We start from the raw sequence: 72,089 nt of genomic DNA on the forward strand, positions 1-72,089 counted from the left end.
GACTAGATATTTGTGATTTTTTCATATATACCTTTTTATTTACAGACTACCAATGAACACAGAAACACGCAATAGCGAATAAGTCCTTCCACAATGGTTGGCGTCAAGAATGGCAACTAGGTCTAGTCCATATGTGTGGCACAGGTCGCACCCGCGACCCTATTGGGAAGAAAATGCGAGTTATATCTGTTATTGTAGTGTATGTATGTGTAACTAATTCGTTGCGTCGATTCTATGTTATATGTACAGGCGCTCAAAAACTTAGCAAACATCTTTCTCAGAGCAACTGAACCTATAGATATAATATTTGTTCTGGGTATCCGCACGATTTGAATCTACATGGAAGGTGAATCATATTTTGATAATAATTAAAAATAAGTCTGATAATATGTTAAATGCGAGGAAAATACAATACCATGCGCTAATCCTGTTTTTCTTTCAAGCGACTATTCGTTTAGCGTGGTCCAAAGTTCAGAGCTTCCTTTTTCGAAAGCTATTGGCAATAAATTAATGTGTTTATCTTAAAAATTCATCACTTCCCGAAATCTGTGGACTATTTCATGAAATACCACGAAATAGATTCCTGCCGAAGTTAAGAACGCGATCCTTAAACTTCCAACAAATTAGGTTTATAATCCTATAATTCTTGTCATTTACCCTACTATTACATGGAAGAACAAAGACACCGTGTTAATCTAAGACAAAATCATAGACTTTTACAGGAAACTGAAAGAAATGCTGATAAGGGACAGCGTTATATTTTATCAAGAAAGCTGCAATTTCGACCTTCTAGTTGAGAGTACCCGGAATGATAGTATTAGTCAGGGCGTGAAGTGATTATGACAAGAACAGAGGAGAAAAAACATTTAGCTTTTGCAGATCGTGCTATAACGTCCCGTTGTTGAATTATCCAATAGACATTAAGCGAACATGTAAATACTGTGAGACATTTAAATACTGGCTGGAAGATTTAACTACAGCTAGCATAGCTTCTGGCGTAGGCTACAGAAACTTGTAATAATGCATGAGGAAACACTAGGTCTATACTTTGGATTTTAAAAATCGGCAACTGAATTTAAACCCAACGGTGAAATCTGTATTAGAAAGGAAAATGGCAATTACATTTTCAGAGTACGTTATGTTAATCAGTCGTCAATGATCTGCGTTTAGGGATGTCGCCCAGCTGGCAGACTCCTTAGCTTCTTCAAGGAACTTGGACATTCATCGAACATTTCCCTCAATCAATTATTCCAATCCTTTATTCCTCGTCCTAGATATTAATATTTGCCTCAATTTGTCCTCTTGAATTCCAACTTGATCTTCATGTTATGCTCCTTCCTACTTTTAAATGTTCCTTTCACCGAGCTCGATAGCTGTAGTCGCTTAAGTGCGGCCAGTATCCAGTATTCGGGAGATAGTAGGTTAGAACCCCACTGTCGGCAGCCCTGAAAATGGTTTTCCGTGGTTTCCCATTTTCACACCAGGCAAATGCTGGGGCTGCACCTTACTTAAGGCCATGGCCGCTTCCTTCCCACTCCTAGTCCTTTCCTGTCCCATCGTCGCCGTAAGACCTATCTGTGTCGGTGCGACGTAAAACAACTAGCAAAAAAAAAAGTTCCTTTCAAGCTTATTCGTCTACGACTGTCATTCCAGGCCATCTCTCCACTGACGGCTCGGAGCATACCACTTAGTCGAGCATCTTGTCTCCTTACTCCCAAGTCTTCCTAGTCGAAAGTTTGCAACATTTTCGTAACACTTCTTCTTTGTCGGAAATCACCCAAAACAAATCGCACTGTTTTCCTTTGCATCTTGTCCAGTTCTCGTACGGAGTCCTAGTGTGGGTCCCATACACTGGAAACATACTATAATTGGGGTCTTACCAGTGACTTATATGCCCTCTGTTTACTTCCTTACTACGATTCCTAAGTATCACCGTAACTACGTAAAGAGATCTGTAACCTTTCTTAACAACCTCGTTAATATTAGCCTATTAACACAATGAAGATCATTCCGTATATTAACTCCTAGGCACTTACAGTGATCTTCATGAGATACTATCACCCCATCAACACAGAAATTATGACTTAGAGGTCTGGTGAAACTTACAACATGACTTTCCACCACTTTACCCTTCATACTATTGTCTACTGTCCATCTGACAACACTGTCTAGGACCCCCTACAGTCTCTCACAATCCTCCAATTAATTTACTACTCTATGCAGTATAACATCATGTGTGTAGTTCCAGTTGTTTACTCATATCATTTATAAATATAAGAAAACATAACGGTCCAATAATAATGTCCTGCGGGACCCCCCTCTTCATCATTACAGGATTAGATAACACTTCACCTACTCTAATTATCTGAGTTTTATTCTCTATAAACTTAGCCACCCATTCAACCACTCTTTTGTCTAGTCTAATAGTCCTCATTTTCGTCAGTAATCTCCCCTGTTCTACCCGATCAAGAGCCCTGGATAGGTCAATAGCGATACAGTCTATTTGACCTCCTGAATCTAAAATAACTGCTATATCTTACTGAAAACCTACAAGTTGAGCCTCATTGTAATAACCTTCCCTAAACCCGAACTGCTTTCTCTCAAACCAGTTAGGATTTATGCAAATGTGTCTAATTTTTGCGACCGAGCTCGATAGCTGCAGTCGCTTAAGTGCGGCCAAAATCCAGGATTCGGGAGATAGTGGGTTCGAACCCCACTGTCGGCAGCCCCGAAGATGGTTTTCCGTGGTGTCCCATTTTCACACCAGGCAAAGGCTGGGGCTGTACCTTAATTAAGGCCACGGCCGTTTCCTTCCCACTACTAGCCATTACCTCTCCCATCGTCGCCATAAGACCTATCTGTGTCGATGCGACGTAAAGCAACTAGCAAAAAAATTTTTTTGCGAAATTTGTCTGAATAAATCTTAGTTTCCATGTATCTCCCAATAAATATGAGTGGAAATACATATGGTCCCGAAATGCCTAGGTAGGAATACACTTTCCTATGTAACCTACTGATTGAAAGGGCCTGCAAGACATACGGATGTCTGTTTAGAATTAGAATCCACGTCATTTGGCACAGAAAATATGCGCGTAACCAACTGTGCTACTTCGCCCACGCCAAGTATATAGGTTACATTCTTCATCGATGTCACTTGACGTGTGGGAAACAATAGCATGTCTCATTTCAGTGTAGTTGGGTGTGGTTTAGACGGAGAGGTGTATAACCTGACGTGAAAACACACAGCACCCAAAAGTAGAAACGCAACATTTCATCGCCACTAGACTTAACGGGCAAAATAGGACATCTCTTGACATCCGGAAGAGTCGTCTGCTGCTCCGTATTACAAGAGTCAGTTGATTGTGTTATTATTATTATTATTATTATTATTATTATTATTATTATTATTATTATTATTATTATTATTATTATTATTATTATTATTATTATTATTATTATTATTATTATTATTATTGACCTTTTCCCGTTTACCTGGGGTCGGCACTTCGAAATAATTTAGTTCAATTTTACGGCCGGATGCCTTTCCTGACGCCAACAAGTTGTTGAGGTCGTATTCACTAGTGCGTATTTCTGTGATGGTTTGTAGTGGGGTGTGCTGTATGTAAATGAAGATGTGTATTAAGATGAGGAACCACACTCAGCCCTCGAGCAAGAGGAATCAACCAGATTTGGTTAAAATCTCTGGCCCGGCTGGGAATCGAACCCAGGGCCCTCTGAACCGAAGGCCACTACCGTGAATATTCAGCCAAGGAACTGGACTCTGCTTAAAAATAGTACAGCAACGAAAAAAATTAAATCATAAATTACATGAATACAACATATCACAAGAAAGTATAAGGTAAGGTAAGGGTTGTTCTGCCCGAAGGCAGGTCCGAACCTCCGCAGAGGTGTTCCTGAGCCGGAGTTTACGTGCGGTAGGGTGGCCAGTTCCTTTCCGCTCCTCCATTCCCTTACCCCCCCCCAACCAACAGCGCGTGGCAACCCATCCAACGCCTGACCACGCCCAATGTTGCTTAACTTCGGAGATCTCACGGGATCCGGTGTTTCAACACGGCTACGGCCGTTGGCAGAAAGTACAACAAATCAAGAAATTACAGTACTTGAAAGGGGAATAAAAATATACATTAAAACCTTTAAAAATAAATTAAAATCAGAAGTTACGTAACCGGACGAGTTGGCCGTGTTGTTAGGGTGCATAGCTGTGAGCTTGCATCCGGGAGATGGTGGGTACAAACCCCACCGTCGGCAGCCCTGAAGAGGTTTTCCGTGGTTTTCCGTTTCCTTAGCAAACAAATCCGGGGGCTGTACCTTAATTAAGGCCACAACCGATACCTTCCCAAATCTTTCCCATACTTGCGACGCTGAAAACCTTCGATGAGTTAGTGCGACGATAAACCACCAGCAAAAATTATAAGAAGTTACTTAGCATAGCATAAGAATTAGAACCAATTGCACAGGAATTCAAAAGAAACTTAGAGAAACTCACTTAAAAATTCCCTTACATATAATTAGGATAATAATTGCAACTCAGTCAAACAAGAATTCACATACGGTATATAACTTAAATAGCCAATGACAAGCTATGCAAATCAATAATTGTAACGCAAACACATAGGAGTTCAATACTTTCCCGGTCACTCCATGTGTGATTTGTGCTGGACAAAGCGCAGGCGGGACAGGTTTTTCTCCGGGTACTCCGGTTTTCCCTGTTATCTTTCATTCCAGCAACACTCTCCACTATCATTTAATTTCATCTGTCAGTCATTAATCATTGCCCCAGAAGAGTACGACAGGCTTCGGCAGCCGGCACAATTCTTATCGTCGCCGCAAGACGGGGGCTTCTCTCGTTCCATCCCTGACCCGGTCACTGACTGGAAAACAGGTTGTAGGTTTTCTTTTATCGTTAGTAATACTTTAGCTCTACCGTTTATAGCACATTGAGCGTTACAGTGACTTAATACCAGCTTTGCATTGTATTCACAACGTAATAACACAGATATTTGCATATATGTTACAAGGTATTGGAGTCTTTTCTTGAAGCATACTCCAGTCTTGGGAAAAGGCTCTAGGACTGTCGCACGTAACGCATTCCACTTATCAACTCACGCGATCTACGAAAAACTGTACGAACTAACACGAAACACTCTGCACTTGAGATTGACCGGCAAAGAAATATTTAAGTGTGTACATTCTCAAAACGCGAGGATATTCGTAAACTGTGTATAACCGTTGACCGAAGAGATGATACTTGGAATCCTACCACCTCCACAATATCTTCTTCCTATTTCAAACTCGATAACTTTGAAATGAAGTCTCGTCTTTTGCGACAGCCAATTTCTGTGCGGTTAAGTGTATCGTACATCAGTATCGTCCTCAATTTACCTGTCATAAACTTGATCTAAGTTAAAACGTGTGTGTTTAAAAATGTGCTAATCTTCAGAAATAAGAGATATTTTGTGCTATAGTATGGCTGAGAATGTGTGTTTTAACTCATTCTTCTCTCAAACATTTACCTTTTAAATGGTGTGATACGTATGACCGAGCTCGGTAGGTGCAGTCGCTTACGTGCGGCCAGTGTCCAGTATTCGGGAGATAGTGGGTTCGAACCCCACTGTCGGCAGCTCTGAAGATGGTTTTCCGTGGTTTCCCATCTTCACACCAGGCAAATGCTGGGGCTGTACCTTAATTAAGGCCACAGCAGCTTCCTTCCCACTCCCAGCCCTTTCGTGTCCCATCGTCGCAATAAGACCTATCTGTGTCGGTGCGACGTAAAGCAACTTGTAAAAAAGTATGTATGTATGTATGTATGTATGTATGTATGTATGTATGTATGTATGTATGTATGTATGTATGTATGTATGTCGAAGAGAATTTCCGGGGTCTACGCGCTCGCTCGTTGCAGAAGAGAGAGACTCAAGTAGTTGAACCAAGTTTTGACCTTTTTTTATAAACACTGGAATGTCTGTGGCCTTAAATCTAGTGTCGAAGAGAAAGCTACGAAAGTTATTGGCATGTAAGGCCGGAGGACATGGGAACACGGTAGTGAACACACGTTTGTGACGCCACACTTCTTAATATACTCCCTTACGAGTCCTCAAATCCGCCTCTGTGGTGTAGTGGTTAGCGTGATTAGCTGCCACCCCCGGAGGCCCGGGTTCGATTCCCGGCTCTGCCACGAAATTTGAAAAGTGGTACGAGGGCCGGAATTGGGTGCACTCAGCCTCGGGAGGTCAACTGAGTAGAGGTGGGTTCGATTCCCACCTCAGCCATCCTGGAAGTGGTTTTCCGTGGTTTCCCACTTCTCCTCCAGGCGAATGCCGGGATGGTACCTAACTTAAGGCCACGGCCGCTTCCTTCCCTCTTCCTTGCCTATCCCTCCCAATCTTCTCATCCCTCCACAAGGCCCCTGTTCAGCATAGCAGATGAGGCCGCCTGGGCGAGGTACTGGTCATACTCCCCAGTTGTATCCCCGACCAAGAGTCTGAAGCTCCAGGACACTGCCCTTGAGGCGGTAGAGGTGGGATCCCTCGCTAAGTCCGAGGGAAAAACCGAACCTGGAGGGTAAACAGATGATGATGACGAGTATGTACTATAGTACCGCCGTTTAATAATAAGAGAAGAGTACAGTTCTGCTGTGGCTGTACCTTAATCAAGGCCATGGTCACTTTCCTCCCAGCTCTACGCCCTATCCTTTCTCATCGTCACCATAAGACGTCTATGAGTCGGTGCGACGTAAAATAAATTGAAAAAAAGTTCTTTGGACACTTAATGATCACGGGTAGGAAGCGACTGACAGAACAAATCTTTGAGATCTTGAAACAGTGGAAAATAGATTCAATATGGTTTCAGGAAGTGGGAATGGACTTGGCCAAGAATGAGGTGAAAGAAGAATGCATAATGGACAGAAACTGATTTAGACAACAAATCAAAGAGTTCACATGTTTCCAGGAGACAGGGGAGGAGCCTGTATGGAAGAAAGTATCCTATACACAGAAGAAGTAGAAGAAGGAAAATATACTGACAGAAAGTGAAGGCAGAGACGGCGAAACATAAAAACTGTTAAATATGATCCATAGATTGTCTAAACCAATAATAATAATAATAATAATAATAATAATAATAATAATAATAATAATAATAATAATGAATCCGGCTCCTCAGCTGAATGTTCAGCGTGTGGGTCTTAGGTTCAGACGGGCTCGTGTTCGATTCCCGGCTGGGTTGGGATTTTAATCGCATCTAGTTAATTCGTTTAACTCGAGGACTAGGTGTTTGTGTTTGCCCAAAATACTCCTCTTCATATTCACACAACACACAATACGACTAACCACCACCGAAACACGGAATAGTGAATATATTCCTCCACACAGAGTTGGCATTAGGAAGGGCATCCGGTCGTAAAACAGAGCCAAGTCCAATGTACGACACAGATCACATCAAATGCTATTGATTTTAAGAGATGCTACAATTTTGGCCTGGAAATATATATCTTAACATGTCACTAAACATACTATTGGGAGTCTCTCGTATCTAAGAGCTTTTAAAAGTCAACCCACTCTGTCGGAATTCGATCCCACAACCGGTAGCATAGATGATGAGTGCTAAACTATGGTAAGCAACCAGTCAGTGTCATTCAGGTACGCTAAACAAAGATAACGCATCAAAATAATAATGTAATCTCCATTAATTATGAACATAACTTGTGAAGAAATCTACCTACTTTATAAACCATTGGATTCAAATACGGCATAGTATCTAGCAAGAGAACTCTTTGGGTTGGACGAGGCCGATTGCAATGAAACTAAGTAGGGTGAATTAGTACTTCGCTGCTGCATTTCTAAATGGAATGTGGTGTATCGAGGCATCTACTGGAATGAAACTTCCTAGGTATTCGGGAGATAGTGGGTTCGAACCCCACTGTCGGCAGCCCTGAAGATGGTTTTCCGTGGTTTCCCATTTTAACGCCAGGCAAATGCTGGGGCTGTACCTTAATTAAGGCCACGGCCGCTTCCTTCCTATTCCTAGGCCTCTCCTATCCTATCGTCGCCATAAAACCTATCTGTACCGGTGCGACGTAAAACAAATAGCAAAAAAATAATCTTCCCAGGATGATCGATGAAGACATCACAACATCGCTACACACCTGTTGTTGTTACACAGGCTGTCCACAACATGCGCAAATCAGTAATTCTAAACTGGAATGCAACATTTTCCTCATTTGTACAAATGAAATATTAAAATAATAGCATGCACGTTTATAAGGGTGTTTGGAAGATTAGTACGAATAACCTAACAGAAGGTAGGGTTGAATGTCCGCAGTTCGTAAAATATGATTTCTTTTTTTAAACCTTCGGGCCGAGCAGCGATCGCTTGGTAGACCACGACGTTTCGGGGCTGTTTATCAATGAGTGGAAGATTAGTTAACAATCTATTATTATTATTATTATTATTATTATTATTATTATTATTATTATTATTATTATTATTATTAAGGAAAGAGCGCACAAACGTGCATAAAATTAGTATACACTGATCAAATAGATACAAAATACATTATTCTTTGCTGTATTCCTTTAGAGTTTTGTGTCTCTGTGTACAAATTGTAAAATGATAACGCTCACACACATTGTTGCATAGTTTGCATAAGCAGTCTTCATCTGGGTCATGGAAGTATGTTTTCATGCGCAATTTATAATGAAATCCATGTACAGATAGTCTAGTAATCTGTATATCGGTTTCCAAGGGACACAAGGCACGTTCAGCATAAATATTTCAAAGAAAGTTGAAGCATCATGTTCACGAAACATTAGTGCGGAAGCAAGGAAAAATGGGAATTAACAAAAGATATGAAACGTCTTCAAACTTCAGTCTATGGTGAACATATAAGTGAATATAGCCTATTGCTGTGTGACTCCCAGGCCGATCATACCGATCGTATCATTTGACATGCAAGTTTTCCAACAAAGATGTTGCCACCGAAAACAACTAAATATGTTCAACCCCTTGATATGCAGTTCTTTCGGTAATATAAGCTTTATATGAAAAGGATCGCTAATTTAGAAGACTACAATGTGAAAAACCACAAGTGAAGTTACATGATCGGCATGCTTGGCAGAATGTAGGTAGGTTACGTACGACACTGACATACCCATATCATCGTTTGAAAGTGTAATTAGAGTGGCTTTTGATGTTGGATTGATTAAATGTGAAAGTGATTTTTGAATGTAAAAATTTGGCGTTAGTGAGATGTACATGTTCTACTTTGCTTCAACCACTTCATTGAAATCTCAAATCTGCACTTTGAAGACTTACAGTGGCACAATCAGCTCAGGAGAACAAATGTTTCTTACGTATCGTAATTACTTCAAGTAACGGGTTTGTGGAAGGTGTAACAATACACTCATGGCACATAATTGTATGTGTTTTTCTTCATATTATACTGAAGTTATGTTTCCTTGCTTTACACAAGTTCCTCTCACAGGTCTTGAATAGATGAATATTCAAATGTTTCTTGAAGTAGAATGAATGCACCGTTTTGCATGCGAATGACTCAGACCACTATTGTTATGAACGGTATATATATTGGCTACTAAGCGTGTTTTCCCGCGGCTCAGAACGTTCGAGTCAAGGATGTCCCTTGTTAGTGTGCTCGGAATTTGGTGTTGAGTTGATGTTGTCATAGTTATTCAGGAGACAAGTGAGTTTAATGTCCACTGTTGGCCACCCCCGAAATAGTTTTCTGTGGTTCCCCATTTCAACTCGAGGCGAGTGTTGGAATAATACATTTCTTAAGAGTATAGACAGCCACTTCCTTCCTGGTCCCCAGTTAATTAGAAATATAACGTCAGAACAAACCTCCTAAGAGAACATATCATCCAGGGATGATAATCGCTGTGGAAGAACACTAATTACAAAAGAAAAAGAGAGAATGAAAGAAAAGAAGAATAGGTAGGCTATATATAACAGGCCTTTGAGACCCAGGAGTTCATGTCACAGCGGCGATTGAGACGTCAGCTTCGATGTTCCTGTTTCCTCAACAGACTTTACTTCCGCAACTGATGAAGGCCTCTAGTAGTGAAATTGCAAACTCTATGAACGATACGAAAAGAGGGAATATTCTAAGAAACACCTGAGCGCCAGAGTTTTGCCCTGCTAGGGGGTTCCTTAACGTGACTGAATCTACTAGCACGAATGTTTAGCATTAAAATGCCAACTGTCTTCGTCAGATATTTTACCTGCAGCTTGAGCATGGGAGGCGGAAGCTTAACCGACTATATCAGGCAACTGGTCAAAATTAGGTCTTTCAAATCCGTAATCAGTGCAGCGTTACCATACGTTTTCTTTATATATCAATATGTTGTTGATGATGTTGATTGTTGTTCTGGTTGCAAAGTTCAAGCTCGGAAAACTTGGGAGCAAGGAGCCGAACTGCTCGACTATGCAGTATGTCCCGAACTGTCAGTGGAGAGACGGCGTGGAATGGCATTATTAGATGAATAACGATGAGTGTAGCTTTTAAAGTTAGGAAAGATCATAATGTGAAGATAAATTTGTAATTCAAGAGGAAAATTTTGACCAAATATTCATTCACAGGAAGAGGAATAATAATAATAATAATAATAATAATAATAATAATAATGGATTTACGTCCCACTAACTACTTTTACGGTTTTCGGAGATGCCGAGGTGCCGGAATTTAGTCCCGCAGGAGTTCTTTTACGCGCCAGTAAACCTACAGACACGAGGCTGACGTATTTGAGCACCTTCAAATACCACCGGACTGGGCCAGGATCGAACCTGCCAAGATGGGGTCAGAAGGCCAGCGCTTCAACCGTCTGAGACACTCAGACCGGCAGAAGAATTAGGGAATGGAATAATTTATCAAGAGAAATGTTCGATAAATTTCTAAGTTCGATGAAATAATTTAAGAAACAGCTACGTGAAAAATGGATAGAGAACCTGTTACCTCGTCGACAGTCCTAAGTGCAGATCAGTGATGATTGATTGGTTGACTGACTGGCCTTCACTTCTTTTCAACACCGAACAAATCAGTTGACAACCACAAAACAAAAGTTATAGTAAGTATATTGGTTGTTGTGTCAGCACGAAATAAAGGATAATGTCCACTCACATGTAACATAAAGTTTCCGATTCCTTGGTTGAATGGTCAGCGTTGAGGCCTTTGGTTCAAAGGATCCGGGGTTCGATTCCCGACAAAGTGTCAGATTAATTCTTCTGGCTCGGAGACTGGGTGTTTGTGTTTGTCCCAACGCTCTCCGTTTCATATTCATACAATACACCACACTACCAAACACCACCGAAACACACAATATTAAATACATCCCTCCCCATTGGGTTGACGTCAGGAAGGGCATCTGGCCGTAAAGCAGGACCAAATCCGCATGCGCTACATATTTCGTACCCGCGACCGCACAGGTGTGGGGAACCTGTAGAAGAAGAATATGAAACATTAAAAAACCGCTGTATATTCACTTCTTTGTAGTAGTGCGGGTATTCCGGGGATTTTTATGATACAGGCCACTAGCTGATCTTTAGGCCTAAGAGAAAGTGAAATCTGTCTGCAGGCGGATATGGGTAGTAAATACCTAGGACGAGAAAATTAGATAGAAGTACACGTAACGTAAGTTATATTATTTTAGCGAAAAGTTAAAAAAATAGACAGCAAGTAGGTTCAGAATATAGAAAGAGAATGGGTTGCATCCAGGGATGCTGTAATAGAAAGAGCACGGAAAAGGCCTAGGAACAGCTGTGTTTAAAGATGGGAGAAAACGAACATCTTGGTGGAATGATGAAGTAGTGACAGCAACTTGTAAACGTAAAAAGAAAGCGAATCGGAAATGGCTCCAAACAAGGATTGATGCAGACAGTGAAGTAAATAATCGTTGAATCCACGAAGAAGTCAAGGGAAGATTTTCGTAATAACCTGGAAAGTCTAACTGGACAGTAATAAATGACCTTAGAAAAGGTGGGGATAAAGGAAATCAGGTGGACTCATAAAAGATCCCGGGGAATATATGGACGGGTGGAATGAATATTTTGACAATTTTCTCAACTAAACAGGAAATCTTTCTGCAGACGTCGCGAACAACTGAGTTCATGAGAAGGAAGACAATGACGTTTGGTGAAATTACGCTTGAGCAACTGGAAAGTGTGGTAAATTAATACCATTGTCATAATGTAGCAGGTATAGATGAAATTATGCCTGAAATAGTAAAATATAGTGGGAATGCAGGTATGAAATGGATTTATAGAGTAATAAGTTTAGCATGGAACGTTAGTAATGTACCTTCTGATTGGACGAAAGCAGTAATTATACCTATCTATTAGCAAGGGAACAGAATATATTACAACAACTATCGAGGTATTTCATTGATGTCCGACTCGTTGGCTGAACGGTCAGCGTACTGGCCTTCTGTTCAGAGGGCCCCGGGTTCGATTCCCGGCTGGGTCGGGGATTTTAACCTTAACTGGTTAATTCCAATGGCACGGGGGTTGGGTGTATGTGTTGTATGTGTTGTCGCCTAAGGGAGTCAAATAGAAAGACCTGCACTTGGCGAGCCAAACCCGTCCTGGGATATCCCGGCACTAATAGCCATACGACATTTCATTTCATTGATCAGTACTGTGTATTCACTGGCATTTTGGAAGGGAGGATGCGATCAGCGGCTGAGAGTAAGTTGGATGAAAACCAGTGTGGTTTCAGACCACATGTGGCTTATCAGGATCATATTTTCAGTATGCGCCAGGTAACTGAAAAATGTTACGAGAGGAATAGACAGTTATGTTTAGGTTTCGTAGGTCAATGGAAGGATTATGACAGAGTACGAGGGAAAAGATGTTAGCCGTATTGGGGTAAGGGATTGAGGGTAGGTTATTAAAACCAATCAAAAGACTTTATGTTGACAATTAGGCTGCAGTGAGAATCGATGGTAGAATGACTTTTTGGTTCAGGGTACTTACGGGGTTTAGACATCTTTGTTGTTCATAGTTTACATGGATCATCTACTGAATGATATAAAGTTGCAGGGAGGGATTCAGTTAATGGAAATGTAGTGAACAGTTTGTCCTTATGTCGACGATTTCGTCTTAATGGCAGATTGTGCTGAAAGCCTCCAGTCTAATATCATGGAACTTGAAAATAGAAGCAATGAGTATGATATGAAAATGAGCCTTTCCAAACTTAAAGTGATGTCAGTAGGTAAGAAACCTAAAAGAATTGAATGTCAGGTTGGGAATACAAAACTGGAATAGGTAGATCATTTCAAGTATTTATATGTGTATTCTCCCGAGATGGTAATATAGTGAGACTGAATCAAGGTGCAGCAAAGGTAATGCAATGAGCTCACAGTTGCGATCAACAGTATTCTGTAAGGAAGAAGTCGGCTCTCGGACGAGGCTATTTTTACGGAGGTCTGTTTTCAGACCAACTTTGCTTTACGGGATTGAAAGCTGGGTGGACTCAGGATATCTTATTCATAAGTCAGAAGTAACAGACATGAAATTAACAAGAATGATCATTGGTACAAACCGGTGAGAACAATGGCAGGAAGGTACTCAGAACGAGGAGATAAAAGCTAACGTGGGAGTGAACGCAATTGATGAAGGTGTGCGCATAAACCGGCTTCGGTGGTGGGGTCATGTGAAGCGAATAGAGGAGGATAGGTTACGTAGTAGAATAATGAACTCGATCATGGACGGTAAGAGAAGTAGAGGAAGACCAAGACGTCGATGGTTAGACTCAATTCCTAACGATGTAAAGATAAGGGATACGGAACTAAACGAGATCACAGAGTTAGTTACAAAAATAGAGGATTGTGGAAGCGTTTAGTTAATTCACAGAGACTTGCAGACTGAATACTGAAATTCATAACAGTCTACAATGAATATGTATGTATGTACCAGGCGAGTTGGCAGTGCGGTTAGGGGCGCGCAGCTGTGAGCTTGCATCCGGGAGATAGTGGGTTCGAACCCCACTGTCGGCAGCCCTGACGATGATTTTCCGTGGTTTCCCCATTTTCACACCAGGCAAATACTGGGGCTGTACCTTAATTAACGCTACGGCCGCTTCCTTCCTACTCCTAGGCCTTTCCTATTCCGTCGTCGCCATAGAACATATCTGTGTCGGTGCGACGTAAATAATAATAATAATAATAATAATAATTTATGTATGTTTTTCATACTAATAACGCTACACATTACCGTATTTATTTTTGATTGCGAGGAGAGCACTAACGGTTACCCAGAGTGATTGCTTTAGTGAGCTATAAAACCGCACCAAGCATTCGTGCACTCGCGGATCGTCTCTCTACGCCATCCGTCCGTGGAAGTTGCCGATAGTTTTAGCGAGGTTTGAAGTTCCGTGTTGTGAAATCGTAAAGGGAAGAAACTCATTGAAGAAAGCTGGCCTTTCAAGAACGTCGGACCTTACCCCACCATTGCAAAACCAGTCCGTGAATAGGAAGTTGACTGACGGTTCAGGACAACAGCCATTGGTAAATAGAAAGTCACTGGCTTGGATTGTTGGAATGTTGTTTGGCTTTGGTTCTTCCAGAAGTACTCGTATATTAATTAGGCTACATCAAGCCACTCCGTGTACTTCCTGTGCAGCGACATCGGGAAGCTCATTGTACTAAAATATATGAACATCTGTATTTAAGAGTACGAGAGTATTTAAGAGAAACGAGCAAATCTATATATATAAAATAACTTGTCCTGACTGACTGACTGACTGACTGACTGACTGACTGACTGACTGACTGACTGACTGACTGACTGACTGACTGACTGACTGACTGACTGACTGACTGACTGACTGACTGACTGATTCATCATCTCCGAGCCAAAACTACTGGACATAATAAAATGAAATTTTGAGGGTACATTAATAGTACAATGTAGATGCTCCCTAAGGGAGGATTCTTCGATATTCCGTCGCTAAGGGTGTGAAAAGGGGGGTGAAATTTTAAAATGAGTGTATCTATATCTCAAAACTTTTTAAAGTTTACAAATGTAAAAATTGGTATTTAGAATCTCCTTTAAAAATAAGGAAACACGTATTTTTTTGTTTTTGGAAAATCCCAATAGGAGGGGTGAAAAAGGGCGAAAAAATGGGTTGAATGCCTTTAATAAGGATACATACATCTCAGAAACTGAAGATATTACAGACCTGAAAATTGGTATTTGGGATCTCCTTTAAAAATAAAGAAACACATATTTTTTGTTTTTGGAAAATCCAATTAATGGAAGGGTGAAAAGGGGGGTGAATTTTTAAAACGAGGGTATCTATATCTCAGAACTTCAAAAGTTTACAGATGTAAAAATTGGTATTTAAAATTCCCTTTAAAATTAAAGAAACACATATTATTTGTTTTCTGAAAATCCCAATAGGAGGAGTGAAAAGGGGTGAAAAATGGGTTGAATGCCTTTAATGAGGATAATTATATCTCAGAAACTGAAGATATTACAGACATGAAAATTGGTATTTGGGATCTCCTTTAAAAATAAAGAAACATATAATTTTTGTTTTTGGAAAATCCAATTAATGGGGGGTGAAAAGGGGGGTGAATTTTTAAAATGAGTGATATATATCTCAAAACTTTTAAAGTTTGCAGATGTAAAAACTGTTATTTAGAATCCCCTTTAAAAATAAAGGAAGACGTATTTTTTGTTTTCGGAAAAATCCCAATAGGAGGGGTGAAAAAGTGTGAAAAATCGCTGTGAAGGCCTTAAATGAAGATACTTATATCTCAGAAACAGAAGATATTACAGACCTGAAAATTGGTATTTGGGATCTCCTTTGAAAATAAAGAAACACTTTTTTTTGAAAATCCAATTGGGGGTTAAACTGAAGTGACAAATTGGGGTGAACTTTTAGAAAGACTATATCTACAGTATATCTCAGAAGCGTAAAATTTTACAGACGTAAAAATTGGTATTTGGAATCTCCTGTAAAAGTAAGGAGGTGATTTGTTTTTGGAAACTCCACTTAAGGGGAACTTAAAAGGGGATGAAATTTTAAAATGAGCATTTCTACAGTATATCTCAAAAACTTAACATTTTACCGAAGTGAAAATAGTATTTTTTATCTCTATTAAAATAAAGAGACATGTATTTTTTCTTTTCTGGAAAACCACTTGAGTGGAGGGCTATAAGTGACTGAAAATGGGGTTGAATTCTTTTAATTATTATACTGATATCTCAAAAGCTGAAGATGTTCCAGACGTGGAATTTGGTATTTTGGATCTCCTTTAATAACAAAGAAATATGAATTTTTTTGTTTTCGCAAATCCACCTAAAGTGGGGTGTGGAAATTGTATTTGTATGAGGATACTATTATCTCAGACGTGAAAACTGGTATATGGAATCTGCTTTAAAATTAAGGAAACACGTATTCTCGGAAAATCCAATGAAGGGAGGGGGTGAAAAATTGAAAAATTAATTGAAATAATTGTCTGAGGATACTTACATCTAATAAAAACTAAAGTTGTTACAGACGTGAAAATTGGTATTTAAATCTCCTTTAAAAACAAAAACAAAAGCGTTTTGGGGGAAATCATCTTGGGTGGCAGGAGTGAAAAGGAGTTGAATTCCTCTTATGAGGACACATATCCCAAAAACTGAAGATGTTAGAGTCGTGATAATGGTATTTAGAAGATCCTTTACTATTAAAGAAACAAGTATTTATTGCCGGAAAATGCACCTATGGGTCGGGAGGGAGGGGAGTGTGAAAGGAAGTAAAAAAAATGTGAATTCTTTTTATGGGGACACTTTTATCTCAGAACTGAAGTTAACAGACGTGAACATTGGTATTTGGAATCTCCTTTAAACATAAAGAAACACGCCTTCTTTCTTGGCGGGGCGGGGGGGGGAGGGTAAATCAACTTTACGGAGGTGGGGTGAAAAAGGAGTTGAGACCAATTGATTTTACTCTTCATAATACTTATTCTGATCATAAACTGATCATTTTTAATCTTTCCTGTGTTCGTTTTCAAGAGCCATCTTTTCCTTTGTAGAACATTAAGTGAGATTACAGTAGATTCTCCTGGCATATAAATAAAAATTTAAACACATTTGAAATAAACGATAGGAATGATATTCAGCGTGCAATTGTTCACCTCTATAATAAGGTCAATAATGCACGGAAGTATATCATTCTTGTCGCCAGAAATCTCGCGCACTTGCCTATGCGCGACGATGGTGCTGGTCACATTGTCAGCAATGACAATGGCAGCAGATGTAATTTACCACCAAGTAGCGGTCTTTCATCTTGCCGTGGGGTCCAGAACATCAGTAATAATAACAATAATAATAATAATAATAATAATAATAATAATAATAATAATAAAAATAATAATAATAATAATGTTCTGGATCGTCGTCAAAATGTACGGACCATGCTGAAAACGGGTCTTGGCCGGGTAATGACAACGATTGCAGTCCGGCCGCCGGTTCAGTACCGCCAAGGCACCCAAGGCGACACCACGCCGGATCTCCTCAAGGATTTGATCCATATTTAAAATGCTTATAGGAAAAGATGGCGAAGATTTAGGGACCCAACTGACCGGGTGGAATACCTGGACCTAGCCTGGGAAGTACGAAGTCGATTCCTGGAAAAAAAAGATTGAAAAATGGGAGAAACTTTGCCGTAATTTCTCAGAAAACGGGTCAGATCACGAATTTTGGCGGATTCTCTCAGAAAACGAGTCAGATCACGAATTTCGTCGGATTATATATAAAATGTTAAGCATTCAATTATAAATGTCATTATAATACCGTAGCGAAGCACGGGTATCTTGCTAGTTTAGGTATAAATGTTCAACTTATGCTAATACAGGCTGATAGTTGGCCACAAACCTTCAATGTGCAGGGCAATATTTTGCGCACGAAACCGTACAGAGTAAATTGCTGTCTTAAATATGACAAATATGATGTGTTGTAGTGTGTTTTCAGCATCGATTTTAATCCAAAATACCTTTTGGAGTTTTTCATGTTTCTTGATTAATATTGTCATGGAATATCACCAGAGGATATAGAAGTAAAGTCTAGTAATTAGGTATGCTCAAGGCTCAGAGAAATTCTAACAATGCGCATCGCCGGGCTAATTCGCTTAGACTTCCGAAGCTCAAGTTAGCGGGTTCCATTCCAGCTCAGTCCAGTAGTATTCGAAGGTACTGAAATACGCCAACCTTGTGTCGGTAGATTTAGTAGCACATATAAGATCTCCTGCGGCACAAAATTTCCTCCATCTCGCATCTCTGCAAACCGTAGAAGTAGTTGGTGTGACGTAAATCTAATAAATAAGTTACTCATTTCCATTGTTCTCCCAGAAAGCATTTCCTTCTCAAATCGACTGTCATTACTATTGCAAACTTGATTTGAATAGAGATTGTTGCTTACAATATGACTTTTCCACGACGAACTTATTACCGTTTTACACAGATCTTGGTCATTCATGAACGGTTAGAGAATTTAAACTGTATTTTTTCGTGGTACGCTGATTTCTAATCCATTACAGAAATGCTTTGAATTGAAGAGTATAACTTGATCCAACTCCTACAATTATGTTACCTACTTTCCAATTGTCTGATAATTTTGGTTGAAAAGCTGCAGCACTTCTTTTTTATTTTCTGAATACAAAAATTGCTTAAACTCTGTTTAAAATTTCGAAGTGGCTTCACCTTTGAGAAACCTACAGCGCAAAGGATGGCTTTCTCCCTCAGTCACTTGTTATAGGCTTCCTTTAACTGGCCCGTAGGAAAACTACGACGTTTGATGAAGATAGTGCATAGAATGAGGTTTTTTTAAAATTACTTACTGACCTTAAACTGGGTGAACAAACACTATATAACTAGATACACGTTAGAAAACATTGATACCCACTCAAATGTTAAGACCAGCTTGGTCTAAGAAAGATTTTAATGATATGGTACACATTGGTATTTTTGGTTGCCAGAAGTAGAATGATGCGGGTCAATTGTTTCTCCCTCAGTCACTTGTTATAGGCTTCCTTTAACTGGCCCGTAAGAAAACTACGACGTTTGATGAAGATAGTGCATAGAATGAGGTTTTTTTTAAATTACTTACTGACCTTAAACTGGGTGAACAAACACTATATAACTAGATACACGTTAGAAAACATTGATACCCACTCAAATGTTAAGACCAGCTTGGTCTAAGAAAGATTTTAATGATATGGTACACATTGGTATTTTTGGTTGCCAGAAGTAGAATGATGCGGGTCAATTGTTTTTGATGGACGCGTACAAGATACGATATCATTGTATTTGCTGTGCGTAATATTGTGGACAAATGAAGATGAGATAGTTTCGTCTTGTTTGGACTGTACATCGCATGAGCAGTACGGTGTATTCACAACGTTGATTCTATACAAATGGTTTTTTAACCTTTCATGATTGAAGCTCATTCGGATGATGCTGTGATTAATCACCTTTGAGAATTCCATTTTGAATACCACAGACGTCGGTATAATGAGTCGCTACTCCGTTGTGCTATGTTGTGCTGTACGGCCACAGCAACAGAGTGGTAATCTCCAGTGTCACTTGATTATGAACGAGTAGTAGAACACTAGAAGTTCAAAATACTCTTTATGTCTTATCGTGATATCACTAAAATAGTTTAATTTTGCAGTTAATATTTATCTGTTTGATATTGTTAATACCATGAGGGGAATAAATTGAAATGTTATCACATTCATCTTTTAGGTAGTATTCCCCACACAGCTAGTCATTCCTCCCAACCGGCTGACGAACATTTCTGGAGAGAACACAACCCGTGTAAAAGCATTACTGCAGAGGATAGCTCCTGGTAGGGACACGCTCTTTACGTCCGGTAATAGATTAAGGAAGTTGCTACTTTTCGACGCTCTCCGGAATAATGCAAGACTAGTTTATGGGTGCGTCAGGTGAACATAAGCTAGTAATCTGTATTACAAATACTGCATTCTCATAAATTTCACAATTATCATCTTCATCTAAACATCTCCGTGGGCGTGATTTCGAAGCTCGAATGAACTTCTGTCAATGGATGTTACGAAACGTGGAAAATGATGTTGCGTTCCTATCAAAACTCCTGTCCTTGAATGAATCGAAATGCCACAGTAATGGTACCGTCAATTGCCATTGGAGTCTTGATAATCCCCAATGGGTATGACGGACAATATTTCAAGGGATGTGGCGAGGCGGAAGCGGGGGGGGGGTGTAGGGGGGAGAGGAATATTTGGCGTGGACCATATTTCTTTGAGGAACATCCATCAGAAGCACACTGTTTACTTTTTCTACGGATTGAACTCCCACCGTTTCTAGAAGATGTGGTTTCAACATGATGGAGCTCCACCACATGGTATGTTTGGCCGTTCGACACCATCTAAATTAGACACATCCTGGTTAATGGGTAGGAAGAGGAGGACCTTTCCCTTCGTCTACTATACAACCCGATTTAATGCCACTAGACTCCTCCTTGGGGGGGGGGAATTTTAAACAAGCCGTCTTTGCACAAGAACATAAAAATCCCGAAAACCTTCAAAGCGGCGTGTCGAGATGTGCACACCAGCACGAGCGCCTGCTTCCTTCATTTACTATTGTTCTTCTACTTTGGTTTCACCCAATGACCAACTGTCCTTGTCCAAATTATCAGCCTTCCTTAGGGTCACATAAACCGTCAGTCATTGAAAATGTACAGTGTATGTGAGACAAAATATCGCTCAAAATTAAGGAAGTAAAAAAATACCCGAGACGCGAATCTGCCTTTTCAAAAGACCGGCTCATTCCACCATCTTGCCATTTGCTTCCAAATGAGCTACTCTAAAACATAGCAAGCTGCTTGTAGATTACAGCTTATCCCATACACTTAACCAGGCAGGTCCATTCATGCGAAACAGTAGTCATTTGCTGCGAACGGGTGATTTCACTGTGAGGACCCGAATGCGTTAAATACGAATGATGAGACGTGGCGATATCTCCATCTCGCATAATACGGGATTAAATTCGACACAGATTAAATTCGTAGTTACATGACGAATACATATCATAACACAACATACTATAAAGGAAAATACTACATGTACTTACTTCAGTGGAAGGAATCTCCAAAAGTACGTCAATTTTACTGCAGATGAAGCAACCCACAGCTGATTTTCCCTTGCAGCATAGTTTTGCATCGCGTATACTTTCAGCTTTCTGTTTATGTTTCTAATGAAAATAAATGCCCTGGTTGTAATCACTGAAGCAAGCTACAGAATTTAATCACACCTAATTAAGGCTACTGAAGCTTCCTTCCCATTCCTAGGCCTTTCCTGTCCCATCGTCGCCATAAGACCTATCTGTGTCGGTGCGACGTAAAGCAAATAGCAAAAAAAAACTACAAAATATTGCTTCAAAGTCAGTTACAAAGTCAGTTATTGCATACAATCGTTCATTTGTAGAAGAAATAAACCGCCCTGTTGATACAATTTGTGTATGTGAATGTTCAGTCTTCAGCCCGAAGGCTGGTTGGATCCTCAACAGCTCCAATATTAGCTGCCATAGGTGGCCTAGGTATCACTGAAGAAGCCTACTAGAAAAATGAGGAGTGAGGTAGTATCCCGTTGCCTTCATCACTGAGCTAGATGTTGTTGTTGTTGTTGTTGTTGTTATTACATAACAGTCTGCCAAGCCCACTGAAATGCATGCACCAACCGACCCTATGAGCAATATTTTAACACCATTCATAACAGGGACTGGCTGTATAAGGAATGGCATTACTAGCATCGATCATACCTCAGTCACTTTCATATTGTCCAAACCAAGGATGAGACTGAGACAGGTCAATGAAAGTAACAAATTTATTCTAGCCTATACCAGAAGACATAGTGCACTGTAAACACTAGGTCTCGCCAGATCCATTCTTGTGGGCGTCTCGTGGAAATCTGTACTGTTCTAGGACCAATTAGTGTCGGGGCAACTGATTTTTATGTAAATGCAATGTACGCCGCAAGATATTTCAGTGCATTAGGAGTGATGCCTGGGTTCATAAAGTTGTCAACTGAACCGTAGAATGATTTTATTTTTCTTTCTTGCATATGTCTTTAATTAGTGACCATTGGAGGTAAATTATTATTATTATTATTATTATTATTATTATTATTATTATTATTATTATTATTATTATTATTATTATTATTATTATTATTATTATTATTATTATTATTATTGGAAAGAGCCCTTAAGGTCATTGAAAATGCAATGTCCTCCGCTTTCCATTTTGCTTGCCTTTCTCTGTTCACCAAGCTCCAAATTTGCCCTGGCGTGAAACAAATTGACAACACCTGTAGCTTCACTACGGTTTTTTAAAGTTTTTTGATGTTTTTGACGAGATACTGCACATCTCGGGCCGAGGAGACTCTTAAAAGTGTATTTTCTCTTCTTTAAAGCTGCTACCCTTCAACAGTGGTGCAATAGGTTTGTTTAGGGCCGTGATTTCTGTTTCATATTTGCTTTGAACTTCATCAAATTCCTGCCTTAACTTCTCAATTTCTTTCTCCTTTCACTCAATAGTTCATTTGTAAATATTCATTTCTTCTAATTTTCTTCTCATTTTTGCTTATTTATTGGTGACAAACTTTTAAGGGCTCTTTCCACCTCTCGAGAGGGAATGGCACCCGGATTCAACTTCTTTTTCAATGGGAATCCGAAAAATTCGTTATTTAAATCTCTTTCATAATCCTCGGGAAGGAGATAAATGGAACATACGCGAGCACTATCAATATTTATCTTGTCTTTGCGTTTACATTTCACAACCGTTCCCTTTTTAATGTCCTTGTTTTTAGGAAACGTATGAAATATAACTTGTGAGTAGTTCTTGCCAGGTCGAAACGGCAAAGTTATTATGACAAATCGTGCCGGTTTTCATTATGAAAAATAAAACCAATCACGACTCAGGAGTATAACAGCATAATGATCATTGACTTCGCAATAACACTGGGCATAGATATGACCAAATAACTGAAACGAATCTCATTAGAAGCACGGTGTTAGCGAACAGCAACGTATAAGGCGCGTTACATTTGAGAGTCCTCGCAGTGACATCACGGCGCGGCTCTGCTCAGATGGCGCCACGAGCTATGCATCCATGAATGGCCTACCTATTGTTTATTATACTTACGTTGATTCTTAGTATTTTCGCAATATAGTTAAAGACTAGGTAATCAACTGATAGGAAATCTGCGACCTGGGCGATAGCCCTAAATGCATATCACTGGCAACTTCCTGTTATACGAGGTTTGTCCGGAAAATACGTATAAAAGTTGAATAATAACTTTATTTGACAATTATTCAGGTATTACAATATGGTCTCCTTCAAAGTACTCTCCCTGAGACAAGATGCACTTCTGCCAACGCCGTTTCCACTGTTGATAACATTGTTGAAAGTCTTCAGTTGTGATGCTGTTCAGTTGCCGTGTCGTTTCTCCCTTGATGGCTTCCACATCACCCAAGTGCCGCCCCCGAAGCACCATTTTGCATTTCGGGAACAGGAAGAAGTCACAAGGGGCTAAATCGGGTGAATAAGGCGGGTGGTCTCTCACGGTGATTGAGCTTCGGGCCAAAAACTCACGCACAACGAGCGACGTGTGAGCGGGCGCATTGTCGTGATGAAGGATCCACCTGCCCCCTTGTGCCAAATCCGGTCGAACTCGGGCCTCACGAGCTCTGAGACTTGATGTTGATGCGCTGTTCCTCAATCAGAGAGAGCTCCATACCGACAGCAGGTGAAAACGGGTAACTTTCAACAAGCAGCCGCACACTGCTACTGACACGCAGAGCTCTCCGACTCGAACTGAGCGTTGAGAAGATTGGCGACAACAGCAGTGCCACCTGGCGGCTCCTCCACGATACGTGATACGTCACCCCGACGGATTTATACGTATTTTCCGGACAAACCTCGTACATACGTTTCTTTCGCATATGGGACCCTTTAGATAGTGCATTCAGGTTTTCTACTATTAAATATTGTGTGCCAGCTGTATTGGATCTTCATAACTGCAGAGGCCGATGTTTTCAGACAGTTTATAAACAGCGGAGGCCATAAAATTGCACTATAGTGGGGAGCTGGTTCACCTGGGTATATCATCATTTCTTTTATCATTTGAGGACTAAATAATGAAGTTACCATTATATGTATACATAGACAGGGAAGTGGAAGTACCCATGTCCCCTATTTCGAATACTGGGTCTACTGTACATCTTCGTAAACTCTGAGCCCGTTTTATGATCCTTGTTACTCCTTTCACATCTTAAATGTATTATCAGAGGTAGGAGAGCAGCGCCAGATTTGTTCTCCATATTTTAGGATAGAGTAAAAGTAGGCACAGAGGGTTCCTCTGCTGGTATTTGTTTGTAATATTCTTATTGCATAATAGCTATTACTTTATTTAGAGTTGATCTCATCAATATATGTGTGTTCGATTTTTTAGTCATTTCTGTCCATAAATCCAGAAACATTGTTTCCGACATTATGTTTATTTTCTTATTGTTTAATTACACTGAATTACTTTGCGTGAAAGTAAGTGCTTATTTTTATCAAGGTTTATTATTAGTTTATTATTGCTAAACAAGGAATTAAGTCTTTTCCATTTATGATTACGTCTTGTTGAACTATTGTAGTTTTTTATGACATGACTTGCAACATTATGAAGACAAAACTTTGACAATAGGAAATCCATTCTGTTGCAGGTGTTACTTGGCATCATCACCACGACTGTGATAGGGATCCAGATAGAAAAGCAAGATACTGGGGGAACCTCTCATCCCAAACATCTATACGACTTAAACTCACATTTGAGTCGTTCTTTTGAGGCCGAACGTCGCACAGCCACTAGTTCAGTGGGTGGCTCTAGCACTCGTACGTCCTTGCCGTCGCATTACTTCGACCGAGGGACTCCGCCACTAACGGTGAGGCATCATGGTCTCTCTAGCAACCAGTTCCAGCGGCAGCGTCCTCATTCAGCACCTGCTCCGCCGTATGCTGTTCAGATGGAGCCATTGGTGCAATACTCCCAGCGCGACCCACTCTACCATCAACAGCAAAAGGAACTCGCTGGCAAGACGTCAGAACAAAGTATTAACGATCTTCCACCAGTGAAGAAATCGTCTTCAACGCAAACCACATCCCTTGCCCAAGTGCACAAGACACATCACATCAGTTCAAGAGACCATAGTTCAAATTCACCGTTAGATGAGAAACAAACTTCTAGGTCTGACGCAACTAAACCCAATCAACTCCCTAAAGGCGTGTATTATGCACCGGAGAATCCTGAACTGCATGACAGTGAAGCGCAAGGTGATCATCATATTCCCATTCACCAATATGGACCCCATTACGGTGGTGGGCCATATTACATCCGTGAACCTGAGCCTATAATTGAGATTATAATCAAAGAATCTAATGAATCTCTCCCTGCACCTCCAACTCCACCTACTCCACCCCCAAGACCGCCCACTAAGGAACCCGTTCACGTGTTTTACGTCAAATACAAGAAGGATCCAACCAAGTATGGTAAGGATAGCTTGATATATGATGCCCCAGTGCCAGCAGTAACACCGCCGAACAAAAATAATGAACCACATCCTCCACCATCACATAATGAACCACTGGTTACAGCACCACCACCACCTCCTCCACCGACGACAACACTGAGAACTATCATCCGACCAGACTCTGAAACTTACATTGGCTCGGGATTGCACGTTACATTTGGAGAACCAAGTGAAGAAAAGATTGACACATCTGTAGAGGAACAGCAACCGTCAGATCCAGAACCAGCAGTCGCTTCTCCACATTCATCTTCATCATCACAGCAGCAGCAACAGCAGTCTGCTCCCCAGCCAGTGTTAGCGCTACCGCAACAGATTCCTAGCAGCGCACCTTCGCAAAGACCCCCTTTCCCAATATTCTCACATCAACATAAAAGGCAGCCTGAACCGTTCCACCAATCACCACCGACACAACAATCTGCATTTCAACAACAACAACAACAACAACAACAACAACAACAACAACAACAACCCTTCCAGAGGCCCATACAGCAAGTTCCATCTTTCCCACAACAACGCCCCTCTCAGTTTCATCAGCCTCATCAACAACAACCTTTCCAACATCAGGCCTCCCAGCCTCTGTTTAGACAGCTTCCATCTCATCAACAACAGGGGCCACAAAGACCTAATTTTCAACAACCCCAATTTCCACGTCAACCGTTGCAGCAGCAGCAGCAACCAGGTAGGCAGCAACCCCATCAGTTTCAATCACCACAAAATTTACATCATCTTCAACATCAACAGCAAAGACCATTCCAACAACCTATACCATCCACTACCCCACAACGATCACAGTTTCAACAACCATTCCGGCCAGGAGATCAAGCAACGTTCCAAATTCCACAACATCAGAATCTTCAACAACAAAGAAACAACATACAGATCCAACCTTCAATAGCTCAACAGCCGTCCCAGTTCAGCCTTCAGCAACAACAGCATCAGCAGCACCAGCATCAGCAGCAACAGCACCAGCAACAGATTGCGCAGCAACAACAAAGGCAGCAGTTATTCTTGCAGCAGCAACAACGGCAACAAACTATTCAACATCAACAAAAACTACAGCAACAGCAATTTCAACAACAACAATTGCAAAAACTTCACCAATCTAACACGGAAATTCTACCATTCAGAGGAGATATTGTACAGTCCATTCCTCAACTGGAAGAGCACCAGGTTCACGCAGTGAAGAATCGTCCATCTGGGCAGCCACAAACACAGCTTCCAAATCATGCATTACCTGGTACTAAATTTCCTGATAGTCCATCACCAAGTCCTCAACTTCGTAACCAACAACTGCTACATCAACAGCAACAGCAACAGCAGCAGCAGCAGCAGCAGCAGCAGCAGCAACAACAACAACAACAAAATCAATTTGGTTTACAGCAACACAATAAACAGCAACTGCAGCAACAACAACAACAACAAGAAAATCAGAAGCACCATATCCAGTTCCAGCAGCAGCAACAGCAGCAGCAGCAACAACAGCAGCAGCAACAACAGCAGCAGCTACAACAGCAACAGCAACTTCTTACGCAGCAGTCCCAGCTACGCCTTAACCAGCTTCAAAGTCAACAACCATTTTCCCAAGCCCAAGCACTTCGTCAGCAATCTAATCCAACAACCCCAACTCCTACAGTTTCGACAACCAAGTCTCAAAAGCTTTTCTCTCTCCTTCCATCAAGCACGCCATTACCTGTACAAGTGACCACTGCTAATCCTAACAAACTGGAAAATACACCTTCAAAAGATGAAGGAAAATCAACTGAGAAACCTAAGAAGCCACTACCTACATTGCCAGATGAAGTACCAGAGGATCTACGCCAGCAACTGTTAACTTCTGGAATTCTGAGTAATGCGGATATTCAAGTACTGGACTATGATAAAGTAGGGGATATTCCGATTGAGAGTCTACCCCCAGAAGCCCTGGAAAATTTTTACGCTTCGGGAAGTGCACCAGTGCCATCTGTTGTTGCTGCTAATGCTACAAATTCAAGTAAGTCACCGGTAGAGATGAAGGTAGTACGATACGATTCTACCTCTCCAGACGGACAGCAAGTAGCTGAAAAGTATGTTCGCGAGGATGCCACCCAGATAGACCCCGTGGTTCTGAATGATTCTGGATATAATCGGTACCTGCCTCTGAAAGTTAGCGGAGCCCAATTTCCACTTCCTGATGTGCCAGAATTACGAGGACGCAATGTGACCAGCGTTGTGGTATTAGCTCCTGTCGATTATGACTTTTTGCAGAACCCTTCGAGCCCATCGAAAAGCGAGGACGACGCTGAGAGGGAAGGACGAGCGGCTTCCATAGAAGTGCAAGGTGTGCGCTTCGTAGGAGGAGATATTCTTAAGGATCTAGTTAAGAACCCAACTGCGGAGAACTATAAGCGATGGCTAGATCAAGAGAAGACCACAGCTGCAGAAAAGCAGTCAATTGTCCTCTTAGTTTTAGAGTAAGTACATAACGCAATATATCAAAAATGAATGTACTACCTCTTAAAATACTAACCACCACCTCTCAAAATGAAGTACTTTTATGATAATAGACTGTAGATATAGTACCAATGGCGATCCCACTTCTTGTCTTCTTAAAATTTACCTTTGTAAGTCTCTATTTTGTTGAGGATATCTAAAGTGAAATACGAAAATCTTTCCAGACTGGAAATCTTATTTTTTATGAGCGAATTCGCGGGGATTTTAATGTTGATACGTTTGCTGTTTGCTAAATATAAACTCAAAAAAATATATACCGGGCGTGTCAGCTAAGATGTTCACCTCAAGGAACTCGTAAATATGTTGTCAATTTCAGTAATGTTACTAACGGGCTCATAACTGAACTTGCAGTATTTTTTCCTGTGTGTCAATATTCCCTGGATATTGGTACTAACTTTGTATTTCTCAACGGAATTCTAAGGTTGTATACACCTAGCATTAGAGACATTGCCAATTCAGGGGAGTGATTCGTTTCCAAATGTCCGGCTCCTTGGCTAACTGATTATCATGCTTGCCATTGGTTGAAGGAGTCCCGTGTTCGGCTGCCGAACCGGATCGATAATTTTAACCTTCACTGGTTATTCCTGTGACTCAGGGACTAGGTGTGTGTGTGTGTTGTTTTCAACGTTAGGTTTCATCTTACGCACGGCCCCATTCTCACAGACGTGGATGTCCTCCACCAGACCTCTCCAGAGGCCACGCTCTATATTATTATTGTTTTCCCCACTATCGGCAGCCCTGAAAATGGTTTTCCGTGGTTTCCCATTTTCACACCAGGCAAATTCTGGGGCTGTACCTTAATTAAGGCCACGGCCGCTTCCTTCCAACTCCTAGGCCTTTCCTGTCCCATCGTCGCCATAAGACCTATCTGTGTCGGTGCGACGTAAAGCCCCTAGCAAAAAAAAATTATTGTTTTCAATATTCAACAAATACTTGTCGAGAAAACGGAATGCCTTCAAACATGCTTCGTCTGCCAGTGATAATGCCCGTTTCAATGAATCACCAACGAGGTAACCAAGGCACACCCTACGTGCAGAGTTTCTTTACCTTCTTCTGACAACTAGGTACTTGGTCTACTGTACCATTTGGTAACACGAAAAAGGAAAATGAGAAAAAGTATTCGACAGTTTTAAAAGGACAGCATTCGTTCGAATAGCGTGGCCCAGGGATGTAGAACGAAGCACTGTTGAAGGTATGCCGTGTTCACGAAAAGTAGGCTACTGATCGGATCTTAAAAACAAAATATCGCATTTATGAATTTGCATTGCTCATATCTTCAACGTTGGGTGCAGAAACCAGTGACGTTCTATAGTATATTAAAATACAAAGTCAGTACCATTATCTCAGTTACCTGGACAAATACGTTAAGTTCGATCATGAGTCCCTTGTTATCATTTCCGAAATTGAAAATAGATGTTCAATATCTTTTCTTACATGATTTTTAAAGAACTCGGTAATTTATTGTCGCTTGGTGAATTATTCCCTTCCCTAATTCCTCTTCATATAAATTAATATTTGCCCCAATTTGTCCTCTTGAATTCATATTATATCTTCGTACTATGATCCCTCCTACTCTTAAAAGCTCCACTCAGCTTTATTCGTCTACTAATGTCATTCCACGCAATCTCTCCACTGACAGCTCGAACACACCGCTTAGTCGAACAGCTCGTCTCCTTATTCGCAAGTCTTCCCTGCCCAAAAATTTGCAACATTTTCACACTCCTATGTCGGAAATTACCCAGAACAAATCGTGCTGCTGCTTTCCATTCGATCTTTTCCAGTTCTCGTATGAAGTAATCCCGATGTGGTTCCCACGCACTGGAACCATACTCTAATTAGGGTATTTTTTGTTTACAAGTTGCTTTACGTCGCACCGACACAGATAGGTCTTATGGGACAGGAAAGGGCTAGGGGTGGGAAGGTAGCGGCCGTGGCCTTAATTAAGGTACAGTCCCAGCATTTACCTGGTATGAAAGTGGGAAACCACGGAAAACCATCTTCAGGGCTGCTGACAGTGGGGTTCGAACCCACTATCTCCCGAATACAATTAGAGTCTTACCAGCGAATGAGTTGCCTCTGTGGATCAGTGGTAGAGTGTCGGCCTCTGGATCCCAAGATAGCGGGTTCAAACCCGGAAGAGGTAGTCGGATTTTTGAAGGGAGGAAAGAGGTCCATTCGACACTCCATATCGTACGATGTCGGCAGGTAAAAGATCTCTTGTGACACACTTGGTGTTTACCCGACAAAATTAATTAAATCTCAGCCACAGACGTCCAAGAGAGATTCGCTTTACTCTGTCATCTAGTGGGCCTTTAGTTAAACGGAACGTCGAAATTGACGAGCGGGCAGCCAGATGGCAAAACATTCAAATGTTTGCACACGGCAGCTGATGCCATGCGATTATTATTATTATTATTATTATTATTATTATTATTATTATTATTATTATATTACCAGAGAATTATACGCCCTCTCTTTTACATCCCTACTACAGCCCCTAAATACTCTCATAACCATAAGAAGAGATAATTATATAACCTATATTTATAACATCGTTTATGTGATTTCGCCAATGAAGATCCTCCCTTATATTAACCCCTTAGTAGTTACAGCAGCTTGCATTCGAACCCCATTGTCGGCAGCCCTGAAGGTGGTTTCCCATTTTTAACCAGGAAAATGCTGGGACTGTAACTTAATCAAGGCCATGGACGCTTCCTTTCTACTCCTGTCCCATCGTCGCCATAAGACATATTTGTGTCGGTGGGACGTAAAGCAAATTGTAAAAATAACAAAGTACTTACAGTGGTCCCCGTGACGTACATTCACCCTATCAATACAGAAATTAAGACTGAGAGGACTTTTCCTCTTGGTGAAACTTAACCTGACTTTTCATCCCGTTACAATCATACCATCGTCTGCTGTCCATTTCATAACATTGCCCGGGTGTGGAGGGGGGGGGGGTTAAAGGGTCACTCACAATCCTGTAACTTACTTACTACTCTATACATGCGGTAAAGACGTGATCGGTTCGCCCGGAAGGACGTGGGTTCGAATCCCCGTCAGGAAGTCGTAAAATTTAATAAACGAGATTTCCACTTCCGGAGGTGCATATGGCCCTGAGGTTCACTCATCCTACACCAAAAATGAGTACCGGGTTAATTCCTGGGGGCAAAGGCGGCCGGATGTAGAGCTAACCACTCTACCCCATCACGTGCCAAGGTTAACAATGGTGGAAGCCTTCACCTTCCACTCCTCCAAGGGCCTTCATGGCCTGTACGGAGGTGACTTTGCTTTGCTTTGCTATACAGTATAACAGTACCTGCAAAAATTACCTGTGATTCCAGTCCTTGACTCATATAATCGATATAAATTAGAAAATATAAAGGCCCAATAATATCGCCTTGTGGGATCCCTCTTAATTCTTACAGGATCAGATAATGATTCGCCCACGCTAATTCTCTGAGTTCTATTTTCTAGACATTTAACCACCCATTCATCCACTCTTTTGTCTAGTCCAATAGCCCTTATTTTCGTCAGCAGTCTCCCACGATCTACCTCATCAGAAGCCTTGGATAGGTCAGTAGCGATACAGTCCATTTTACCTTCAGAATGTAAAATATCTGCTATATCCCGCTGAAATCCCACAAATTGAGCCTCATTCGAATAACCTTTCCGAAACCCGAACTACCTTCTATCAAACCAATAATTATATTTGCAAACGTGTGTAATATAATCAGAAACAATGCTTTCCCAGTGTTTACTTACAACACATGTCAAGCTGACTGGACTGTAATTATCCGTTTTATGTTTATCACACTTTCTCTTGTACACTGGGGCTACTATAGCAACTGTTCATTCATTGTCAATCTGTATACTCGCTCTACGTGAAAACAAGTATATATTTCCATATCAGAGTTGAAGAAAATATAATAGATGGAAAAGAACAGATTACAGAATATTTCTAATCCTCCGTTCAGGATTTAGTGAGACTGGAGAGGGATAATTTACTTGTAATCCACATTACATTTAAGTTAAACTGCTGTGAATATTTTATGGCACAAGTAAAATCAAATCATTCCTGAAATTGAGAAGGGCGAGATGTATTCTAAATTCATGAAACCTGATAATAAATCATCGACAGTTAGCTTAATGAAAACTACACCACACTTACATACCTGGGGAGATCCCTAACTAGGGCTGAAGTGGTACCCATGAATAAATTATGAAGCCCGTTTTTATGACATGTACCTAGAGTCGACACGGTAGTCATAGTTGATTGATTTGGTTCGTTAACTGCTTGTTCGCACTTTCGTCTGGAAGCATCCGTTCTTTCGGCTAGAATAGTACCTTCATACCATTCTCTTGTAAGACCAGCAATCATTTATGTATTTTAATGTCATTTTCGTGAATAATTAGTAAGCTGTGCCGAATGACGTATCGGTGTACCTAGAGTAGCATTCCCTTCCTACTAGACATTGGGAAAGACATTTTAATAGGAAATCTTACACATGTGTGTACTTTATCTCACGTTATTCCTTACGAGATGTTTATAACTTAAGTAATATTTGAGCAAGATTTCCAGATCCTGTCTTTCATAAATTTTTCCAACGACTTTCCTTCAATCTCTTCGTGAAAATGTGGATTAGTTTCAGGTCTTGTGTAAGTGGGACTTTATGTAAAATAATGATGAATTTATCGGAAGGTTATTGTCGTCCATAGTTCTCATATCTAGTTCATACTCGTCATCTTAATAGTAGTAGCAGTAGTAGTAGGAGAATGTGTAAAATATGCAATTATACATGCATAATTTCTCACTGCTCATTCACTCTCTCAATCAACCAGTTGACTAATCAATTTCAGTCACCCATACTCACCCATTAGTGCTCGCATACTTTAACCCTACCACAAGAAATAAATTTCATAATTAATCCATATTGTCAACCAAAACAAGACAGAAGGTCATAATGATTGGGTAACTCCACCTTTATAATACTGTACAATATTACTTACACCAGACCTCAAACTAATCCACATTTTCACGAAGAAATTGATGAAAAGTCGCTGGACAATTCTATGAAATAGAGGATCTGGAAATTTTGCTCAAATATTATTTAAGTAATAAAAATTGCATAAAGAATAATGTGAGATAAAGTGCACAAATGTATAAGATTTCCTATTAAAGGAATAAAAAGGAATAATACTGCACAGTATTGTACAGCTGGAGTTACCCAACCATTAAGACCTATCTTACTTTTATCTCTGTCATTCAATCATTCTCTTACTCACAGATACATGTGGTAATAGTTTTAAAAACAATGTTTCTGTCTATAATATATTTTTTGTTGGTGTGTGGATTGATATTTTCAAATACGATTTATATGCAGCAGCAACCTTACTGCTATGTAATCATGTACCGGAACAACTGCCGAGTACATATTACTCACTGATGTGCTGAATTAACTCTTATTTGGTAGTAAAAAATGATTCCTTTGTGTTTTCAGCTCTACGGCGGACAAGAGTAGCAGCGACAGCAAGGATAAAGAGATTTTCATGTATGATGTGGGCACACAGAAGGTGAGTAAACTGCGAGGAGAACTGAGTACAGCTTTCGTGGAAGTAGCTGAGGCCAACGCCAGCAGTCAAGACATTGATAATCTCTCAGCCTCGTCCTCGGAGATCATGGAACTGCGGCAGCGGGCTCCTCTGGTTGATGGCCCAACTGCAGAAGCTTCAGAAGTATTTGAACAACGAGTACGCGCCGAAGAAGGCGATCTTTCTGTAGAAGCATCAGAAAATGTTGCACATTATCAAGACGGTGATCTCAGTGCAGCAGCATCAGAGAACGAGCCTCAGTACGACGACGGTGATCTTTCTGTTGAGGCCTCAGAAGATCATCCCACGTATGAAGCCCAGCCTTCGGACCTCGCTATTGCATCTGCAGATGAAGTGCAGGTTCCGAGCAACGTTGTGTATATCAGTTCCGGTTACAGCAAGACAACTACGGTGTGATAGCAGCGTTACTAATGTCCCAGTCACACGCTAGAATATTCTCACAATGTTCTGGAATAGAAAGAGATTTTCTTTCTTTCCATTGGTTTCATTCTAATTTCCAGTCTCTCAGTTTAATTAAATATGATATAACAGAGATGAATTTATGTACCATAATGATGCTCATATGGTAAAATGGAAATCAAGCTACAATCGATTATTTTTAGCAAAGATGTTTCCATAGTTAATTCAGATTAATTTAAAGTAAGGCAGAACTGGAGAACTAGCATTATTTATAATTTAATCACCCTAGTAGAATGACGCCAATGTTCTTCAGACCTACAAGACACATCAACATAAAAATCATATTTACGTGTTACTCCAAAGACACAACTGAAACATAAGCAGACACAGATGGGAAGTGCGTGTTGAAGAGATTGGGGCAGACTGTTGCTTTGTAAAGAACTTGGGTAGCTGCCATATGTCTGATGTATGCAATGAGGAGAGAGTCGTTGAGCAGTGGGCACTTCTTCATTCCGCTACTTTCACTTCTTGTTTCAAGTATCGTGCCAGAAAGAATTGAGGAACATTACTTATCGAAGTGAGTTTTGTTCTTGAGTGATATTTACAAGCTACAGCAACTTACGATACTTCTCAGATTACGAGTCAGAATGTGAAATAACAAAACAGTAACGGCTTTGACAAAATGAAAGTGACTGAGGTATGAGTGATGCTAGTAATGCCATTCCTTCTGCAGCCAGTCCCTGCTATGAATGGTGTGAAAATATTGCTCATAGGGTTGGTTGTTGCATGCATCTCAGTGGGCTTGGCAGACTGATATGTAATAGCAACTTTTGGCTCGGTGAGGAAAGCAACGGGAAACTACATCACTCCTCATTTACCTAGTACGCCTCTTCAGTGATGCCTAGACCATCTATTACAGCTGATGGCAGAGCTGTTGAGGACCCAACCAGCCTTCGGGCTGAGGACTAAACATACATACAACAGTATTGAATCTTCGCTGAATATTCTTTTCCTTCCAGATATTATCTACAACAGTCCATGTTGGAGGTTGTGTGGAACAGAAATATTTTAATAATACTCATATCAAAACTGAAGTGGCATTAAAATTTTCGAGTAGTACCCGTACCGAACAGAGTCTGCCTAGCCTCGGTGGTAAAGGAGTGCTCTCTTCACCTGGAAGAAATGGTTTCGAGTCCTCGTCAGGAAGTCGAACAATTTAGAAAAGATATTTCCACTTCCTGAGGGGCACGTGGTCCTGTGGTTTACTCAACTTACACCAAGAATGAGTATCAGATTGATTCCTTGGGTTAAGTGCAGTCGAGCATGGAGCTAACCACTCTACTCACTTTCTGTCGAGGTTATGAGCATTTACTTTCCACTCCTCCATGGGAGTAAATGCGGTCGCGCATAGAGTCAACCACTCTACCCACTTACTGACGAGGTAATGGGCCTCTACCTTCCACTTCTCCATGGGGGTACATTCGGTCGCGCATAGAGTTAGCCACTCTATCCACTTACTGCCGAGGTTATTAGCCTTTAACTTCCACTCCTCCCTGGGGTTAAGTGCGGTCGCGCATAGAGTTAACCACTCTACCCACTTACTGACGAGGTAATGAGCCTCTACCTTTCACTCTTCCATAGGCGTAAATGCGGTCGCGCATAGAGTTAACCACTCTACCCACTTAATGACGAGGTAATGAGCCTCTACATTCCACTCCTCCATGGGGGTAAATGCGGTCGCGCATAGAGTTAGCCACTCTATCCACTTACTGCCGAGGTTATTAGCCTTTAACTTCCACTCGTTCCTGGGGGTTAAGTGCGGTCGCGCATAGAGTTAACCACTCTACCCACTTACTGACGAGGTTATAAACCTTTACCTTTCACTCCTCTCTGGGGTTTAAGTGCGGTCGCGCATAGAGTTAACCACTCTACCCACTTACTGACGAGGTTATAAACCTTTACCTTTCACTCCTCTCTGGGGGTTAAGTGCGGTCGCGCATAGAGTTAACCACTCTACCCACTTACTGACGAGGTTATAAACCTTTAACTTCCACTCCTCCCTGGGGGTTAAGTGCGGTCGCGCATAGAGTTAACCACTCTACCCACTTACTGACGAGGTTATAAACCTTTAACTTCCACTCCTCCCTGGGGGTTAAGTGCGGTCGCGCATAGAGTTAACCACTCTACCCACTTACTGACGAGGTTATAAACCTTTACCTTTCACTCCTCTCTGGGGGTTAAGTGCGGTCGTGCATACTGTTAACCACTCTACCCACTTACTGACGAGGGTATGAGCCTTTACCTTCCACTCCTCTCTGGGGGTTAAGTGCGGTCGCGCATAGAGTTAACCACTCTACCCACTTACCGACGAGGTTATAAACCTTTACCTTTCACTCCTCTCTGGGGGTTAAGTGCGTTCGCGCATAGAGTTAACCACTCTACCCACTTACTGACGAGGTTATAAACCTTTAACTTCCACTCCTCCCTGGGGGTTAAGTGCGGTCGCGCATAGAGTTAACCACTCTACCCACTTACTGACGAGGTTATAAACATTTACCTTTCACTCCTCTCTGGGGGTTAAGTGCGGTCGTGCATACTGTTAACCACTCTACCCCACATACTGCCGAGGGTATGAGCCTTTACCTTCCACTCCTCTCTGGGGGTTAAGTGCGGTCGCGCATACAGTTAACCACTCTACCCCACATACTGCCGAGGGTATGAGCCTTTACCTTCCACTCCTCCATGGGGGTTAAGTGCGGTTGCGCACTCTACCCCACTTACTGCCGAGTGTAACGTAGGACAGTAATGTATTCATATGCGAATGCTCTTACTGTGGGCCTACCTAATACGGCAGTGACATTTAGCATTTTTATTTTTCTCATTATTTTGTTTTCTTTGTCGAACAGGCATTTCTTAAGCTAATAATTAATAACCCAAAATGAGATTAAACTGGACCTTGACCCCAATGTTTGTAACACTTCAATACTTAGTTTAAGTTTCGGTCTAAATATGAGAGAAACTCTTAACTTCTTGGTAATTTAGAAGGAATTGATAAATACATATTTTAAAGATCGACCGTTTGAAAACAGTAATGGCCATAACTCAATTCTTCATCCTCAGTATCTAGTGCATTTGAATTCACTTTTGATAGGAAGTAATGACAGAAGGCTTGGGTACGAAAAGTATCCCATGATTACATATGTATTTCATACGCATTCTAGGAACTATGTCTACTTATTCAAAGAATTCAGGTTATTCAATCGTAAAACTAACCAGCGGTTCACTCCAGTGCATTACCTGGAATACCGCACCCCTCCAAGACACTGTCCGGCTAGCACACCGTTGTGACACCACTGCAATCCACCCTGTGATAATCCCAAATTCTATCTCATTTTAAGTTACTTTTTGGACTTATCAGTAATAAAGCATATAGTTGGAGTCAATTTAGAATTACTGTTTTCTTAACTGGAGCTCTGGAAAGATCCGTATACATCGATAAGAATGCATACCTGACCCTGTTGCGATGGTAGAGTTCAGATAACTACAACATTAACATTTTAAAGTAATTAATGAAATTCTAATTAACACAGTGTTTATCTCTGCCTTCTGATGATATAATTGTTTGATCAACTTGCCTAGTAAAAGATCTCGATTCGTAATTTACCGTAAATCACTGTGATCCTACCTAACAAAAAGTGTGTATTCTCAATGCCAAGCAGCAATCTGAAGTACAGACCATCATATGCTTGTAAAATCCACGTCTTTCATCAGTCATTAGTTCTATATCATCAGTTGTATATCAACAAACGTGAAATTCTTGACAATGTATCTGTCATTTCACCATGTCGAGAAGTGGTAATTGGTGATGTGATATAGGCTTAACTTCCGCACAGGCCGAAGCTGGAGCATTCTGCCAGTGCAATTTGTCATTCTTAGATAACTGGCCGTAAATTGTTGTTGCCTTTTATGCAGTACTAATGGATTGGTATGTGCGTTGCAAGACTGGTAGAGTATCGGCTAAGTGTTGAACAGCCTGTTTTCGCGTGCTGTAGATTCTTAAAGTGTTAGCAGGGTATATGGTGAGCAGTTTCCTGGGGTGTGAGTTCCTAAGTGTGATGGTATTTAAAAAAATATGAATGAATTCAAAAGCATGGGTTCAGTGGCAAAGAAATGCTGTGAAAGAACCAACAGTGTGAATAGATGAAAGGCTTTAGGCAATTAGACCAGAGGGGCCACAATAAAATATGTTATGAAACTTCCGTTGCTAGTTAATGTTTCACTACTGCTGTACAGTGAGCAACCAATAAAACGAAGTTCGATTCTTACAAAGTAACTCAAGTGACAAATTTAAGCCGAAGAGATCTAGCCGCAACAGTTCGTTATTGTTGGTACCTTCACTCGGTAAACAGCGTTAAATTTAATCCAGAATTAGTGCTGTTTACTGATGAGGCGTAATTTGAGAGAAATTGGCAGGATACTCCAAATAAGAAGAGCGGAGCGATGAAGTGGCGGTTGCCCAGCTTGTGAATGTGCCGTATTCTTTCGCCTGTAGTCAGGTTTCTGGGTCAGTCAAGCTGTGCCGCAACTGACTTCCTCCTGGCTAGGCTCTTGTACAGATGTATAGCTATTTGTGTATGTGTGTGTGTGTGTTTTATACAAATTTTCCTAATATTTTGTACAATCATTTGATATAAAAAATTTATAGAACTGATTATTTTTACTAAATATCCTTTTCTACACCTGTTCACTAATCCTTTTACAAGCACAAATATTCAACCCTAGGCCTACACCAAAAATGCTGTCTATGTACCACGTTTCAAATTTCCATTGTCCTGGCAATAAGCACGTGTAAATAACACAGCTACTATATAGTGATCTACAGACTTGTAATTATTGATTTCTGTTCGAATAGGCGGTAAGCACATTTTTAGGAATATAGCCTACTCGCAAGACAATTTCATTCATTTAATGATTTTCCGCAGGTAAGTAGTTCATCAACAAGAAGAAAATAAATATTAAGCTAACAACTACCTAAAGAAGAAGAAACAATCGCCTAAGCCAAAATGAGTGGCGCGGACGGTAGAAGGGCGACCGTTCGAACCCAAGTAGGCGTGTTTGATCCCAACTTAGTCCGGTAGTAGCCTATTTGAAGATGCCCAATATGTCAGCCTCGTGTCGATAGATATATCGGCACGTAAAAGAACTCCTGCAAGACAAAATTCCCGCGCTCCTTTCCCTCTCCTATCCCATCGTCGCCGTAAGACCTATCTGTGTCGGTGCGACGTAAAATAGATTGTAGAAAAAATGTTATTGTTGCATGTACTAGCTGCGCGCACAGGAGACGACTACCAAACCAATTTATCTTGCCCGATGGAGTGACATAGTAATACTGACATAACTTTATTGTTAGCCGGTCCTATCGTGATGGTCTGGTAGGTCAGTGGTTCTGATGTCAGGCTCCATAGCTAAGAGATTAACGTGCTGGTATGATGATAAACGAGGTTAAAAGTCAGGTTGTTAGCTTCACAGGTAGAAAAACTCCTCTCAGTATTAATTACTGCGTTGATGGGGTGAAAGTTCCTTATGGAAATCAATGTATGTACCTACGTGTTAATATAAGAAAAGATCTTCATTGGGGTAATCACATACGGTAAATGTTTTAAATAAAAGGGTACATATCTCTGAACATGGTTATGAGGGTATTTAGGGGTTGTAGTAAGGATGTAAAGGAGAGGTCATATACGTCTCTAGTAAGACCCCAACTAGAGTATGGTTCCAGTGTATGGGGCCCTCACCAGGATTATTTGATTCAAGAACTGGGAAAAATCCAAGGAAAAGCATCTCGATTTGTTCTGGGTGATTTCCGACAAAAGAATAGCGTTACAAAAATGTTGCAAAGTTTGGGCTGGGAAGACTTTAGAGAAAGGAGATGAGCTGCTCGACTAAGTGGTATGTTCCGAGCTGTCAGTGAAGAGATGGCATTGAATAACATTAGTAGACGAATAAGTTTGAGTGGTGTCTTTAAAAGTAGGAACGGCCACAATATAAAGATAAATTTGGAATTCAAGAGTACAAATTGAGGCAAATATTCGTTTATAGGAGGGGGAGTTAGGGATTGGAATAACTTGCCAATGGAGATGTTCAATAAATTTCCAATTTTTTTAAATCATTTAAGAAAAGGCTAGGAAAACAACTGATAGGGAATCTACCACCTGGGCGTCTGTCCTAATGTAGATCATTAGTGATTTTTATTTTGATTTGATTGCTGGTCTTTGGTCCATGGGGTCAAGAATATTAACCTTAATTGGTCAATTCCTCTTCCTCGGGAGCTAGTTGCGTGTGCCATCTTTAGCAGGGCCCCATCCTAACAGACATGTAGGTCGCCTATTGGTGTCAACTCGAAAGACCTGCATTAGACCCATACTCCAATATCAATAGTTCTGAAACGATTTTTCACTACGGAATCCTGATCAATAAAAACAGTGAACAGTGGGACCGCCGTAATAGATGTTTGTAGTATATTCTTGGAACGAAACTCCCCCGAGCGCGCAATGCGATATTTCACTTCATAGGAAGCCTCACAAGGCATTTCATTGTCACTAATAACGGTTTGGGAAATAATGCTAAATTTTGATTTATTTAATTCCTCACACTTACACTTAAGACTTCCACTTTTCAGTCACATACTGAACCCTTTAGGTCCATATTGAGGGATACCTACCTTCCTTACCTATCAGCAAAGTTCATGAGATCTGTCTCTTGGGTCGTATCGGGTTCTTCGTCACTTGCTGAGGTAAAGGTAGGGTTCAGTAATTCTAATCTATCTACTGGAATGAAAGGTCTGTTTAAAAGATTCCTATTTATTCAGGAAATTCTGAAGTAATTTAATATGTCAACGGTGTCATAGTCAATTGTGTCCACTGGACACCACAATCATTTTTACATAAATGTCAGAACACTGGTGTGAGACTTTAACGTAATTGCCTGATGGGCATTCTTACTAGAAACCATTGTCTCAATTATTAATCATTTAAGAAAGGAAAGTCTGGAAATCCTTAAATTCGGCTTCGATGTGAGACCACATGTACCATCATAGTGATTCGTTATGGTCCAGCCCTCGTAACACGAACTCTGGACTCTGAGTATAATTAAGGCCGTCCAATCGGTGTGTGCCACACAGTGGTTCTACGGCATGGACCCTTAATTGAATCGATGTGACCTGCGTCTATGTCATGGACCGACATATAATCTTCTAAGTTACTTTAAAGTCATTGTGGATGATGCCCGCAAGGAAATGATGCTACGATGGCATATGGCCCTAATCTAAATCACTGAGGTTGATGACCCCCTGACCATCCAAGTTTCTAGGCTGAAGGCTAAACACAATTAAGTTACATCGGTTTATGACCAAAGTTCCACTTTACTATCCCCAGCACATTCACTGCTCAATCAATCAAAGTTCATTAATTACAACAATAGCAATGCTCACAAACTTTGTGGCAGTAAAATCCATTTCCTTCGGATATGTCCCCTTAATCGTTACTTTACATGTTAACATTCCCCAGAAAACAAACTAAAATTTCCAGAATGCATCTCCAAGTTATTCGCTTGATTAAAGTTATTTCAAATGCGGTTTCACTGAATTTAATAATTAAATAAATTTAAATGATTTAACGAAATATTAACGAACAACAAATTTTATCTCCGCGGACTCTGGTTTCTTCACAAATTTCTACGCAGCTGTGATGTGAGTTCAATATTGCGATGTTTATCTGGCTGGAAAAGAATTTTACATAATTCATGTCCAGCTATATATATCCTGTCTCGTGATATCATGCTTAAAAATCTAATCTAGTCCTAACCGTTATTAACACTTGGATATCCTAATAATCTACGTACAAACCAAACAACTCGCCATATAATTACGATGTCATATCTCGTCATTACCATTATGAATTTTGCACACCCCTCACAGACAAACCGATCATCACGACCATCGCTCTATATTTTGGACAACCCTGAATTAGGTTACTCTGTTCCTTATACTCAAAGTTCGTGATTTCAAATGTTCATTACGTCCCCAATTACAGTATTTCACAATACTTAGATCATTACCGGCTATGAATTTCAACTAAATCCAGCATTTTAACGTTTCCCCTGGCCGAGAATTACAGTACAATCTCAACTCCACGCCTGTCCCATTATCATAGCTGAGGTCTCTCATCCCCCGAGTTCGCTTGGCAGTTACACGAAACACCTGGTTTATTCACAGTTGACTGGCTTCTCAAAATGCTCCCTTTAAACTCTGCCGACATAATTAAACAAATACGATATTCTGACCAACAAAATGCACAGATTATGCTTCAAGATGCCCACACTAATTATACGCGTCGCCAATTGATACCGCTATGGATTTCTATGAATTTCTTTCCATTCCCAACATTATAAAATATTCCTCGGGCTATCATGTCCCGGCTTCAAATGACAGGACTCTAACCTGATTCGCACATCTCATCTCAACTCATATAAAACATTCCTCGGGCTTCCGTGTCCCGGCTTCAATGACAGGTCCAACCTGATTCACAAACTAACCTCTGTTTCCCAGCTCCACAATTATCATCGACAAAGAACTGGAATAAAATCCTCACTAGAAATCCCGACGTCTAATATCGCACAATGCATTAATCATGAATAACTTCGCATAAATGATATCGTATTTAATAACTTGATTTTTACGAGAAATGACTGAAACATTCTACTAGATCTTTTTCTTGTCAGTCAGACACAGTTTAAAATGGGCATTAAATAAAAACGTTTCTCTCCGTGACCAAATTCATCACCCTAGGTTCTCACCCGACAGCGCGTTTCCGCTCAATTGAAAATGAGTAACCATGGATTATTATTATTAACGTCAAATTGCAGACAGAAAAATTTTACGTCGAATGAACATCTTAATTTGACATCACAAAATATAGGCAGTACACTCACACGGATGACGATCTACATTGGACGTGATATCACTTCGGAACCCTATTCAATAACTTTTTACAACATTATACGGCACTCGCAAGACTTCAAACTTTTATCCAAGTGGAAAATAAAACAAATGACTCTTTTAGTCGTACTCTCACATTTACAAAACTTAGTAGGGGTGACCACTGCGTCGTATGTCCCCATTCAAATACACTTTAAGAAATCACGAGACAAGATATAAGAGGTAGTAAGATGGAAAGTCACCTACCTCATGTCGTCACGCCAGTATTCGTCATAGGGCTCACCTGTGACTCTGGCATTTTATTTAGCCATTTTTACATTCATGGCTTCACAATTTATTATTATTTCTTCAGGTTTCCTGGAATAAAGCATAAAAAAAGAAAATACCCTTCACTTGTTTGCTTGAACGCACACGATGGACTATAATTATTTCCGCACACGAATTACTTAATCACATTAGAATTTATTCAGTACTTTGACCGTCCTATCTGGTACAATTCTTTCACTCAAGAAAACTATCTCCTCATGGACTCAAGACTTAGCCGCAATGGCTAAAATCTGCAGTTGAACTCAGTCTACTTTCGTTGTTTGATTTCGCAGAGCAGCTCAACAATTTTTCGTCCGCTTTGTATCACAAATGCCGGAGAAGGAGACTTCGTCATGGCGTCCCTTCATATTTATAGCAGTTACCCCCTCTCTTCGGATCTCTCCCTTTGCCGCCAAGAAAATTTCTATAAATTTTCTGACTTACCTAAACTGCAATTTCAAGAGTTTTGAAAGTGACTACATGCTTGCTACATTTCTGGCGGTAGTGTTCACGGACATTTAAAATTTTTACGGGTTCGATTTGTGGGATGATTGACCTCCTTTGATAGGCACTATATTTTTTTGACTTGGCGTGGTCACGCCATGTACACGCGCTTTGAAATAGTTCATAAAAATGACTTGAGATTCTTCCGCCGTCGACACGTGTGGTTGACGTCACGTACCCCAGAGCGTAGGACCGAAGGTAATCACCCCCTCGTCACGTGTCAAATCCATGCTATCAAGAATCCAACTTTTAGTTTAATTGTTACATTATGCATAATGTTCTTAGGGCACAAAGGTCATGGGTTCATATTTCCCCCAAGACACGAATTCCTTTCGCACCGTGACAAGGAATTTCCTTTAAAATACTCCAGATGGTGAAATTTCTAATTTTGACGTCTGATGAAACATGACCTTTGAACATAAATTCCTTTCTTCTCTCTTATGCAGTTGTTCATCTTCTGGTGTACGGATACTGGTTGATGCCTTCAGCTTCCTGGTAGTTCTTGGTTGCTCGGAGAGTTCAGGGTTGCGGGGTAGATCTCCAGTGAATTGTAGTTGACTTATTGGAAGTTAGGTGGTTTGTCCTCCCAACTTCTCGACGAACTTGCATTCACATCGAAATGCTAAGTTTCTGGGTTCAAATCCCTGTCCTCATTGCTGTCGTTGTCACTGACTTTCTTCATTTTTGCTGGTGGTTTATCCATTTACGTCAAAAGAATGTTATGAAAGAGAAGTGTGACTCATTGTTGCCCGAATTGCACTTCAACTGGGCAGTTCAAATCTAATTTTAAAAAAACTGTTGGCCACTGTTACGTTGGCACACTCACTGCAAGAATAATTCAGAATCCGTAAACGTAGCGATTAATTAGTTATACCGAGAGACACGGTGTAATATTGAACGGGCATTGATATAGTATTTAAAGAGCCGTGCCACATTAATTTTCATGTTGCCGGTACGAATTTTATGCGCGTTGTGTGCGTTTCCTTTCGCTGTTATACAGACAGACCAAGCTGCCCATCAGTGTAGAAAATAGAAAATAGTTCACGGAACCCCAGAACCAGCTCTGCGGAATACAGTTTGAGAACCACTGCAGTAGATAGGAAGCTGAGAGAATTGTGTCCTTTTGCTGACCACAGAGGTGCAGTCAGTTAATCGTTTGTTTTCTGTTTCATTGATAGTGAGTTCGATCCCGGTTAAGACCAGTGGCATTGGCTATAAGAGAGCATACATGCGACAGCTCCGTATCGCTGACTTCCAGCACGTTAAAGAATTCATGATGAATAAAATTCCAACAATCCTGGCGTCTGCCAGCGTTAGCAGTTAAGAACGGACGTTACACAAATAAAAATATCTCCTTTTCTTATAACAGTGTGCGGGTTTATCAGATTTAAGCTCTAATCAATCACCACTGATCTGCATTTAGGGCTTTCGCCCAAGTGACAGATTCCCTATCAGTTGTTTCCCTAATCTTTTCTTAAATGATTTCAAAGAAGTTGGAAATCTATCGAACATCTCCCTTAGTAAATTATTCCAGTCTCTAATTCCTCTTCCTATAAACGAGTATCTGTCCCAATTTTTCCTCTTGTATTCCAACTGTATCTTCATATTATGAACCTTCCTACTTTTAAAAACTCAATTCAAGCTTGTTCAAAGAATGAATCAGAGAGTAAAATGGAGTCTTGTCCGACAGTCTTGTAAGCAAAGAGCAAAAGAGTTTCTAGTGTTACATGGCTCTTGAAATCGTAATCATAACCAGAGTATCTCCAGTCTTACGAGGAATCCTAATCACAGACAGTGACGTTTCATTTCAAAAACTAAACATGCATTGCCTGGGATTCGAATCACGCCCGCGTTAGTGAGAAGCTAGTGACTATCACAATCTGCAGTCTTGCAGGATAAAGTTTGTAATATAATGTGTCAGAAAATAGGGGTTACCTAGCAAAAGCGGTAAAGATGTGCTCGGCTCAACAGGAAGGATATGGGTTCGATTTTCCACCATGAAGTCGAACAATTTAAAAACGAGATTTCCACCTCTGGAGGGATACATCCCCCCGAGTTTCATTCAGCCTACGTACATCAAATCACCGGAATATGAGTACGAGACTCATTCTTGGAAGTAAAGGTGGCCGGGCATAGTAAGTGCAGTGCCCATGCTAGAAACACCTGTGCTCGCGGGCACAAGTCGCTACCGGTGATAGGCTACAGTTACCTGTTTTTGTCTACACGACATGGTTGAAACTTACAGCTACATAGGCTGTGGCATAAGGACTGACACAGTAATTTGTTAGCATGTGCTTGTATTTGTGCACTTTTAACACAGTATTCAGGAGATAGTAGGTTCGAACTCCACTGTCCGTAGCCATGAAGATGGTTTTCCGTTTCCCATTTTCACAACAGGCAAATTCTGCGGCTGTACCTTAATTAAGGCCACGGTCGCTTCCGTCCCACTCCTAAACCTTTCACGTCCCATCATCGCTATAAGACCTATCTATGTCGGTGCGACGTAAAGCCAATTGTAAAAAAAATTAGCAGTTACTTAAGGAGATGCTATTTTAATCATGGCCTACTTTCTTTTGTTTACATTTATAAACGCTTCACGTTTTGCGATATAGTATTGCATAGTATTCTGCTTCATAATTCTTCATAGGAGAGTTGAGTATGTTAAGCCCCTAAAAATAATGCCTTTTGATTTGTACTTCATTGCTTATGGGAACCTTTAAAGTAATTATTTATTTTCTTGGTACATGACGATGACAAGGCATATTATTTACACAAACACCATGTTGAACACATTTAATTATGTACGTCTTTCGGAGTACCGTAGCTATGAAAGTGTAATGTACACCCTTCCAGGCTTGTGCTATCTGATAACGATAGCACTCGTAACAGCTGTTTCTCGCGCACGCAGAGCTGTCAGTCAGCTCGTGGGCTTGCCATACTTGGTTTATAGCTTACCACTCTATCACACTTAGTGCCGAGGCCTTTCCCTCTCACTAGTCCAAGGGTTTTCATGACCTGTACTGAGATGGCTTTGCTTTGTTTGTCACAATAATGATGAAAATTATTATTGTGAACTATACTCACGAGGTTCTTCTTAGTACGCATCCCTACGAATATATGTTCTAAATAAATGTACCAGCTTGGGAGCAGAGAGGAATTCAGTTAGTACTGCAATTGTGATCTACACGGATAGATTTGTGATTTAAAAAGTTGGAAAGTACCAGCATCAAATTTTGCATCGGAAAGTCAAACTTCAAGGGGCGCTAATGCCACATATGAAGATGAAACTTTCACTGATACATGGATATTATATTTAACTTGTGTTGTATTTTATTGCCGAGCTGTGTGGCTCGGACAGTAGAGCGCTGGTCTTTTGAGCTCAAGCTGGCGGGTTCGACCCCGGCTCAGTCCGGTGGCATTTGAAGGTGTTCAGATACGCCAGCCTCGTGTCGGTAGCACGTAAAAGAACTCTTACGGGAGAAAATTCCGGCACCTCTGCTTCTCCGAAAACCGGAAAAGTAGTTAGCGGTACGTAAAACCAAGATGGTGATTATTATTATTATTATTATTATTATTATTATTATCTTGTACGGCTGAATGATTATCGTACCGACCCTTCACATTGGAGAGCTCCTGGTTCTTTTCCCGACTGAGTTAGGGATTTTAATTGCATACCTTTAATTCCTCTGGCTCGGGGACTGGGTGTTTGTGCTCGTCTTAAGAACACCCTTTCATTTACACACAACACACCATACTAAAAACCACCACAAAAACATGCCATAGAGAATAAATCCCTCCATACAGGGTTGGCGACAGGAAGGGCATCCGGTCAGAAATTTGGGCCAAATCCACAAGAAGTTCTGCTAATGATGGGCAGTCTGAGATGGAGTCTCGAGATTTCTCGAAATTAGCGCAGGCACTGTTTCTCGCGAGAAATTTCGAGAGATCTCGAGATCATCGTCCCTGCATTGTGTGGCGAGCAGCGTGTCGTAGACCAAGAGGTAGCGGGAGCTGAATGTTGTTTGTGCCGAGTAAGCGATCAGTCAACCACGGACCTTCTCCATTCCGTAAATGCGTGTCAAAAAGCGACTACGACGTTCATTTCTTTAATTTCTACCGAGGTCTATTTTTATTCAGTATAACATAATTGTATGCATCGGCAAGTACATGAATGAGTAGGCTAAGTACAGAAACTGGCGGCTACTGTAAGTACACCTGCCAGGATACTAGAGGTGTGCATTATCCGAACTCGAGTCGGAGCAAAATGCGCCTTGCTTCATATGCAACCACCATTACACATGAGTTAAGTGTGTAATCTAAAGTGCCTGAGTTTGCTCCAATTCTTTCGACAGGTAGGTGTACATTGTTAGCAGACCCCACATTCAATCCTATCATATGACCACTGCTTGTGTTTACCGATATAATTCCTTACAATATTATAGAGTATTCGAGTCATAATTAGGTACATCGGTATATGACGGTGCATTGTGTCTAATTGTTCGCGACAACTTTAAGACGGTGCCCGAAACGCAACGTAAGTCGTGGATGTAGGTCACTGCCATATAGCACAGCACACTGTGTTGTTTATTCAAAAATAACTCAGCAGAAATACTTCTGGGTTGATCCGGCACTTAAAAACGCATAATATCGCTGAAGTGGAATCGTCACAGAGAACACCTCCGGCCCGGCATGCATCACAAGAAGCTATCCAGTCGACAAAAATTGCGAGGTGTCCACGTAGGTGTACGTCCTATCTACAGTCATTCACAATTATGCAGGGTTATTCGGTATGATGCCCACCTCAAATAACTCGTGAACCGTTAAAGGTACTGACATAGTGTTTTCGTTTCCGTTAATGGTATTAAGGGGCTCATATTTGAACAAGTAGTATTTTTCCAGGCTTTTGACTACATTTATCGGCACACACGTTTGCATATGAGAACGCTGATGGTATACGAGTACTATGAAGCTTACGCTCATGGTTACTGGGACGTCACACAGACCGCAGCACTGGAGAATCGGTCTCGAGGGCAAAGCCCATCACTACCCTGTCGAAAGAATGGAAGCCAACTCCACTCATGCGTAATGGTGGTTGCATGTGCAGCAAGGCGCATCTTGCCCCGTCTCACGTTCGAATAATGCACGCCTCTAGCGTCCAGGTAGGTGTACATCTTTTCTACAGTCATTCACAAATTAAATAGGGTTATTAAGCTAAGATGTGCACCTCAAATAAGTCGTGAACAGTTTAAGATACTGACATTCTGTTTTCACTTTCGTTAATGGTATTAACGGGTTCACAGTTGAACATTCAGTACTTTTCCAGCCTATTGACAAAATTTATCAGCACATACGTTTCCATATGAGAACGTTATTTCACGCAATAACTGCTGATATACCATCAAACTTACACTCGTAGTTACTGGAACGTCGGACAGATCGCAGCATAGGAAAGCAAGAGCGTTGCTTATCACTAGTTCTGACTCTAAGAAGGAGAACAAAAAGAATTATACGGAGGTCGAGTCATAAGTCATGGCAACTATTTTTTTTCTCGCGAACAGGAGACAACACGGAAAATCTGAGATATGCATTTGGAACTGTACGGTATGTACTTGCGTATTATGCCACTAGATGATGTATGTAAACAACAGTGTGGGTCTATGCATGCCCCCAAGTTCAGTGTGTGAGTGAGATCGTCACAAAATGGAAGTCAACAAGCAGGAGCAACGACCGTATATTAAAATAGCAGTTCTCCGCGACAGAAATGCATTTCAATGCCATGCAGAGCTGTGACTATGATCTAATCCCCAAAGTCAAGAAGCCATTACGTGGACAACGGTTTGCTAATAAAGAGGACATCGTAACAGCATTTCGGAGAGAGGTGCCACACGTTAGCGATAGGCCTACACATGCAGCGAATGGTACGGTATTCAGCGCCTGCCCCACCGCTGGCAACGCACAGTGGAAACCTTGGGTGATTATTTCGAATGTCTGTAACCAGTGGAGACCTGTCCTTTGTACGTAGTATTGTGTATTTGCTGTCTATACCATAATAAAACAATGTTTACCAATGGTCTGTGTTCTGTCACTTTCCTACGAGAATTTCCTTAAGTCAGAACTTGTCGTCAGGCACTATGCATAAGTACATGCCCTATATTTCCAAATGTATATCTTAGATTTTCCGTGTTGTCTCCTGTTCGCGCGAAAAGAAATAGTTGCCATGACTTATGACTCGACCCTCGTATTATATTATATTATATTATATTATATTATATTATATTATATTATATTATATTATATTATATTATATTATATTATATTATATTCCTCCCGCTGGTGCTACAGCCCTGATGGACATCCAGACCGCAATATCACAACCAAAATGGTGGAAGTCATAGGGGCGTCTGCTACGTACCAACTGTTCAAGGTTAGGGCATCATCTCAATAACTTTGCATATTAGATTAATTTGATTAATTTCCTTCAGCCTTTCCTCGCTTCCTCCAGCCCTAAATCCAGATAATATGATTGATTGATTGATTGATTGATTGATTGATTGATTGATTGATTGATTGATTGATTGATTGATTGATTGATTGATTGATTGATTGATTGATTGATTGATTGATTGATTGATTGATTGATTGATTGATTGATTGATTGATTGATTGATTGATTGATTGATTGATTGATTGATTGATTGATTGATTGATTGATTGATTGATTGATTGATTGATTGATTGATTGATTGATTGATTGATTGATTGATTGATTGATTGATTGATTGATTGATCAACCCCAAGATTAATGTCAAAAACACATGCTTGTAGACAATAATTGAAATGATGCACAATAAACAAGGAGGGTGTTATTAAGGAATGCATTACCATAAAAAAACCATAGCACTACAGTCCTTGAAGGGACTTGACCTACCAAGCGACCGCTGTTCATCCCGAAGACCTGCAGATTACGAGGTGTCGAGTGGTCAGCACACGATGAATCTTCTCGGCCGTTATTCTCGGCTTTCTAGACCAGATGCATTACCATAGTTAGGTTAATTCATTACCTTAGCATACTTTAAAATATGAATAAAACAACACTGGCATAACAAACCATGTAAATAGATAAATACATACCACATGCAACAGATACATTTTATTTAACAAACAGCTTTGCCTAAATGAGCAGTAATAAAATAATAAAGACAGAATTGCTAGAAAATTCAAAGGAAGTTAATGTGAGCATATGGGAACATCTGTGTATACACTATGTACAGATTAAATTCAGAAATCAGGTAGTGCCCTCAGAAATACTAGTACCCTCATTATGCAACACCTCTACTGCCATCATAATTTTGTGATAAAAATGTTCATAGCTAGGGCAACTTTCTGCCTTTCAGTAGCTGTGTGATACAAGTCTTTCCTAGTCAAATTTAGAGCAAGTTTTATATAACATTCTTACGAAACTATTCTAACATTGATATACCGGTACATGATGAGATGGTCATGACAGACTTTGTATTGAATAATAGGCTCCTGGATATGAGTCAGAAATTGTAGCTGCCCATAGCAGAAGCTCTGGCAAATAGGTTATATAAGCTAAAACTATTCATTCCAATATTACACCAACACAAATTTTATTTTCCTACATTTTACCACAACCACATCACTATCATGAAACAAAACATCCTCTAAAATATTCACTACAATCTAAATCCTATTGGAGGTGAAAAGTTGATGAGCATTTTAAATCAAAAGAAGACTCATCTAACTGCACAGCTTATCCCAGCTGTTAAACTGAAGATCCCCAGTTCCACCACACTGCAGCATCCACTTAAACATCTCGGTTGGCACACACATATTTTTTTATAAAAGCACCTTCACATGATGAATAACATCAAATCTACCACTGTCGTCTACCTTAATATAACAAACAGTATCATCCTTCAGTAATGGCATCAAAAGTAGATAAAATTTTGTTTGCAGCACTAAACAAAATTCAACTCATCTCCCTAGAATAGTTTCTGTTGGAAAGAAATATTCCCTAAACACAAATCTTGGTTTGATATGTTTGATGGTTTGGACTTTGACTTCAAAATGTTCCCATTGTATATTCCTTATATATTTCTCCCTTAAAGCTTTATATTCTTGCAATTTAAAAGCTGAAGTATCTGAAACAGTATAATTTAATCTACAACCTATTATGCAGTACAAATGGGAAATGTTACAGCCGTTACATCACAATAATATACACTTCCAATTTGCTTTTATGTCTCATGGCTACGATGGGATAAGAAAGGCCCAGGAGTGGGAAGGAAGCAGCCATGGCCTTAATTAAGGTACAGCCCCAGCATTTTCATGGTGTGAAAATGGGGAAACCACTGAACAATATACACTACTATGCACAATATGATATACACTGCATATACTTTTATACACACCTCTACCACCACTCAATATTAATAAGTTTTTCAAGACTGCATATATACTTTATAGTTCAGTAGTGAGTTTGAAAATGAGTTTGAAATAGCACTCCTTATCCCCTATATACAATGCAAATATAACCATGTGCAAACCACACATCCCTTATGATGCCCCACAAATTCCACCATTTTCCTGCCAATCAATAGTAGCATTAAGATCTGAGATATTGTAGTCAGTCTTGATTAGAACTCTGTACCAATAGCAGAGTGCATAGAACCAAATTCCATTTCACTGTTGTCATATCCCTACCACAGGTGAGCTACCGAGCAGTAAGTAAACCCACCAGCAGGCTAACAACAGTTCTAAAAATGAAAGGGTTTTGAAGATAGTAATTTATGGGCGATACGTAAGGTGGTTGTTAGGAGTTGAAAAACTCATATGATTTCCTATACAGTATATGGGTATATTAAACAGATGATGTACAAACAATATGCAAGTAATAATGAAGTTGGTCACTTAGTGTGACGTATAAGAGCTAGCCTTGCTCAGATCGGCTACTTCAACAAGTGCAGAGAGACCACTGACTACTAAAGCGGTGGCAAACAGTGTATCGTGGAATCTCACAGAGCTTCTCAAGCTTTAAGTTGCCAACTATAACAAAACCCAGAAGAACGAGGGGACCACTTCTGGGAGACCACCGATTGGTCTCCCTGCTACGTGAACTGAAAGCAAGACTGCCAAAGACAAAAGACGCTGTTCCCTTGTTTAACACTAGTATTTAAAGGAACTAGCAATACCATAATGTAGAAATTTCAGATCCCAATCCCATAAAGGCTGCTGTGTTTGAGAAAATTAAAGAAGTGAGCATAGAAAAAGAGTATGTTTTTTATGAGTTGGCATGAGCTCATGGTCATGAAGTGTTAATATTACACCCTTACCACTGCTGCTTAAACACTATTGAGTTAATACGGGCAAGGCTTAAATATGAAGTGAGGAAACAGAGGGTGGAATCCTATGACAGGGGCCCAAACGGAATGTCAATCCCTCTAGAAGTGACTGTTCATCAAGTTTTGCGAGAGTGTGTGAATGATATATAACCGAATGTTTGGAATGCATATATGAAGTACTCCATACGAATAGAGAAAGAATACTTGTCTTGAGACGCAGCCAGTTCATTATACACGTCGGGAAAAGTGACAGAAATGGTGACAGTGAGGACAATGACGATGACAATTATTAAGATAAGAATGTATAACATACAGTAGGTATTAGAATTTTAAGCATGCTTACTGATATTTACAGTGTATGTACATCTACCTCTTATATTCCTGATTCAACGGGTCTGGAGATGCGATGAGGCCAAATGTCCTTCCTGAAGCCAACCTCAAGATAGGAGTTAATGAGAGATGAAATGCATGAAGGCAAATGAAACTAGGCAAGAGTTGGAAGAAAGCAGCCGTGGCCTATTAGTAAGAGTTGACAATAGGAAACCACAAAAAACCATTTCCGAGCCATTGGTCGAGGTTTAAACCCTCTCATCTACCAACCTGGAGATAACTTGGCCCCATGAACTTCCTTTGTACAATCGGTGTTTAGTAATATTTACAGTATCAGTTCAGAAATGTGTACAGGAAATTGTAGTTCCTATTATTTCTAGCAGTAGTACAGTTATTCGTAGCCTGATTGAAAATGAAAACCTACAACCTGTTTTCCAGTCAGTGACCGGTCAAGGATGGAATTAATGAAGACCCCTGTCTTGCGGCGAGGATAGGAATTGTGCCAGCTGCCGAAGCCTGTCGCACTCCTCTGGGGCAATGATTAATGACTGACAGATGAAATGATATGATAATGGAAAGTGTTGCTGGAATGAAATATGACAGGGAAAATCGGAGTATCCGGTGAAAAACCTGTCCTACCTTCGCTTTGTCCAGCACAAATCTCACATTGAGTGACCGGGACTTGAACCACGGAACCCAGCAGTGAGAGGCCGACGTGCTGCCGCCGAGCCACGGAGGCTCTTCACAGCCTGATTATAGGTTATTATGTCTATCGTATCATTATTACATATTTCACATGTTGAATATAAGTGATCTGGGTACTAAGGAACTCATAACGTGCAACTCAATTGATCAAACCATAAAATAAATATGAAGTGAGCAGCGAACTTGAAACAAACAAACACTGTGCTGCAAAAAGAAAATTGACAATTCTGCTACCTTCTCCACCCATTCGGCTCAATTCTAGGCAGTCATTTGAGGTGCCGGCTGTTAACGTATAGAGAAGCATAATAATTACCTATTTCTAGCACCTAAGCGCAGCATTGCATGTTCCATAAGATGCTATCTAAAATTACCCACTTGTTACACTAAGGGAGATCCCTCTTATTTTTATACCTACTGTTTACATTGGCCAATAGATACCCCTGGCTTAATTGAATAGTTTCCCAGTCCTTGTATTATGTTCTGCACTATTTCAGCTTAATATCATATGGCTAACTCAAAGTAACCAAATTTTGAGTTACCTAAGTTTTGCAATAACATGAGAATATTATGAGTGAACAGCGAGGAGAAACCTGAGAAATTATTTGGAGGATATATTATGACACCATCAGATTGGAAAAGTGGAAAATAAATTGCCCTTGACTTTCATATGATGGTTTTAGGAATGTAATGTTTAAATACGTCAGAAATACAAAATCATTGTGCTCTTAGAAGAAACAAGAAAAACACATCCTGAATGTTAAGTGGTTAAAGACTAGCATAATAAAAGGCAGTTTATATTACTGAAGTCCACAGGCAGTGAATATTTCACTTTGCAAATCTGGCTGTTTAACCAGGGTTTTTTCCTTTTAAAAATTCACCCCATTTGTCACTCCTGTTCACCCCCTATTCATCGGATTATTCAAAAACACAAAAACATGTGTTTCTTTATTTTCAAAGTGTATTCCAAATACCAATTTTCATGTGTGTAACATCTTCAGTTTTTGAGATATAAGTCTCCTCATAAAAGGTGCTAAACAATTTTTCCCCTTTTTTCACCCCCCTTAATGGGATTTTCCAAAAACAAAAAAAATACGTGTTTCTTTAATTTTAAAGGAGATTCCAAATACCAATTCCGTCTGTAAACTTTTAAGTTTTTGTGATATAGATATCCTCATTTCAAAACTTCACCCCCCTTTTCACCCCCTTAGCAATGGAATATTCAAAAATCCTCCCTTAGTGAGCACCTACACCCTAATATAAATGTATCACTAAATTTCATTTCTATATGTCCAGTAGTTTTGGCTTGGCGATAGTCAGTCAGTCAGTCAGTCAGGGCATATTATTTTATATAGATAGATAGATAGATAGATAGATAGATAGATAGATAGATAGATAGATAGATAGATGAGTAAAGAAGTGGAATTAGAGATGAGGCATTTTGTGGATGATGTTATTCTGTATAGAAGAATAAATAACTGACAAGATTGTGAGCAACTGCAAAATGACCTCGATAATGTTGTAAGATGGACAGTACCCAATGGTATGATGATAAACAGGGTTAAAAGTCAGGTTGCAAGTTTCACAAATGGGAAACGTCATTTCAATTTTAAGGTAACTAGAAAGTGTAGAAATGGCCAAAATATCATTTTTGGTTCTATTTCGCTTAAAAATATCTGTATTCCTTTACGAACAATTTGATATGTCATACATAGCAGAATGATGGTTTTCTAATTCAAAAAAGCTTTGAATATATAGCTAGAAAGTGCCACACCCACTTTCAACTTGTCTATCTGTTTTCGTATAAATGATAAAAATCCAATTCATGATCTTTGAACTGTAATAAGACTCTTCACTCCATTGACAATGGTCGGATATTCTATGCCAATTGTGCAACTGAGTCCATGACAAAGGAATCCAGGACAGAAAGAAGATTGCAGAAGAAGAAAAAACAGGGAAATGAGAATGGTCAGCAGGATTATTGCCCTGGGATGCATTAATGTCAGGTCATTTCACTACTTTTTTTTTTTTTTTGATTTCCCACCACACAAAAAAATTTGAATGTAAATGTACCATTTTATCCGGACTGGTTTGCACCAATCTTAATGATTCTTTTACACATATAATCTAGTCTAAGATAATGGCTGGAAACTACAATTGTTTAAAAACCATCAATATTTTCAGAAATGTATGAAATTATACACTGCAAAAAGCCTGATAAAATTTACAACATTTTTAAAAACTGTATCTTATAACCAGAATAAGGTATACAATTCACTGTAGTTGCACAAAATTAGCAACAACTGATGAACATATAATAGAAAATTCATTTTAGTTCCATCAGTTGGTAATGAGAAAAAGATACAAACATATATCAAACGTTTCAATTCCCCCCTCCATTAAAATGTCCATAAAAACTTTCTGTTCAACTTGTGATAACAAAAGTGAAAGAAAAAAACAATAAGGTTTCTTAAACATCTCCAGAAAATATCAAGAAATTACCTTGAAAACTTTAGGAGATATAAGAGAAAATGTGAATGGTTTATTTTATTAATTACCGGTACTGTATTGATGGGGTGAAAGTTCCTTATGGGAATCATTGTAAGTACCGAGGTGTCAGTATAAGGAAAGATCTTAATTGGGGTAATCACATAAATGGGATTGTAAATAAAGGGTACAGATCTCTGCAAATGGTTATGAGGGTATTTTGGAGTTGTAGTAAGGATGTAAAGGAGAGGGCATATAAGTCTCTAGTAAGACCCCAACTACAGTATGGTTCCAGTGTATGGGACCCTCACCAGGATTACTTGATTCAATAACTGGAAAAAATCCAATGATAAGCAGCTTGATTTGTTCTGGGTGATTTCCGACAAAAGAGTATTGTTACAAAAATGTTGCAAAGTTTGGGCTGGGAAGACTTGGGAGAAAGGAGACGAGCTGCTCGACTAAGTGGTATGTAATACCAATATAGTTGGTCCGTTATTGTATATTATAAATTTTCCAGCTAACTCATTCCTGGTTGCCAGTGTTTCGCCCCAGTGTGCTAAGTAGGGCTCATCAGTTGGTAAATAGCACACCTACCAAGACGCATGGCTAGTGCATACCGTGGAGGCCACCAAGTAGGGAAGAGTACGGATCCAGTATACGGGATCCTCACCAGGATTACTTGATTCAAGAAGTGGAAAAAAGCCAAAGAAAAGCAGCTTGATTTGTTCTTGGTGATTTCCGACAAAAGAGTAGCATTACAAAAATGTTGCAAAGTTTGTGCTGGGAAGTCTTGGGAGATGGCCTCCACAATACGCACTGGCCATGCGTCTTGGTAGATGTGCTATTTACCAACTGATGAACCCAACCTAGCACACTAGGGTAAAATGCTGGCAACCAGGAATGAGTTCGCTGGTAAATTTACGATGTCCAATAATGGACCAACTATATTGGTATTATAAATTTACTTATTCAGAAAAAATATTTCAGGTTCCCTATGGGAATCAACATCAATCATCAATCAATCATACTGATCTGCATTTAGGGCAGTCGCCCAGGTGGCAGATTCCCTATCTGTTGCACCCTAGCCTTTTCCTAAATGATTTCAAAGAAATTGGAAATTTATTGAACATCTCCCTTGGTAAGTTATTCCAATCCCTAACTCCCCTTCCTATAAATGAATATTTACCCCAGTTTGTCCTCTTGAATTCCAACTTTATCTTCATATTGTGATCTATCCTACTTTTATAGTCGCAATTCAAACCTATTCGTCTACTAATGTCATTCCACGCCATCTCTCCGCTGACAGCTCGGAACATACCACTTAGTCGAGCAGCTCTTCTTCTTTCTCTCAGTTCTTCCCAACCCAAACATTGCAACATTTTTGTAACGCTACTCCTTTGTCGGAAATCACCCAGAACAAATCGAGCTGCTTTTCTTTGGATTTTTTCCAGTTCTTGAATCAGGTAATCCTGGTGAGGGTCCCATACACTGAAACCATACTCTAGTTGGGGTCTTACCAGAGACTTATATGCACTCTCCTTTACATCCTTACTACAACCCCTAAACACCCTCATAACCATGTGCAGAGATCTGTACCCTTTATTTACAATCCCATTTATGTGATTACCCCAGTGAAGATCTTTCCTTATATTAACACCTAGATACTTACAATGATCCCCAAAAGGAACTTTCACCCCATCAACGCAGTAATTAAAACTGAGAGGACTTTTCCTATTTGTGAAACTCACAACCTGACTTTTAGCCCCGTTTATCAACATACCATTGCCTGCTGTCCATCTCACAACATTTTTGAGGTCACGTTGCAGTTGCTCACAATCTTGTAACTTATTTATCACTCTATAGAGAATAACATCATCTGCAAAAAGCCTTACCTCCGATTCCACTCCTTTACTCATATCATTTATATATATAAGAAAACATAAAGGTCCGATAACACTGCCCTGAGGAACTCCCCTCTCAACTGTTACAGGGTCAGACAAAGCTTCACCTACACTAACTCTCTGAGATCTATTTTCTAGAAATATAGCAACCCATTCAGTCACTCTTTTGTTTAGTCCAATTGCACTCATTTTTGCCAGTAGTCTCCCATGATCCACCCTATCAAATGCTTTAGACATGTCAATCGCGATACAGTCCATTTGACCTCCAGAATCCAAGATATCTGCTATATCTTGCTGGAATCCTACAAGTTGAGCTTCAGTGGAATAACCTTTCCTAAAACCGAATTGCCTTCTATCGAACCAGTTATTAATTTCACAAACATGTCTAATATAATCAGAAAGAATGCCTTCCCAAAGCTTACATACAATGCATGTCAAACTTACTGGCCTGTAATTTTCAGCTTTATGTCTATCACCCTCTCCTTTATACACAGGGGCTACTATAGCAACTCTCCATTCATCTGGTATAGCTCCTTCGACCAAACAATAATCAAATAAGTACTTCAGATATGGTACTATATCCCAACCCACTGTCTTTAGTATATCCCCAGAAATCTGATCAATTCCAGCCGCTTTTCTAGTTTTCAACTTTTGTATCTTATTGTAAATGTCATTGTTATCATATGTAAATTTTATTACTTCTTTGGCCTTAGTCTCTTCCTCTATCTCAACATTATCCTTGTAACCAACAATCTTTACATACTGCTGACTGAATACTTCTGCCTTTTGAAGATCCTCACATATACACTCCCCTTGTTCATTAATTATTCCTGGAATGTCCTTCTTGGAACCTGTTTCTGCCTTAAAATACCTATACATACCCTTCCATTTTTCACTAAAATTTGTATGACTGCCAATTATGCTTGCCATCATGTTATCCTTAGCTGCCTTCTTTGCTAGATTCAATTTTCTAGTAAGTTCCTTCAATTTCTCCTTACTACCACAGCCATTTCTAACTCTATTTCTTTCCAGTCTGCACCTCCTTCTTAGTCTCTTTATTTCTCTATTATAATAAGGAGGGTCTTTACCATTCCTTACCACCCTTAAAGGTACAAACCTGTTTTCGCATTCCTCAACAATTTCTTTAAACCCATCCCAGAGTCTGTTTACATTTTTATTTACCGTTTTCCACCGATCATAGTTACTTTTTAGAAACTGCCTCATACCTGCTTTGTCAGCCATATGGTACTGCCTAACAGTCCTACTTTTAAGACCTTCCTTTCTATCACATTTATTTTTAACTACCACAAAAACAGCTTCATGACCACTAATACCATCTATTACTTCAGTTTCCCTATAGAGCTCATCTGGTTTTATCAGCACCACATCCAGGATATTTTTCCCTCTGGTTGGTTCCATCACTTTCTGAATCAGCTGTCCTTCCCATATTAACTTTTTTGCCATTTGTTGGTCATGCTTCCTGTCGTTCGCATTTCCTTCCCAATTCACATCTGGCCAATTCAGATCTCCCGCTACAATCACATTTCTTTCCATGTCGTTTCCCACATAGCTGACTATCCTATCAAATAATTCCAAATCCGCATCAGTGCTACCCTTTCCCGATCTGTACACTCCAAATATATCAAGTTGCCTATTATCTTTAGAAATGAGCCTTACACCTAGAATTTCATGTGTCTCATCTTTAACTTTTTCGTAGCTTACAAATTCTTCTTTCACCAGAATGAAAACTCCCCCTCCCACCTTTCCTATCCTATCTCTATGATACACACTCCAGTGCCGTGAGAAAATTTCTGCATCCATTATATCATTTCTCAGCCATGATTCAACTCCTATTACAATATCTGGTAAATATATATCTATTAAATTACTTAATTCTATTCCTTTCTTTACAATACTTCTACAGTTCAACACTAACAATTTTATGTCATCCCTACTTGATTTCCAGTTCCCTGTTCCCTTATCACCGCTCCCTAGGCCATCCCGTTTCCCTGAATGTACCTCCCTATTACCCTTCCAAACAAATTTCCTAACTTATACGTACCACTGCGGTTTAAATGAAGGCCATCCGAGCGCAGATCCCTATCTCCTACCCACCCATTAGGATCTAGAAATTTCACTCCCAGTTTCCCACATACCCACTCCATAGTCTCATTTAAATCCCCAATCACCCTCCAGTCAGTATCCCTCCTACACAGTATTCCACTAATAACAATCTCCGCTTTCTTAAACTTCACCCGTGCTGCATTTACCAGATCCCACACATCTCCAACTATGTTGGTACTTATATCAGCTTGCCTTATGTTGTTGGTACCAACGTGAAACACTACAACCTTCTCCTTCCCCTCCTCCCTCTCTTCTACTTTCCTCAACATCTGCCTCAACCTAATTCCTGGATAACATTCTACCCTGGTTCCCTTTCCTCCACACACTTTCCCCACGTGTCTAACGATGGAATCCCCCATGACCAGAGCCTCAACCCTACCCACCTCATTTGATCCCCTACCCTCCTGGTCAGCCCTATCTTTCCTGATAGCTGCAGAAGCTACTTTCTCCTCCCTTTTCTCCTTCCCATGACCCTCTTCCACCTGCCTTTTCCTATCCTCTACTCCACATTTCCCTTTCCTACCTTTTCCCTTCCTCCTACTTCCACGCATCTCAGCAACAGTTCCTTGTCCCTCATCTTTCCTCTGTTGTTCTACCTGGAGTGACTCGTACCGATTTCGCACAGACACCTGTCCTGAATTCTGATCCTGAATAGAGCCCTTGGCCTGCATCTCCTTCCCCTTAGAACATTAGACCACCTGTCTTCTACAACTCCTCCCTTTCCTTCCCCTCCCTCTTGTACACCTACTGTAACCTGTACATTGTTTGAGGGAGTCCTATCTTCCTTCCTGTCTTCTGTGAGAATCCTAATTATCTCCCTCAAACTTTCCAACTCCTCCCTCATACCCCTCAATGCCTCACCACACCCACAATAAGTACACTCGCGCTCCTTAGCCATTCTTTACGGGGGGAAAATTTTAAATTAAAAAATAACTTATTTGCAAAAAAATAAATGAACGGAGGGATATATTGTCTGGGATAGTACACAACAATAAGGTAATTAATATATGACTACACTACAATACTACTTAGTCGTGCTCTATTTTTTTTATCCTACAACCCCTAACAGGATAAAAACTGCTGTTAATTACTGAATATCGAAAGTAATACACAAGAACTACACAGTTCCAAACTGCAATTAAGCCTATCCTAATTTCAACAATATTTTAGTAAGAGTTTCTACGGATACCTCTACTACACCAGTACTACACAAATATTTTACAATAATAAAATAAGCACACTAAATTCTAATAGGATATTACTCGTATACTACTGTACAGTACCAATATAAATGGTCCGTTATTGGACATTATAAATTTTCCAGCTAACTCATTCTTGGTTGCCAGCGTTTCGCCCTCGTGTGCCAGGGTGGGCTCATCAGTTGGTACCTAGCACACTTACCAATACGCTGGCTAGTGCATACCGTGGAGGCCACTGCGTAGGCTAACTGGAGCCACCAGCAGTGCCAATGCACTAAGAGACTTTGTCTCATCAGCAAAAATTGATGCCTGCTTGGCCATCAGATTATATAGATGTTGATTCCCATAGGGAATCTGAAATATTTGTCCTGAATGAGTAAATTTATAATACCAATATAAATGGTCCGTTATTGGACATTATAAATTTTCCAGCTAACTCATTCTTGGTTGCCAGCGTTTCGCCCTCGTGTGCCAGGGTGGGCTCATCAGTTGGTACCTAGCACACCTACCAATACGCTGGCTAGTGCATGGCCAAGCAGGCATCAATTTTTGCTGATGAGACAAAGTCTCTTAGTGCATTGGCACTGCCGGTGGCTCCAGTTAGCCTACGCAGTGGCCTCCACAGTATGCACTAGCCAGCGTATTGGTAGGTGTGCTAGGTACCAACTGATGAGCCCACCCTGGCACACGAGGGCGAAACGCTGGCAACCAAGAATGAGTTAGCTGGAAAATTTATAATGTCCAATAACGGACCATTTATATTGGTATTATAAATTTACTCATTCAGGACAAATATTTCAGATTCCCTATGGGAATCAACATCTATATAATACTACTGTACAGTACACTACAGTAATTTTTAAACTACTTTCAGACGTATCCTAATTACGATACCGGTACCGTACCGTATGTCACTACTAAGCACAACAGAAATGAAATTTGCCTTTATCATAAGTGGTATGTTCCGAGTTGTCAGTGGAGAGATGGCGTGGAATGACATTAGTAGATGAGTAAGTTTGAATGGTGTCTTTAAAAGTAGGAAAGATCACTATATGAAGATAAAATTGGAATTCAAGAGGACAAATTGGGGCAAATATTTGTTTATAGGAAGGGGAGTTAGGGATGGGAATAACTTATCAAGGGAGATGTTTAGTAAATTTCCAATTTCTTTGAAATCAATTAAGAAAAGGCTAGGAAAACAACATATAGGTAATCTGCCAGCTAGACGACTGCACCAAACGCAGATTAGTGATTGATTGATTGATTGATTGATTGATTGATTGATTGATTGATTGATTGATTGATTGATTGATTGATTGATTGATTGATTGATTGATTGATTGATTGATTGATTGATTGATTGATCATGCATTCAATCAGTTTTTGTAGGTATTTTGAGTCTATATGATTCCACACATCCTTAATAATGTTCCAGAGATATTCTTTGCTGGATATATGAACTTCCCTGATAACGTCTGTCCACGTCATCACAGACCATTTCAATGGGATTAAAATCCAGACTTTGGGACGGCCAGACCATATCTTTCACTACTTTCTGTTTTTCCGTTGATGCATTGTACTTCTTACAGAACACTGACTGATGTTTTGTTCATTATCCTGATCTAAGGTGAAACCCTTCCCTATTAAGCGCAATCCACACAGTACTGTATGATACTGAATTATGTGGTGGTAGTGATTCTGATCCATACATCCTTCTATTTTCCCAATGTCTCTAATTCTATCTCCTGCAAAACACCCCCAGACCATAACAGAAACCCCACCATGTTTAACTCTAGGTAGAATGCACTGCTGGGCTACCTTACCTCCTTCACATCAGCGAACAAATATCCTTCTTCTGGTTTCAATTGATTCATCTGTGAATAACATTTTCTTCCACTCTTCTATGTGTCCAATTATGATGTTTTCAAGCCCATTAGAGTCTTTTCTTTTATTTATGGGCTTCATGCTGCCATGCATCCTTTCAATACGGTTTTAATCAGTCTCCTTTTTACTGCTGCAACAGATGTTGGTTTCTTGTTTATTTCTACCATTGTGCACAAATTTATGGCACTGTTTTAAACCTATTTCTCTTACTAGTAATTCTGATGAATTTCTCATCACTTTTAGTTGTTTTACGAGGTTGTCCTGATTGTGGTCTGTCCTGTTTGCTACCTGTTGTCATCTGGTGGTGAAAGGTGTATTGCACTTCCCCTATAGACGACACGTTACATTGTTTTGCAATATGGTGAACTGGTAAATCTGCTTGTCTGAGTTCCACAATTGCAGCATGTTTTTCTATGGATATCTGCAGTCTTGGAGCCATAATAATAAAAATGTGCACAGTCAACTGTCACTATGGAACTGAACTGCAGAAACAAATTGTATGTACCTTAGCAATGCTTGAAGTACACTGACTGAGCAAATGTCATGGGATAGCGGAGCACTGATGCGCAGGTGTTGTCTGCGCACCACACGCTCCCTGTGCCAGCGGCAGTTGTATAGAAGACCTTGTGAGCAGTGGCTGTGTATGTGACAGGCATAACATGGAACATCGTTGTGAGCTGACACCGTTCGAACGGGGTATGGTGGTCGGTGCCTGACAGATGGGAGGTGCGATTTCGGAAGTGGTGCGGGAATTCGGCTACACATGATCAATCGAGTCCAGGGTGTATCGTGTATGGTTGAATGCGGGTGTCACCATCCACAACAGACGAACGACCGGCTGTCCAGCCACCCTCGATGACCGTGACCGGCGACATCTGAGACGGATTGTCAATAGTGACAGACGGGCAACCGTGCAACAAATCACAGCTCAGTTCAACATAGGCTGCGCTAGACACATCTCCCAGTGGACAATCTGTAGGAACATGGGTTCTATAGGGTATGGGAGCCAGCGCCGCACATGGGTGCCACTGTTAACCCAACGTCATCGGGCATAATGACGCACATTTGTCGCCAGTCACCAGCGATGGACACTGGAAAAATGGTGTAACGTGATATGGTCGGACAAATCACGATTTCAACTGCACCATCCCGATGGCAGGCACCATGTATGGCGCAGACCACATGAAGCGATGGATCCCGCCTGCCTCGAAGGTGTGGTCCAGGGCGCTGGTGTCTCTGTTATGGTCTGGGGTGCATTTTCCTGGTATGGAATGGGCCCCCTAGTTGTTCTGGAAGAGACTTTGAATGGTACGCAGTATGTTAAGCTGCTCGGAGACCATCTCCAACCATTTTTGGCCTTCCAGCACCCAGACGGTTCTGCGGTGTTTCAAGATGATAACGCCCCACCACATCGCTCCCACGTCGCCTGGGAATGGTTCCAGGAACATGCAGCAGAGGTCGAACGACTGCCATGGCCACCCAGGAGCCCCGATATGAACCCTATCGAGCATATCTGGGATGTCCTGGAACGCAGGCTCGGTGCCATGGATCCTGCACCCACGAACAGACCAGCATTGGCGGCTGCTCTGCAAATGATTTGGTGTCAGCTGCGTCCAGAGGACTACCAGGGACTTGTCGACTCACTTCCACGGCGTCTCACTGCAGTTCGCAGGGCCAGAGGAGGCCCCACACGCTATTAGGTGACTATCCCATGACACTGGGGACATCACAACACTACAGGGAACAACAGACATGTATCGAATGGGCCTTCAGTCATCAACTAGGTAAACAAACATACCAGTTCAGGTATCTATTGTTTATGTACATAACACTCTTTTGGGGCAATATTGCATCTAGGTGAAAACAAACACAAACTTGACATGTAAACATGGTCTTATATCATATCTACAGGGAATTAGTTGTAAATTATTAGCTGTACTGAAATTAATGAGCAGTAGGGTGTATACATAGGTTCTAGTACATGTAAGCACAGAATAATTTCAAAGAATTTGAAAATTTATCAATCATCTCACTAGGTAAATTATTCCAATCCCTTACTCCTCTTCCTATAAATGAATATTTACCCCAATTTGTCCTCTTGAATTCCAACTTTATCTTCATGTTACGATCTTTCCTCTTTTTAAAACACCGCACAAACTTATTCATCAAATAATATCGTTCCGCACCATGTCCCCACTGACAGCTCGGAGCATATTGCTCGAGCAGTTCGTCTACTTTCTTCCAAGTCTTCCCATCCCAAACTTTGCAACATTTTTGTAACACTACTCTTTTGTCAGAAATCACCAAACCAGAACAAATTGAGCTGTTTTTTCTTTAAATTTTTCTAGTACTCTAATCAAGTAATCCTACTGAGGGTCCATACACTGGAACCATACTCTAATTGTGGTCTTATCAGGACTTATTTGCCATTTCTTTTACATATTTACTACAATCCCAAATACCCTCCTAACCATATGAAGAGATCTGAAGCCTCTTTACAACCCCATTTAGGTTATTATGCCTATGAAGGCAGCAACACAAAGGTACTTAGAGTGATTCCAATGAGGAATGTTTACCACATCAACACAGTAATAAAAACTGAAAAGACATTTCCTCTTTGTGAAACCCACAACCTGACTTTTCATCCCATTTTCCAACATACCATTGCCTGTTGTCGATCTCACAACATTGTCCAAGTCCTTTTGCAATTGATCACAATCTTGTAAATTATTCATTACTCTATACAGTACATCAAAATCAAATCAAATCAAAAATCAAAATTTATTTATTTGCAAATGAGGCGTCTACCTCAGTGGCAAATGGTACACTAAAATACATTATTGTCAAGCACTAAATATTAAATTAACGAGAGAAGAAAATTTTCCTATAATACAATATTATAAAATTTATGCTAACAATTTTTTCTATTAAACACACAGCTCATCCTTAATAAATTTATATTGTTTACAAAATTCTACTTATAATATCTCCTGTACTACTTACAAATATAGTCAACTGATATACAGTATGTGGAATTACTTCAAATGATACTATACAACTGGTATAAGATTAAACTATACATTGCATTTATTTACTTTTTTCTTTTACCCATTCTGGAACCTAAGTAGCATAACGACCTGCTGCGTATTAACCAGAGCCCGTTTTGCCACCACTTTTCAGAGTTCCTGAAGGGCCTTCACAGCTACTGTAGCGGTCCCAGGGCCCTCGAAGTCCCCACTATACTTCACCCCTACAGGCAGTCCCCTACTTTGGCTGTCCAAACTCCTTAGACCAGGGGATGGAATTAATTTATTCACACATTTTTTTATTTATTTACAATAACCTGCACTGGTCGAATGCCCTCTAACACTTCATTTATTTTCTCTGTTGCTGTTTATTCTCTTCTTGAATATCTGTACAGATTTTGGAAAAGGATCAAACACTACCCCTGGTAAACTGTTCCACTCCTTCACACCCTTCCTAATGAATGAAAATTTACCCCAGTCGCTTCTGCTAAGATTCCTTCTAATTTTATATTTGTGGTCTGTCCTGCCGATATAATTATTTTCCAACTGAAGCCTCTCACGGATATCTCCCCATGCTTCTTCACTTGTATAGGCTCTATATAATCCTATAAGTCTAGTTTTCTCCCTTCTCTTACTTAAAGTTTCCCACCCAAGTTCCTTTAACATTTCTGATACACTACTCTTTCTCCTGAAATTCCCTGTTACAAATCTTGCTGGTTTCCTCTGCACACTATCTATTTCTTTTATTAGGTATTCTTGGTGAGGATCCCAAACACTGTTTGCATATTCCAATAATGGACGAACCATACTTAAGTAACTTTTCTCTCTTTTAATTCTTTGTTGCATCCTTTAAGTAGCCTCATTATGACATGTAATGATCTGTATGCTTTCCCAATAATGTCATCAACATGACCCTTCCAGTGCAAATTACTTTCAAATCTCACACCTGAGTATTTGCACTTGCCATCTTTTGGGATAACTACCTCATCAAAAGTATATTCAAATTCAGTTTTAAAGCTCCTGTTTGTAAAAGTTGTAACAGTTGATTTGCCTCCATTAACCTTCATATTATTTTCTTCAACCCATTGTTGGATACTTTCAAGGTCCCTTTGTAATTCTGAACAATTCTCAATATTATTTATTTCCTTATATACAATTATGTCATCTGCACACAATCTTATTTTTGATGTTATATTGTTCCCTAAATCATTTGCGTATATTAAGAAAAGTAAAGGAACTATTATACTACCCTGTGCAATTCCCTTCCAAACTTTCTCTTCCTGCGATACATTATTTCTTACTTTTACTTTCTGAACCCTTGAATTTAGAAATGATTTAATACAACGTGTAACCCTTACGTCCAATCCTATTCCCTCCAATTTCTTTAATAATATTCCATGTTCCACTCTATCAAAGGCTGTGGAAGGATCTATGGCTATGCAATCTAACTGACCTCCTGAATCCAATTGATCTGATATGTCCTGCTGAAATCCCACCAGTTGTGCCTCACAAGAAAATTTATTTCTAAATCCATACTGGCTCCTCATGAACCAATTTTTATCATCACATATCCCTCTGATGTACTTCGATATTAAACTCTCCAGTATTTTACAAACTATACTGGTCAGGCTGATTGATCTGTAGTTCTCTGGTTTCCTTTTATCACCGTTTCCTTTATAAATTGGTATTATTATAGATTCCTTCCATTCCTTTGGTACCGGTATTACACTATTATTTATGACATAGTCAAAGAGAAATTTTAAATAAGTCACTATGTACCATCCCATTGTCTTTAATACCTCCCCAGTAATTTGATCACTTCCTGCTGCTTTTCCTTGCTGAAGCAGTTGGATTTCTCTGAAAATATCTTCATTTGTGAATGCTAAGCTTCTTGTTTCCCTCTGTGTCCCTCCTTCTCTATCTTCTGTTTCTGTTTCCAACTCCTGACAATCTTCTACTGAATCTCTGAATTCCCTACTAAATAGGTTTGCTTTCTCAGTATCTGTTAAATAGTGTTCACCCCCTTCTCCCACCATTGTAGGAATTTGGATTCCTTTTCCTTTTTGATTCCTGATATATGAATACAGCTTTTTCCATTTCCCTTTGTGGTCATTACCCTCTTGAAGTATGCCATTCATATAATTCTCTTTTGCTTCCTTTTTCACTCTATTCAGTTTCCTCATTAGCTGTTTTCTAGCTTCTCTACTCTCCCTACCCTCTTTGATTTTCCTGTTTACTATTCTACATTTTCTTTTTAATTTTTTTATTTCCCTTGTATAATAAACAGGGTCTGAGGTCATTTGACCCTTCTTAACAGGTACAAATCTCTTCTCTCCTTCCCAAATGATTCCTTTAAATTTAGCTCAAAGTGTTTCCACATTACTCCCTTCACTTATCCAACAACTGAATTATGATTTAAGGTAAGTTCCAAATTCATCAACTTTAGTTTTTCTGTACAATTTCTTGTCTTGTTCATCATGTACAACAAAACTTTTCTCTGATTCTAGTGCCGGGCTGAGTGGGTCAAATTGTTGAGGCGCTGGCCTTCTGACTTGACATCTCAATTAAAATATAAAGTTTCAACTTATTTAATACTATATAATCTTATAGATTACTTGATTAACATATTCTTCTTTTTAATGTGCAAGTTTTGGCTCATTGAGCCATCAAATACATACAAGCGAGGGTACATTATTGAATAAATGTCTATAAAATCTTATATAAGATAACTTAACATAAGATATGTATTAAAAGCTAGTATCGACAGAGTTACTGGTACATAAAATAAATTCTGCGGGACTAAATTCCAGCAATTTGGCATCTCAGAAAATCGTAAAAGTAGTTACTGGGATGTAGAAACCAATAACATTCTTATTTCTGCTTCCAGTTCCTTACTCACATCATTTACACATATAAAAAAATATAAAGGCCCAATAATACAGCCCTGATGAATTCACTTCTTCATGATTATAGGGTCAGATAATACTCCACCTACTCTAATTCTCTGATTACTATTTTCTAGATATATAGCCACCTATTCGGTCACACTTTTCTGCACTCACCTTTGTCAGTTGTCTCCTATGATCTACCCTATCAAAAGCATTAGATATCAAATCAAATCAAATCAAAATTTATTTATTTGCAAATGAGGTGTCTACCTCGGTGGCAAATGGTACACTAAAATACATTATTGTCAAGCACTAAATTTTAAATTAACAAGAGAAGAAAATTTTCCTAGAATACAATATTATAAAATTTACGCTAACAATTTTTTCTATTTAACACACAGCTTATCCTTAATAAATTTTTATTGTTAAAAAATTTGACCTATAATACCTCCTGTACTTACAATTATAGTCAACTCATATACAGTATGTGGAATTACTTCAAATAATACTATACAACTGGTATAAGATCAAAATATACATTGCATTTATTTACTTATTTATTTTTTACCCATTTTGGAACTTAAGTAGCATAACGACTTGCTGCATCTTAACCAGAGCCCCTTTTGCCACCACTTTTCAGAGTTCCTGAAGGGCCTTCACAGCTACCGTAGTGGTCCCAGGGCCCTCAAAGTCCCACCTGTACTTCATCCCTACACACATTTTTTATTTACACTAACCTGCACTCGTCAAATGCCCTCTAAAATTTTATTTATTTTCTCTGTTGCTGTTTATTTTCTTCTTGAATATCTCTACAGATTTTGGAAAAGGATCAAACACTACCTCTGCTAAATTGTTCCACTCCTTCACGCCCTTCCCAATGAATGAAAATTTACCCAATCGCTTCTGCTAAAATTTCTTCTAATTTTATAATTGTGGTCAGTACTGCTGATATAATTATTTTCCAACTGAAACCTGTCATGGATATCTCCCCATGCTTCTTCACTTGTATAGGCTCTATATAATCCTATAAGTCTAGATTTTTCCCTTCTCTTACTTAAGTTTCCCACCCTAGTTCTTTTAACATTTCTGATAAACTACTCTTTCTCCTGAAATCCCCTGTTACAAATCTTGCTGCTTTCCTCTGCACACTATCTATTTCTCTTATTAGGTATTCTTGGTGAGGATCCCAAACACTGTTTGCATATTCCAATAATGGACGAACCACACTTAAGTAACTTTTCTCTTTTAAATCCTTGTGGCATCCTTTAAGTAGCCTCATTATGACATGTAACAATCTGTATGCTTTCCCAACAATGTCATCAACATGACCCTTCCAGTGCAAATTACTTACAAATCTCACACCTAAGTATTTGCACTTGCCATCTTTTGGGATAACTACCTCATCCAAAGTATATTCAAATTCAGTTTTAAAACTCCTGTTTGTAAATGTTGTAACAGTTGATTTGCCTTCATTAACCTTCATATTATTTTCTTCAACCCATTGTTGGATACTCTCAAGGTCCCTTTGTAAATCTGAACAATCCTCAATGTTATTTATTTCCCTATATACAATTATGTCATCTGCATACAATCTTATTTTTGATGTTATATTGTTCCCTAAATCATATGCGTATATTAAGAAAAGTAAAGGACCGATTATACTACCCTGTGCAATTCCCTTCCAAACTTTCCCTTCCTGTGATACATTATTTCTTACTTTGACTTTCTGAACCCTTGATTTTAGAAATGTTCTTATCCAACGTGTAACCCTTATGTCCAATCCTATTCCCTCCAATTTCTTTAATAATATTCCATGTTCCACTCTATCAAAGGCTTTGGAAAGATCTATGGCTTTGAAATCTAACTGGCCTCCTGAATCCAACTGATCTGATATGTATTGCTGAAATCCCACCAGTTGTGCCTCACAAGAAAATTTATTTCTAAATCCATACTGGCTCCTCATGACCATTTTTTTATCATCACATATCCCTCTGATGTACTTCGATATTAAACTCTCCAGTATTTTACAAACTATACTGGTCAGGCTGATTGGTCTTTAGTTCTCTGATTTCCTTTTATCACCCTTTCCTTTATAAATTGGTATTATTATAGATTCCTTCCATTCCTTTGGTACCGGTATTACACTATTATTTATGACATAGTCAAAGAGAAATTTTAAATAAGGCACTATGTACCATCCCATTGTCTTTAATACCTCCCCAGTAATTTGATCACTTCCTGCTGC

General features: G+C 39.9%; 1 protein-coding gene across 1 annotated transcript; it reads left to right on the top strand.

Moving 5' to 3' along the window:
* Positions 1 to 20,379: 20,379 nt before the first annotated feature.
* LOC136863503 (uncharacterized) lies at positions 20,380 to 34,130 on the top strand. The gene is given in 3 exon segments (XM_068225969.1): positions 20,380 to 20,400; positions 24,768 to 28,085; positions 33,639 to 34,130. Coding segments are annotated over 3 exon segments (3,831 nt in total).
* Positions 34,131 to 72,089: the final 37,959 nt, after the last annotated feature.

Source organism: Anabrus simplex, chromosome 2, assembly GCF_040414725.1.
Source record: "Anabrus simplex isolate iqAnaSimp1 chromosome 2, ASM4041472v1, whole genome shotgun sequence".
NCBI lineage: Eukaryota > Metazoa > Arthropoda > Insecta > Orthoptera > Tettigoniidae > Anabrus > Anabrus simplex.